The sequence below is a fragment of the Bufo bufo genome, chromosome 1, assembly GCF_905171765.1.
Source record: "Bufo bufo chromosome 1, aBufBuf1.1, whole genome shotgun sequence".
Taxonomy (NCBI): domain Eukaryota; kingdom Metazoa; phylum Chordata; class Amphibia; order Anura; family Bufonidae; genus Bufo; species Bufo bufo.
Genome location: NC_053389.1, coordinates 227,648,401 through 227,720,489, shown reverse-complemented (window position 1 = coordinate 227,720,489; position 72,089 = coordinate 227,648,401). Strand labels below are relative to the sequence as shown.

The window sequence follows — 72,089 nt, the reverse complement described above, 5'->3', positions numbered from 1 at the left end:
CAGTAAACCAACGGAAGCACTCCGTAGTGCTTCCGATCCGTGCCTCCGTTACGCATCTCCCGGATTGCGGACCCATTCGAGTAGTGTTAGAGAGGAGAAGAGGCACATGCAAGAGCTCCTGCTCCTGGTAATGATATATGATTCTCCACAGAGACCAACAAGATTCAGCTTCAAGAAAACAGCTGGGAGACAATACAGCAAAGTGATCAGCAAAATACTGCTTTACAGACACTGCTGCAAGCTGAGGAACTACAACACCCATCACCCAAACCACTACTAGGCCAGACAATTCTCAAGTCTGAACCTTACAGTGGACACCTATACCCACAAGTTCCAATCTATAGTCGTCCAACCTGCCACCATACCTCCTACATTCACTTCAAACTACGGTACATATCCACTGCACCCATCCCAAAGGAGCAAAGGCCTGAAGTACACTGTCACACAACATATCATCAGACCACTACCACTCCCATCCTCTGCATGGATGGATATGAACTAGACAGAGATTGGATGGACATATAGAATATTGATTATGGACTAACTTACAACCCCTCATAAAAAAGTACACCTTTTGTGGTTGCTGTACCGTGGTGCCGGTGTCTTATCTGTAATCTGTGGTCATTCAGACGTTTGCACTGTGACCTCAGGTGCTTTAAGGGTATATCAGACGGGCAGATTTTCTGCCCGATAATCGCTAAGGACCTTTAGTAGCAATGCTCGTTAGCGATCATCGGACAGTCTAATAATGCTTTCGATTGCCGAATTGTGGGCATTTGAGATCCTTCAGCATGCTGGATTTGCCGGTGGCAGGTCGTGCTGTGTAACCACGATCTGCCACCTGCACACCACTGTCCTGTGCGGGAAAGAGCGATGGCATAGCGATCTCTCCTCCCCATTTTGCATGTAATAGCAGCGGTGTCCTCTGCTAGCTATGTGGCGACTTCCCTCCCAAGAATCACTTGCAGCATTGGGCTGCCTAATGCACCCTTTAGTTTAGTTACCTGTGGATTATGACTGATTTTAGGATCCCCATGCAGTGACTCTGGAGTCGCACCGCACAGAGGATCTGGCTCCCTGCTTCATATCACTAACCTGTACAATGATGTATATATCAGCAACGAAATAACATAAATGTTAACAGATGCTGGCGAATTCATTAAATTGCCACATAGATGTGTAAATAGGATGCCATTCATATGTATTAAATCTACCAAGATGGCATGAGTTTGCAATTTTATCGCTTTGATACCTGTCAAAGGTGTTGAACGCACTTTATAAATATGATAGATGCTTGCAAATTATTAAGCCACAAACCCAAACTGGAAGCAGCAGATATGGCAGCCAGAAAGAAAGCATCTGTGCCCAAAAGCATAAAAAACCTTCCTGCAGCCATATCCCAACTCCTGATTCTGTGACCAACCAGCACTTCCATAATTTGGTGTTTGTACGGTATTTATTCAGTTGTCCAAATTAATTTTGGGGGTGTGATGAAAGGTCCATATTAGGGCTCATGCATACGGCAAATTGCAGATTTGCAAAACAGGGATTCCACTTGAGTGCATGCCACCATTTTTTTTTACAGCTGTGTGCAAACTGCGGATCCGCAAAAAAACTGAAGCCGCCAGTGTGCCTTCCGCAATTTGCGGAAAACGGAACGGGCGGCCCATTGTAGAAATGCCTATTCTTGTCCGTAAAATGTTTTTTTTTTTTTTTTTTTGCGGGGCCACGGAACGGAGCAACGGATGCGGACAGCACACGGAGTGCTGTCCGCATATTTTGCGGCCCCATTGAAGTGAATGGGTCCGCATCCGAGCCACAAAAACTGCGGCTCGGATGCGGATCAAAACAACGGTCGTGTGCATGACGCCTCAGAGGCATTTTAGGAGAGTAAGTGTATCTGTTACATGATCATGTGTGTCGCTTATCACACCACTTCTCATCTTCATCTCCCAGATGTCACTGCAGAAAATTATGCTTAATGTCCATCTAAGGGTTAAATCCGCCATCTGCCAGGCATGTCTGCGAGGATTTAGGAGACATGGAAAACTGCACCCACAGATTGGAGGTCAGAAGTTTACATAAAACACAGTGTCCTGTTACCTGCGGCCAGGAACATCTACAGAGGACGCTTGTGGTCGGCTGATGTTCTGCAGAACAGGTTTATTATAAATTAAACTTCCACTTAGGGCCTATCTCGTGGTGCAGAGTAAGTGTCTCCACGACCATCGGCCAGGACAAAGAGACCTGTGTGTCCCAAGCCAAACCGAGGCAAAGAGCCGGGTGCCGACATGAATCTGCTGGCAACAAGTCAAGTTGGGGGGGGGGGGTAGTACAAGATGGAGCTGGACAGACTCTATGGGGCGATACCTTGTAAGATTTATGGGGCACTGGTTGAGGTGCACTTAAAGTAGAAGTTATGGGATGGATGTGTGTGGTGTCTGAGAGGAAGGAAGTGCTGCTTATCACGTGTGTAATCATAATAAAACAGATTTCCATTCTCTTTTCATGTGGTCGCACGTAATGCTTCACACAGCGCCGGTCGAAAGTATGGCTAGCTTTTCCATAGGCCAGACACTGACGTTTCTATAAACGACGACAGTAACAATGTACACATAGCAGAAAAGAGTGTCTCCTTAAGGCCTCTTGCACACGACCGTATGGCTTTTTCAGTATTTTGCGGTCCGCAAAAAACGGATACGCAAAAAATACGGATGACGTCCCTGTGCATTCCGTTTTTTGCGGAACGGAACAGCTGGCCCCTGATAGAACAGGACTATCCTTGTCCGTTATGCAGACAATAATAGGACATGTTCTATCTTTGAACGGAAATACGGAAACGGAAGGCATACAGAGTACCTTGAGGTTTTTTTTGCGGATCCATTGAAATGAATGGGTCCGTATACGGAACGCAAAAATAAACGGAACGGAAACAAAAAACGTTCGTGTGCAAGAGGCCTAAAGGACATGTCTAGTCAAATGTATTTTTGGGAAAATCTGAATATGGCCTTGTTCACATTTTCATTTTTCACTGACGTACTGTCTGCATTTTCTGTGGACAGCACACGTACGTATTGATTTTAATGTGTTTGTTCACACATCAGTCTAGTAATGCCCCTACGTAGCTAAGCTGCAGTGTAAAGCAGGACAAACAATGTGTCTCTACATCAGTGCATGAAGCTGACACAGAGACACTTACTGTACCTGAGTGCACAGAGAAGGGCATGGCGGCGTTACACTGTGTCGGTGACTGAGAGATTAAGAGAGCTGCGAGATCAGAACTGGGGTTCAGCACTGTAAATGAGGGGTTCGCCTCACACCCAAAACACATATTACTGACAGCACAGTCACTTCTCACCGAAAGTCATTGTTTCTGCAGAAGTCACTCTCATCATCCTCTACACTGTCACTTGCAAGTTGCTCGCAGAGGAATTAAATCCTGACTCCCGTGGCACAGGACACTAAAATTTCTCTGCTGGGCGCAAGGCAAGCCAATCAGCAGCAGGCTCTGCAAGCTCTGCTAGCGAGTAGCGAGACAACATAGAGCGCTAGTCGCGGCTCCAGCGGGTGCAGCGCTAGCCACTGATGATGTGCTGAGTAAAGGGGGGCCCCGAGGACAGGACAGAGGAAGCAGGAAGCTGGAAAGCAGAGCCTGAGCCCCGGACAGGGACTCAAGACAGGAGCGAGAATTAGGTGTAATTAGGAGGCGGGGCCTTTTTTCCAAAACCAGGCCCTGTTCCTCCAGGGGCTCCATAGCAACTGAGTGGTCTGCCTCTGTTGAAGGTACAACGCTGATTGTACCTCTTAATTTTATTTATTTTTTCTGTAGAATTTGTATAAGGCCCCATGCACACAACCATATCTGTTTTGCGGTCTGCAATTTGCAGATCCACAAAAAATATGGATGTGTTCCATGTTACATCCACATTTTTTGCGGACCCATTGGCTTTAATGGGTATGTGGTCCAGAGATAGTTTCTGTCAATACAAAACTTTCCCCTATCCACAGAATATCTGGGACCACCACTGATCAGGAGAACTGCATCCTGTGTCCCCTTATGAATGAAGTGGCAGGTCGAGCATGCACATAGCTACTCTGTTCACTCTATGGGATTGCTGGAGATAGCTGAGTACAATGCTCAGTTATTTTCAGAAGTCCCATAGACATTGAATGAAGCAGAAGGGAACATGGTTGACCTATCATTCCATTTCTTTGGGGACACAGGATCCCTAATCTCATGATCATGGGGGACCCATCAGTCCCCACAGATCAGATACTTATCCCCTATCCTGTAGTTAGGGAATAAAAAAAATAAATAAGCTGAGCTGTAAAACCAAGAAAGGCCATCACTATCTGATCAGCAAGGGGCCGACACCCTGCACCGCCTTTCAGTTGACTATGAAGATTTATAAAAAGGATCAGACACACCACTAATTAATATACACTGACTTCTTTATTAACTGCAAGGTATCAAATGTACAGTAGATGTTCTCATTAGAAGTCAGTGCAATGGTCCTACATGTGGCCCTGTTGATAATGGGCCTTAGACTCATGAAGAGTAGAGCCTTCAGCACTCAGGAGAGGAAAAAACCCCACTGGAGGAAACTTCTAGGGAACCATGGCTGATGGACTGCCCTTCCCCCAGGCGGTGGAGGAAAATGATGACACATCACACAAGGATGTCGATTTTTTCCTTGAATTAATGGTGAATGTCAAGTGCTTCTGCAGAGAACAAGCCTGGAATCTGACTTTTGATGCAGCAGGAAACTCACTTCTTTGATAAATATATCTGACTGCGGAAAGTCCGGTGAATGACAAGGCCAGTGGTGAATGCAGAGACCGAGCCCGGAATCTGCCTCTTAATGCAGCAGGAAACTCACTTCTTTGGTGAATACATCTGTCTGCGGAAAGTCCAGTGAATGTCAAGTCTAGTGGTTATTGCAGAGACCAAGCCTGGAATCTGCCCTTGATGCAGCAGGAAACTCACTTCTTTAGTAATTACATCTGACTGCAGAAAGTCCGGTGGGTGCAGAGACCGAGCATGGAATTTGCCTCTTGCTGAAGTGCAGGTCATCTGATCCTGACACTGTGGCCACCATGTCGCTGACTTGTGGTTTAGTCAGCTGTATCCCATATTCATTGCAGGGACACAGTAAGACCCCTGCTCTGGTAAAGTGATCTACAGATGCAAAAAAATATAACTAATTATGACTGAACATGGATCAGTGGAAAATTATATGTAAGTGACACACAATTTACTCCCGGTGACTGTGGGTCATTGTAATTATTTTAATTGTATTAAAGTTGGGCCCATGTTTGTGACAGCAACACCAACGGTTATCACTGTCATTAACTGTTATAGCTGTTATTCTTGTTCTGGGACCCACTGCTGTATCCAACATAAACAGAATACACCGTATAATCGTGTGATGATTTATTTTCATAGATTTTTATAGGGTTTGGAACTCAGTTTTCCTGATACAATTTGCCAAAACCCCTGCTTTCTGACACTTCCATAGTTAAAAATCTGGGAGCCATTTCTCAAGGTGATCTACATATCAAGGTCAATCAGAGCTCCCCCTAGTGGTGACTGCAGGCAGTAAGAATTTTATCATACTTATATGCCATGTATCAGGCGATTTGGATGATTTTTCACTAATGGCCAATGCTGTGCTCATCTTTGTGGAGAATTTAAACCCTAAATTATTCTGTGTCATCACTCTGGTGTCTCCAGAACTTGGCATCATGTCTGTTATTATTATGAGCTCCTGTCATAAATCACATTCAATTTTATGACTCCTATAACAAGGATCTTACCTTATTTAGCGATCTTTTTGGTTCTTAAGACCAATACCTTCTAGCAGGGATCACTGGTGAAGATCAGGAGATGTTTTATTCTGTGCCTCATTTTGTCTCGCACCTCTGGTGATCCGATCTGCTGCAATTGCCTTCTTAACCCCAGGCTGTTTTTATTTCCAGTGGTGACCAGTGGATACCGCCAGGGCCGGCACACCCGGTCAAGTGTCGGGGCCCACTGCTCCTGGGGGGGGGGCCCACTGTGTCCGCTCACTCCTGCAGCTGTGTCCTGGTCTTCATTAAACAGCCTGTTCTGAATTCTAGGGCAGCTTACACCAGCAATGCAGACAATTTTCGCCGTGTGCACTGCTGGGGTGGGCGGCCCCAGGACTCAGAAGAGGGTAGATAGAGTTTCCTACTGGGCTAAAGGACCTTCCTGATGTCATCCGCCCATGTGACCAGTGGGGGAGGAGCCGGAGGAGCGGAGAGCTGTGTTTCTGTATGGACCGGAGCCTGGCTGGAATGTGGTGAGGCCTAGATGTGTGTGTGTGTGTGTGTGTGTGTGTCCCTGTGTGTGAGTCTGTCTGTCCCTGTGTCTGTCTGTCTGTCCCTGTGTGTGTGTGTGTGTGTGTGTGTGTGTGTGTGTGTGCAGCAGACTACTCCCATGCGTCTGGGGTATCCTTGCCCCTTAGGAGGTTTTTACAATATATGTCCCTCTTACAGAGCAAGTAGTTGTGATGCCAGTTGCAGTTTAACAACGAGGACATGGAGTTCCCTTTGTAGATGGTAGTGTGGGTACCCAGATGTAGGAGTGGTGTATAGTGGCCTACAATCTCTCTGAAGGTGTTGTATGCACGTGTCACGGTGCTCCTACCTGGATATCCTTGGATCCCAGACGTGGTAGTCCGAAGCAGTGCAAAAGGGATGAATAACTTAGATGATGAAGGAATAATTGGAGTCCAGACTTTATATTAACGTTGAACACAGTTTTACTTGAATAGCGGTAATCCAAACAGTTTCCAGACTTTATCTTGGTCATCAGCAGGTATTGGCTTAACTTCGGGCAGGCAAATACTACTGCAAGAATCTCAGCTCTGCTATGCTGGCTTGATCAAATAGGATCTTCTCCTCTTCTGCTGGAACTTAGCTTAGCTGTAGTCTGTCTCTTACTTTATCTTTAGTCCTAGGAACTTCTTCCTGGCTTCAAACTCACTTAGCTTGGATATTAGGAAATGCAAGCCCAGGAGGGGACATGCAACTATGTAGACTTCACAGCCAGGGCCTGACCAGCAGCGACGAGGCCTGCTTCCTCCCCATGCAGGGGGTAAGCTACTATCTGCACAACCTGAACCCAAGGAGGGGAAGGTTAGACTGCCTCCTAACTAACTCCTCCCACTCTAGAGAGGGGAATAGAATGGAAGGGAAAGTTCCACTCTATGGAAACTATAGCTCTGCCAGAACTGCTGTCATCTACTGGTGAACCAGGCACATTACACTTAAACAGTAGTTTATAAGGAATGCACACACATATATTGCAGGAAATGGAAATAAATATAGGAGATGACACCTGATGCACCAACAAAGATAGTGGGGGTAAAAAAGAGGTGGTAATGCCACTCTGGGGTATTACATGTGTGTGTGTGTATGCCCCTGTGTGTGTCTAAGGCAGTGTTTCCCAACCAGTGTGCCTCCAGCTGTTGCAAAACTACAACTCCCAGCATGCCCGGACAGCTTTTGGCTGTGCGGGCATGCTGGGAGTTGTAGTTTTGCAACAGCTGGAGGCACACTGGTTGGGAAACACTGGTCTAAGGCATTGCTTGGACTCCATACCACAATCTAGCCAGTGCCTAGTGGGTTACAGTTTAGACCACCTTCTGGTACATGTTGATAATTCCCTTTTAAAACCCCGTCCATGTCCCCTCAGTACTGGGTATCAGTGGGAGTTATATTAGAAGGTTACAAAAGTTTGGAGCATAACTAAAGGTGGAATTCCCTTTTAATGTTCCCTAAAGGTGGCCACACATTAGATAGAAGTTGGTTGACGATCTCACTATTGCACAGGTGTCTGTCCCTGTGTATGTGTCTGTCCCTGTGTGTGTGTGTCTGTCCCTGTGTGTGTGTGTCTGTCCCTGTGTATGTGTCTGTCCCTGTGTGTGTGTGTGAGTGAGGCCGGACAAGAAGCACAGCGGTAAGGGGAGGCCGGCCATGAAGAGGGTTTTGGGTGTGAGTGGACAGGTGAGTTAAGGGTTAAGGTGCAGAGGTAGGAAGTTAGTAAGGGCGGGAGTAGCCATGAGAACGAGGGGGAGGGGCGGCTGGTCAGAGGGAGGAGGAGGCGGGGGGCAGAGTCATTCGGCCAGGGAAAGCAAACGCCCACCCTCCCGTCCCTAGTTTTTGGCGGTGATGGATATATAAAAAAAAATAAAAAATGTAATAGTGGGAATGGGGTTTGTGTAATAGGATGTATAGTGGAGAATGGGGGAGTGATGGTGATGAATGGGGGGTTAGAGATTATGACGCTTGTCAAGGAAGGGTGGTAGGTCAGGAGTGTTCGTCATAGCAGTCATGGAGGCAGGGGAGGTCCTGGAAGTGGAAAATATGGTGGTATCTGAGGATGGGAGGGCCCCGCGGTAGGGGCTGGACTCTCATGGAGGAGCCGGTACTAACAAACTAGGCGTCCATCAGTTGCTGCCTCCGAGCTGGGTTCAACGGCTGGGGGCAAGATGGAGTCGCAGGTTTGTTACGGTGTTTATGAGGTTATTGGGGCTTCTAGGACCTCCCTCGTCATTGGTTAATTTATTAAGTATGTTATGTATTTATTTAATAAATGGCTGCTGTGGCTGATTAAATCCAAGCAGTGGTGTTGTGTGTTCATTTATATGGGGCTGGGAAGGAGTGACATTATGTGGGGATAAGGGACCGAACATATAGCCAATTCCCTCTTCATGTGTCCCTGTGTGTGTGTGTGTGTGTGTGTGTGTGTGTGTGTGTGTCTGTCCCTTTGTTTGTGTCTGTCCCTGTGTGTGTGTGTGTGTGTCTGTCCCTTTGTTTGTGTCTGTCCCTTTGTTTGTGTTTGTGTCTGTCCCTGTGTGTGTGTGTGTGTGTGTGTGTGTGTGTGTGTGTGTCTGTCCCTGTGTGTGTGTGTGTGTGTGTCTGTCCCTGTGTGTGTGTATGTGTCTGTCCCTGTGTGTGTCTGTCCCTGTGTGTGTCTGTCCCTGTGCTTGTGTCTCTCCCTGTGTGTGTGTGTCACCATCACCATGCCCACAGTGTTCCTATGCCTTGACGCAGCTGCATCAGGACGTTCTGTGCGGGGAAGAAGAAGAAGATGGAAGAGGAGGCAGCGAAGCCAGCATAGAGTCCGTGGGAGAGGCACAGGGGGGCACACTAAGGACACAGGTAACACTACCACATGATCTACACTAGTGTTATCTGTGGTTTTACATACGACTGCAGGTAACACTACCACATTATCAGCACTAGTGTAATCTTTCATTTTACATAGGACTGCAGGTAACACTACCACATTATTAGAAGTAGTGTCATCTGTGGTTTTACATAGGACTGCAGGTAACACTACCACATCATTAGCACTAGTGTCATCTGTGGTTTTACATAGTACTGCAGGTAACACTACCACATTATCAGCACCAGTGTTATCTGGTTTTACATGGGATTGCAGGTAACACTAACACATTATTAGCACTAGTGTCATCTGTGGTTTTACATAGGACTGCAGGTAACAATACTACATTTTCTGTACTCAGATAGCCATGACTGTGTTATCTGTGCTGTTACATAGAACTGCAGGTGATATCTACTATACTGTGTAAGGGGGCCCACTGAGACTTTATCGCCCAAGGGCCCACATGAACCTGGAACCGACCCTGGATACTGCTGTGTCCAAGTTATACATAAAATACCATAAATATCAAGAAGCAGAAAAATCACAAATCGTCAATATACCCAATGAACATACAAGGTCTTCTCATGGATGCGGTTCTTATCATCTAATAGTATGACACATGTTCCCGGGATCCAACTGCCTGATAATCAGGTCTCTAGGACCGAGTTAAAATTATAAATTACCATCACCCTATCATGAATAGGTATAGCCATAGAAGCAGCAAAGTTATGGGGCTCATATGCAAAAAGGTCAATGTTTGTGGGGTGTGATTATCCTGAACCTTTGGTGGTTGTCTAAGTACTTACTACACATACATATATTATCACATGAGAAGACATTGTTCCTATCAGTACGTTAAGATGATCAAACTTAGAAAAGTCACTGGTTACTTACCGATGCCAACAAGTCTGTGGGTTCTAGACCTGTACCATGGGTCTTGGTTGTAATTTGGGGTTGGGTAGAGACTGCAGCTTTGGTGACGTAGAGGATCCAGGTCTGTTTTAGTAATATCAGGCTTCTGGTCAGGGCGATCTCTTGGCCCATCATAGACTCGACATGTCATGAAAGACATGGAGTCTCTAATTGACCTTTTTGGGAAAGCCTGTGATCCTGCCATTCTGCAGCCAGGATATTAGATGGTCTCTCATCATGTTGTGCTGGAAGATCGCCGTGGGTTCACCGTCATCTGCCAGAAACTCAAAGGCAAATGCTATGGCGAACACTTCACATTCATAGGTGTTTCTCTGCTGATCCACATTGAGAAATTTTGGATGTTTCATGGGCTTATTGACCATTACACTGTAGATATTATTAATCTGCTCGCAAACAGGTAGAGGCAAATTGCTGGTCTTGATGCTGTCAGTGTAACAACCCAGAATAGCATTTCCACTCTTTCTGCACCCCCACTATCCTTAAGGGTGTACCCCGTGTATTTATCCTAGGTCCTGCACAGAGGCGGCTCTAGACTTTGTGAGGCCTTAGGCAAAACTCGAACATGAGGCCCTCACGAAGATTGTTGGGATGCTAGTGATCTCCCGTACGGCGCCTCGGCTCAGTCCTTAACCTCCCTGACGGTATTCCCGAGCGTGACTCAGGGTTAATTTTCGCTGCCAGGAGCGATAACTCCGAGTCACGCTCGGGGTAACATTGCAGAGTCCCTTCACCTTCTGCCGGCGATGTCCTCCGCTTGTGTTCTGCCAGACCTCCATACCTTGTGAAAAGTCTATACCGGAAGTGATGCGACCGCACCGGAATCAGCTGGAGGAGGGTGTGTGCGGCGCTGCGCAAGCGCACATCCACTGGCTTAGGAAAGAATCGTTGCAGCGCCGTGATAGAAGTACTTTGTGCACCGCTCGTGCACACTTAGGGGTATTGAGATTTTGCAGCGCACAATGTTGCATCAGATCTCCCTACCCCTGAGTGCACACGCGCGCACAAATCATCAGTTGCAGTTCATCCTGATTTGATCTGATGATTTGTGCGCGCGTAGGGAGATCTGATGCAACATTTTGCGCTGCAAAATCTCTATACCCCTAAGTGCGCACGTGCACGAAGTACTTCCATCGTGGCGCTGCAACGATTCTTTCCTAAGCCAGTGGATGTGCGCTTGCGCAGCGCCGGGCACACCGTCCTCCAGCTGATTGCTGTGCGGCCGCGTCACCTCCGGTATAGACTTTTCGCAAGGTATAGAGATCTGGCAGAACACCGGCCGGCATTTGACTTCCTGGCTCCGTTCCCTGCAAGCAGCAGCTGCGCATGGGAGCGGAACTGGGCAGGAAATTAAAATAAATATAAACATAAAAAGTGACAAACACACATAAAAGAGGTTATACATTGTAATCTGAGAGGATTACACTATATAACCTCAGATCTGAGATTTGATGACTGTACAGTGCCCCTTGCCTGCCATTTTACTGTCATTTGTGCCCATAAAATATTTATGCAAAAAATTTTACCACTTTTGGTACAAAGTTCCTGACATAATCATACCGCCAGGGAGGTTAAGAAATAAGCTGTGTCAACCACCGCACGGAGCGGTGGTGTGGTCAACACTCCCCCTCCATGTATCTCTATGGAAGACTCAGAGATACACAAGTGCTGTATCTGCGGCTCTACCATAGATACATGGAGGGGAAGTGTTGACCACCGCTCCGGGCACAAGGAGATCCGGAGTACCATACAGGAGATCGTCGGGGATCCCAACGGCCAGACCCCCCTCCTAATCTGACACTTATCTCCTATCCTTTGGATAGGGGATTTATTTTCCTATCCCGGAGTACCCCTTTAACCACCTCCGGACCGCCGTACGCAGCGACGCGTCCTGGAGGTGGTTGATTGATTCCGCCTGGACGCGCCGGCGCGTCCTCTCGCGAGACGCGGGATTTCCTGTGAACGCGCGCACACAGGCGCGCGCGCTCACAGGAACGGAAGGTAAGAGAGTGGATCTCCAGCCTGCCAGCGGCGATCGTTCGCTGGCAGGCTGGAGATGTGATTTTTTTAACCCCTAACAGGTATATTAGACGCTGTTTTGATAACAGCGTCTAATATACCTGCTACCTGGTCCTCTGGTGGTCCCTTTTGTTTGGATCGACCACCAGAGGACACAGGCAGCTCAGTAATATGTAGCACCAAGCACCACTACACTACACCCCCCCCGTCACTTATTAACCCCTTATTAGCCCCTGATCACCCCATATAGACTCCCTGATCACCCCCCTGTCATTGATCACCCCCCTGTAAAGCTCCATTCAGACGTCCGCATGATTTTTACGGATCCACTGATAGATGGATCGGATCCGCAAAACGCATACGGACGTCTGAATGGAGCCTTACAGGGGCGTGATCAATGACTGTGGTGATCACCCCATATAAACTCCCTGATCACCCCCCTGTCATTGATTACCCCCCTGTCATTGATCACACCCCTGTAAAGCTCCATTCAGACGTCCGCATGATTTTTACGGATCCACTGATAGATGGATCGGATCCGCAAAACGCATACGGACGTCTGAATGGAGCCTTACAGGGGCGTGATCAATGACTGTGGTGATCACCCCATATAGACTCCCTGATCACCCCCCTGTCATTGATTACCCCCCTGTCATTGATCACACCCCTGTAAAGCTCCATTCAGACGTCCGCATGATTTTTACGGATCCACTGATAGATGGATCGGATCCGCAAAACGCATACGGACGTCTGAATGGAGCCTTATAGGGGGGTGATCAATGACAGGGGGGTGATCACCCCATATAGACTCTCTGATCACCCCCCTGTCATTGATCACCCCCCTGTCATTGATCACCCCCCTGTAAGGCTCCATTCAGAAATTTTTTTGGCCCAAGTTAGCGGAAATTATATATTTTTTTCTTACAAAGTCTCATATTCCACTAACTTGTGTCAAAAAATAAAATCTCACATGAAGTCACCATACCCCTCACGGAATCCAAATGCGTAAAATTTTTTAGACATTTATATTCCAGACTTCTTCTCACGCTTTAGGGCCCCTAGAATGCCAGGGCAGTATAAATACCCCACATGTGACCCCATTTCGGAAAGAAGACACCCCAAGGTATTCCGTGAGGGGCATATTGAGTCCATGAAAGATTGAAATTTTTGTCCCAAGTAAGCGGAAAGGGAGACTTTGTGAGAAAAAAAAAATATATCAATTTCTGCTAACTTGTGCCAAAAAAAATAAATTTCTATGAACTCGCCATGCCCCTCATTGAATACCTTGGGGTGTCTTCTTTCCAAAATTGGGTCACATGTGGGGTATTTATACTGCCCTGGCATTCTAGGGGCCCTAAAGCGTGAGAAGAAGTCTGGGATCCAAATGTCTAAAAATGCCCTCATAAAATGAATGTGGGCCCCTTTGCGCATCTAGGCTGCAAAAAAGTGTCACACATGTGGTATCGCCGTACTCAGGAGAAGTTGGGCAATGTGTTTTGGGGTGTCATTTTACATATACCCATGCTGGGTGAGATAAATATCTTGGTCAAATGCCAACTTTGTATAAAAAAATGGGAAAAGTTGTCTTTTGCCGAGATATTTCTCTCACCCAGCATGAGTATATGTAAAAAGACACCCCAAAACACATTCCCCAACTTCTCCTGAATACGGCGATACCACATGTGTGACACTTTTTTTGCAGCCTAGGTGGGCAAAGGGGCCCACATTCCAAAGAGCACCTTTAGGATTTCACAGGTCATTTACCTACTTACCACACATTAGGGCCCCTGGAAAATGCCAGGGCAGTATAACTACCCCACAAGTGACCCCATTTTGGAAAGAAGACACCCCAAGGTATTCCGTGAGGGGCATGGCGAGTTCCTAGAATTTTATATTTTTTGTCACAAGTTAGCGGAAAATGATGATTTTTTTAAATTATTTTTTTTCCTTACAAAGTCTCATATTCCACTAACTTGTGACAAAAAATAAAAACTTCCATGAACTCACTATGCCCATCACGAAATACCTTGGGGTGTCTTCTTTCCAAAATGGGGTCACTTGTGGGGTAGTTATACTGCCCTGGCATTCTAGGGGCCCAAATGTGTGGTAAGAAGTTTGAAATCAAAATGTGTAAAAAATGACCGGTGAAATCCGAAAGGTGCTCTTTGGAATATGGGCCCCTTTGCCCACCTAGGCTGCAAAAAAGTGTCACACATGTGGTATCTCCGTACTCAGGAGAAGTTGGGGAATGTGTTTTGGGGTGTCATTTTACATATACCCATGCTGGGTGAGAGAAATATCTTGGCAAAAGACAACTTTTCCCATTTTTTTATACAAAGTTGGCATTTGACCAAGATATTTATCTCACCCAGCATGGGTATATGTAAAATGACACCCCAAAACACATTCCCCAACTTCTCCTGAATACGGAGATACCACATGTGTGACACTTTTTTGCAGCCTAGGTGGGCAAAGGGGCCCACATTCCAAAGAGCACCTTTCGGATTTCACCGGCCATTTATTACAGAATTTGATTTCAAACTCCTTACCACACATTTGGGCCCCTAGAATGCCAGGGCAGTATAACTACCCCACAAGTGACCCCATTTTGGAAAGAAGACACCCCAAGGTATTCGCTGATGGGCATAGTGAGTTCATCGAACTTTTTATTTTTTGTCACAAGTTAGTGGAATATGAGACTTTGTAAGAAAAAAAAAAAATCATCATTTTCCGCTAACTTGTGACAAAAAATAAAAAGTTCTATGAACTCACTATGCCCATCAGCGAATACCTTAGGGTGTCTACTTTCCGAAATGGGGTCATTTGTGGAGTTTTTCTACTGTCTTGGCATTGTAGAACCTCAGAAAACATGACAGGTGCTCAGAAAGTCAGAGCTGTTTCAAAAAGCGGAAATTCACATTTTTGTACCATAGTTTGTAAACGCTATAACTTTTACCCAAACCATTTTTTTTTTACCCAAACATTTTTTTTTTATCAAAGACATGTAGAACAATAAATTTAGAGCAAAATTTATATATGGATGTCGTTTTTTTTGCAAAATTTTACAACTGAAAGTGAAAAATGTCATTTTTTTGCAAAAAAATCGTTAAATTTCGATTAATAACAAAAAAAAGTAAAAATGTCAGCAGCAATGAAATACCACCAAATGAAAGCTCTATTAGTGAGAAGAAAAGGAGGTAAAATTCATTTGGGTGGTAAGTTGCATGACCGAGCAATAAACGGTGAAAGTAGTGTAGGTCAGAAGTGTAAAAAGTGGCCTGGTCTTTCAGGGTGTTTAAGCTATAGGGGCTGAGGTGGTTAATATGCAGTGAAGTAAAGGGTTAATATGCACAGTGACAACACAGTACAGGGCTTATATTCACAGTGCACATTAACACTTTGCATTAACCCTGGCCCAGTTCTCTAAATCGACCCTCCCCCCGCACACCGCATTTTGCTGTATTTGCTATACAGCAGCACATACCTGTCACATCCAGGGCCTCCAGGTGACGTCTCCTTGGATGTAGATCTTCTCTGTCATCATCTTCTCCATTCAGTTCGGACACTTCTCTCACCTGCCTCGTCTCTGCAGAGTGTGACACACAGACATCTTAGTGTCCTCACTTTTCTATCATCATCCCCCAACCTGGAGTCCCCACAGTGTTATCCTGCTGCTTGCTGTGCCCCCCAATACCCCCAAATACTATCCTGAAGAAATAATAGTGCCCCCATAGTAATAGTGCTCCTCATAGTCCCACCAATAGTAATTCCCTTCTAGAATGCTCTCATTAGTAATACTGCCCCCACACTGCCCCCATTATGTAATTTTCCCCCACACTGCCCCCATTAAGTAATTTGTCCGCCACACTGCCCCCCATTAAGTTATTTCCCCCCACACTGCCCCCATTAAGTAATTTCCCCCCACACTGCCCCCATTAAGTAATTTGTCCACCACACTGCCCCCATTAAGTAATTTATCCGCCACACTGCCCCCCATTAAGTAATTTGCCCTCGCTAGCCCCCAAGATCCGATTAGACTACCGCATAGACGGCTTTGGGGTTGCAGGAGCGAGCGATAAAATAAGCCTCTATGCTGATGATGTCATTTTGTTTTTGGATCAGGGATGGAAAATCCTCCCTTACGTGATGGAAGCTATAGAGGAATTCGGCAAGTTATCAGGTTAGGTCATCGCTCCTCCCGCTGAACCACAAGGCCATAGATGAGGGTAGTGGTGTCCGGGATCTTTCCCCTAATGAAACATTGGACTATTTGGGGGTTAAGATTGGTGTCCGTATAAATAGGTTTTATGACCTTAATTTGGCCCCGGTCTTGGACAAAGTTAAATCTGCGCTTGGCAGAAGCTGACATTAGCACAGACTGATTGAATAGCACTGGTCAAAATGCTTATCTTGCCTATTGTGATGTACCCAATGTGTGCTTCCCTTATCTGGATTGATGATATCTTTTTCCATAGACTGGAGACTCTTATCAACGATCTAATATGGGGAAGGAAGAGGGTTCATATAAAACAAAGATATCTATGGCTGTCGGAATCGGAGGGTGGACTATCACTCCCTTTTTTTCAAGGATACTTTTTATGTGCAGAAAGAGTCCACTCGCACAATATTTGTCACATGTTATGGATAAACCAATAGATAATATTTTCACTTGTTTGGAATCTGGTTATTTGGGTTTGAGGAAGTCCCTACTGATTCCTTGGACCCCACAGAGGGTTTGGAATAAGCTCAAGATAATACCGTACCTTTGTCTTTTTGTTTGGATGTTCACCAGGGGCAAAAACTGGCTTTATTCATATGTAAATGAGGGCTCGTAAGTGCCCAGGGGCGGCGTTCGGGCTGTAAGTGCCCAGGCCGCTCTTCCTTCTTCTCACATAACCCCTCCCCAGCCTGTTGCTTGGCCCGCCCTGTATGCCTCTTACGTCATCCAGTGTACTGGCCGATATCCCGGCCCGCACATGCGCACTGCATGGAATGATGCTGCTGCCCACAATGGTCATCACAGTGCGCATGCGCCGGCGGAATATCGGCCAGTACACTGGATGACGTAAGATGCTTACAGGGCGGGCCAAGCAACAGGCTGGGGAGGGGTTATGTGAGAAGAAGGCAGAGCGGCCTGGGCACTTACAGCCCGAACGCCGCCCCTGGGCACTTGCAAGCCCTCATTTACATATGAATAAAACTCAGTTTTTTGCCCCTGGTGAATATCCAAACAAAAAGACAAAGGTACCATTTGACTGATCTATAGTTATGCTAAAGTACTATGTAAGTGGTCTATAAGGGCAAATTGTGGTGACAGACTCCCTTTAAAGTTTCCCATACTTTTGCCTTTACCCCTCTGTGGGAGAATAGGAATCTGGTGGAATTCTTCAAAATCACAAATTTCACTTACTGGCTCCGTAAAGGAGTTGTTAACGTGTGTCACCTTTTTTCTTTGGGACACTTCAAGTTATTTCCGGAATATAATTTCACGAATAGTTCACCATTAGATTTGTTTATGTATTTAAGTTTAAAACACGCATACGAGGCCACTAGTAACAAAACAACAATATTTTGCCACGGGAGAACCTATTTTTTGATTATTGTTTTGCTCAGTTAGAAGAGAGGTTTAAGATAGCCAGATTGTATTCTAAACTTCGAACGACATTGGCAACTGTAACCGTATTTAAGAGCCCGGGCAAATGGGAGCAGGAGTTGCACTGCCCACCACTGCACTGGGCTAGTATCTATAGAAATGTTAGGAAGGCCACAATATCTAACGCCCATAGATTAATTCAATTTAAGATCTTACATTGATTGTATTATACCCCTAAAATCCAAGCGAAATTCCCTCAAAATAAAGGCCGCGACTGCTGCTGTCCAAAATGTGGATCTCCGACCGTGGATTTCGTTCATCTACTTTGGGACTGTAGCAAATTAAAAAGGTTTTGGGACCAGTTCTTTGTAACCTTAAAAAAAAGTCCTCTTCTTCTTATAATCATGGGGCTTTGACGGTGATGCTGGGATACTTTGCTTCGGATACTGTAATTTCGGCTCGGGATAGACAGATCTGGATGAGGAGTTCGATGGCGGCTAAAGTTATCTTAATTAAAAACCGGGGGGCTGCCCCCCCTCAATAAATGAATGGATCCAGTACTCTCGACAAATTAAAATATATGAGAATATGGAAAAGAAACGGAGAGCAGCACGTGAGACCGGTTAGATACAGTGACGGCAGCCAATAGGGGGTGAAGGGGGGAGGATATAGATTGTTCTCTTTAGTAATTTGGAACATATTTTGATATGTATAGTTATGCAGGATATTATTTTTTCTTTTTCGACATGTCGCTGATTATTTGCTATAATGTATATCCTGTATTAGCTGCCTCTTTACTTGAATGTATACTTTTTACTGTGAATTAAAAAAAGGAAAATAAGTTTATAAAAAAAAAAAAAAGTAATTTGCCCCCCACACTGCCCCATTAAGTAATTTGTCTGCCACACTGCCCCCCATTAAGTAATTTGCCCCACACACTGCCCCCATTAAGTAATTTGTCCGCGACACTGCCCCCCATTAAGTATTTTGCCCCCCCCACTGCCCCATTAAGTAATTTGGCCGCGACACTGCCCCCATTAAGTATTTTGCCCCCCACACTGCCCCCATTAAGTAATTTGTCCGCCACACTGCCGCCATTAAGTAATTTGTCCGCCACACTGCCCCCATTAAGTAATTTGTCCCCAACACTGCCCCCATTAAGTAATTTGTCCCCAACACTGCCCCCCATTAAGTAATTTGTCCCCCACACTGCCCCCATTAAGTAATTTGTCCCCATTAAGTAATTTGCCCGCCACACTGCCCCCATTTAGTAATTTGTCCGCCACACTGCCCCCATTAAGTAATTTGCCCCCCCACACTGCCTCACAAATTTGCCCACACACTGCTTCATATTATGAAATTTTCCCCCCACCTTGTACTTGTCTGCTGATCTGCTAAGCTGCTGCGCGGGCATGAGTTCAGTCACTTGAGAGCTTAATCCCACGAGACGCGTGACCTCCCGCGGCGGGTTTTGCGTGATTACGCACCGCACTACTGGGTTGCGCTCTGAAGTGACTGAATTCATGACCGCGCGGCGCAGCAGCCTAGCAGATTAGTGGACAAGTACAAGGGGGGTGGGGAATAGCATTCGGGGCACTGGCTCAAGCCTGGAATGTTTTGACGTAAGGAGGCTCCCACCCGACACCGTCGCAAGTACTTGCGGCGGTGTCGGGGTGGGAGACCGAGCGAGGCCTTAGGCGGCGGCCTAAGTAGCCTAATGGAAGAGCCGCCTCTGGTCCTGCACACTGTGTAAAAATATTTATGGTTTAGTAACTGATTTTCATGTAATGTGCCTAGTTCACCAGCAGATGGCGGCATTTCTGGCAGAGCTGAGTTCCCTAGAATAGAACCCTTCCTTCCATTCTATTCCCCTCTCTAGAGAGGGAGGAGTTAGTAAATAGTTAGTGAGTTGAGAGCAGCCCCTGTAAGGGGAAAGCTGTGTGTCGGCCAGCAGAGCACAGTCTGCTCTCCTGGGCCCAGAGGCCCCAGCTACAAGCCTCTGAAGCCAGTAGAGAAGTTTCCCTGGATCAAGATAAAGTAAGAGACAGACTACAAGAAGTTAAGTTACAGTTACAGCAGAAGAGGCAAAGTTTCCTATTTGATCCAGCTAACATAGCAGAGCTGAGAAAGCTTCAGTATAGCAGTGCTGAGATTGTTGCAGAAGTGTTTGCCTGCCAGAACTTAAGCCAAAACCTACTGGAAACCAAGATAAAGTTTGGAAGATTGTTCCTTGGTGAAAGTTTATCCCAAGTAAAGCTGTGTTTAACGTTACTACCAGTCTGGACTCAATTGTTCGCCCGACCACGTTTGGGATCCAAGGATATCCAGGTAGGAGCACCGTGACACGTGCATACAACACCTTCAGGGAGATTGTAGGACACTCTACACCACTCTGGCAATCCTACACCTGGGTACCAACACTACCATCTACAAAGGGGACTCCACGTCCTCGTTGCTTCAATGCAACTGGCGTCACGACTACTTGCTCTGTAAGAGGGGCATATATCGTAAAAACCTCCTAAAGGGGCAAGGGATACCCCAGACGCCGGTATAAGGGCGTTGCATCAGCCACTAGGATGTCGTCATTTTTGAAGCAGGTGGTCAGCCAGTGTACCCTGTCCTCATCGTAGTGGATTTGTATGGCCTTCTTTAGCACGCTGTACCATGGAAAGAGAATAGCAGCGGCGGGCTGCAGGCCATCAAAGTCCTCAAACTGATTCTGCAGGAGATCCTGGTCCTTGTTAATGATGTCATCGTCCAAAATGCCTTTCTGTCCGCTGCTCTTCAAGATGGATAAGTGCTTTGGAGACAAGTTGTTTAGTGCTCTCCGGGTATAGGCCATCTCCACTTGTGGTGTTCCTAGCTCCAGGCTTCCTACATCTTTGGTAGATGGACCGGATGTGTTTTCTGCCACAGCTCTTTTGGCTGGTGGAAATGTCCTGGAAATACTGTCATTGGAGGTTGGTGCTTTCCTTTTAAGACTGGCTTTGGAAGCTTCACGAGATGCCTTCAAGAGTTCTTCAGCAGACTCTGACAGGGTTTCAAAATTTAAAGAGACCCCATCCTTCACTGCTGTGTCTTGTTTTTGACAAATCTTTCTATTGCATCATCGCTTACAGTTCTTAGGTGTTTTTTTTTAGCAAGTGGTGCTTTGTGGACAAGGAATGGCTCCACAGCATTAGCGTCCCAGGGTCTTTTTTTGGGTGGGGATCCCCACTTTCTGTTTTTGTCTCCCAGAGACATGCCTTGTGGTATTAGGGGCCCCTTATGTGCAACTTTTGGATCAGCAATAAAATTGGTTGGTGTCTTTACAGCTGCATCATGGCGGATGACGTGGTTTTTACGTCTTACTGCAACTGACCTGAAGAAGCTCCTGGCCTGTGTCATGATGGTAGATTTCTTGGCCAGAAAGCTGGAGTTCCTCATCACAGTTCTCCATTTTTGATTCAATTTCCTGAATCGAGTCAGAAGGAATGAACCAATCGACATGCAGGATGAGAGTGAGTTGACCAACAGCCGCAGATCAACATACCGCTGACACCTATGAGTCCTCATGATGGCATCCAATCTTCTTTCTCAAGTTGTGTGCATCCAACATGGAGTCATACCTTTGCAAATTAATCATTGTGATGTCATCCAGTGACATCACAGCTGTAGGCCCAGTTTTAGAACATTCTAAGCAAATGTGGTGACATCACAATACTCTGCCAGAAATATTTTAACCAGTTACTGGCCAGAGCAAATATGTTAATGAACTAAGATATATGGATAGTGTTTGTTTAATGGATGCAGATTTTCAGTTTTTGAGGATACATAGATTTTTACCTGTATACTACATTTTCTGCTTCACATTTTTTAGTTTGATTTGGTTGCTGATTTTTTGTATAGTTCCAAAACTTAGGCCCCTTGCAGACGAGCATGTCCGGACTAGGTCCAGATGTGTTGCGTCTGCGATCAGGGAAAATCGTGCGAGTAGGTATGCAATTGCATTCAGTTTTGACTGCGATTGTGTTCCGATGTTCAGTTTTTATCGCGCGGGTGCAATGCGTTTTGCACGTGCGTGATAAAAAACTGACTGTGGTACCCAGACCCGAACCCGGACTTCTTCACTGAAGTTCGGGTTTGTGATCTGTGTTCTGTATATTTTATTATTTTCCATTATAACATGGTTATAATGGAAAATAATAGCATTTTTTAAATTATTTTTCCAGCCAGGTCCTGCAAGAAGAAAGAAGACGAAATTTTTTATTTTTAACCCCACAATGGACCTTAAAGAATGCTATTATTTTCCATTATAACCATGTTATAATGGAAAATAATAAAGTAAATGGGGTCCCGGGTAACTCATCCTTCGTCTCCTTAGCAACCATGCGTGAAAATCGCATTGCATCCGCACTTGCTTGCAAATGCTTGCGATTTTCACGCATCCCCATTCATTTCTATGGGGCCTGCGTTGCGTGAAAAACGCAGAATATAGAACATGCTGCGATTTTAACGCAACGCACAAGTGATGCGTGAAAATCACAGCTCATCTGAACAGCCCCATTGAAGTGAATGGGTCCGGATTCAGTGCGGGTGCAATGAGTTCACCTCATGCATTGCACCCGCGCGGAATTCTCGCCCGTGTCAAAAGGGCCTTAGGGGTCAGATCTTTATATTATATGAAACACTCTAATCCTTGAAATACAATTACAGAATTTGAGATGCAGATGCTGCAGAACCTCTTTTCTGAAAAGTAAGGCCTCTTTCACACGGCCGTAGTGCTCCCGTGGCCGTATTGCGGGCCGCATAAGGCGGTTCCGCAATACATGGGTCACCAGCCGTGTGCATTTGCATCACAGATGCTCCGCAAATCCGGAGATGCGGTGCGGAACGGAAGCACGGAACAGAACCCCACAAAAGCATTACTGAATGCTTCCATGGTGTTCCGTTCTGTGCTTCCGTTGCGCAAAAATATAGGGCTGCTCCACAGTCGGCAAATTGCGGTCCGCAGCGCGGGCCCGGCCAGCACACGGCCGTGTGAAAGAGACCTAGGAAAGAGATTCCTGTCCCCCGTTTATTGATTGGATAATTCCTCGTTCTTCTTATAAGAAGGTCTGCAGTATATGAGATGTGTATTTTTGTGTTGTGTCCACCCTGGTGACCAGCCTTGGACTGGCCCACAGCAAGGTGGTCCCCTGAGCAAGGTGGGCGGCCCCTAGTCTCCCATCCCTGCACAAATGCACATAACACAGTAGACTTACTGCACTACATACATACTGTATATTCAATGTACAGCACCTCAACCTCCCCAGTTTATTATTATAGGCACAATCAGAGCCGAGGTGACTTCTAGGTATAGAGTAAAGCTAGCAGTATCCTCTTTTCTCCAGGACCTAGCTTCTCAAAGTTGATGCAGGCAATATGGATAATCACAATACATTAGTAAGTGGCTTGTATTCACTTTATCTACATGATAAATGCCATTTGCTGAAGTGACACAACCCCTTTAAGACTCCGTGAAAATCATGGACACAACACAGATGGCATGGGTGTTTGGTCTGTTTTTTAATGACCGCTATTAAGAGATGCTCTGGAAATTAATTTTGAGCCGAGCAGTGTCTGTGGAATATGATGACATACGGAGGGGAAAAAATGGACACACGGACCACACATGGATCCTTTACTTGACAGCTTCATGGATAAAACACAGATGGATTTTTTCAGGGACGTCAAATGGACATGGAAATGTGAACGAGGCCTAATGCCCACAAATGCATCCGCTTTTCAGGTCGCAAATTGCGGATCCGCAAAATACAGATGTGGTCCCTGTGCCATCCTCATTTAGTTGCAGACCTATTGTGTTCAATAGTCCCGTGGTCTGCATTTTTCGTACATGTGCAACGGGCCTACGGATCAGGTCGTCTGGGGTATCCCTTGCCCCTTAGGAGGTTTCTACGAAATATGTCCCTCTTATAGAGCAAGTAAACGTGACGCCAGCTGCAGTTTAGCAACGAGGACATGGAGTCCCCTTTATAGATGGTAATGTTGGTACCCAGGGTAGGATTGCCAGAGTGGTGATTGCCTACAATCTCTGGAGATGTTGTATCCTTGGATCCCAGACGTGATGTAGTCCGAAGCAAGTGCAAAAAGGATAGTTGAACTTGGATGATGAGGAAGTACAATAAATGGAGTCCAGACTTGTCGTAACGTTGAACACGGCTTTACTTGGCATAAACGGTAATCCAAACAGTTTCCAAACTTTATCTTGGTCATCAGCAGGAATTGGCATAATCTGGCAGGCAAACGTTTCTCTGCCGCAATCTCAGCTCTGCTATGCTAGCTGGAGTAAATAGGAAGTTTCTCTTCTGCTGGAACTTAGTTTAGCTGTAGTCTGTCGCTTACTTTAATTCTAGGAACTTCTTGTCCTGGCTTTGGAGTACCTCAAGCTCTAGCTTCAACTTGGATGAAGGCAATGCAAGCCCAGGAGGGGACAAGCAACCGTGTAGATATCGCAGGCAGGGCCTGCAGGCCTAGCAGAGCAGGCAGTGCTCTCCTAGCCAACACACAACCTCACCCTAAGGAGGGTGGACTAGACACTGACTCACTGACTAACTAAACTCCTCCCTCTCTAAAGAGGGCTGGAAGGAACCTAGAAGGTTCCTCTCCAGAGAAACTAGTAGGCTAGGTCTACACGATGACATAAGTCGCGTGACACATAGGGCACAACTACACTGCAACATGTGTCACATTTTGTCGCACCAATGTCGCGCGACAATTTTTATAATGATAGTCTATGGTGTTGCACTGCGACATGCTGCGACTGCGACACGACAGTCGCAGAAAAATCCATTTCGAATGTCGCAGGTCGCAGTGCGACACCGTAGACTATTATTATAAAAATTGTCGCGCAACATTGGGGCGAGTGGCGTGTAGAGCTAGCCATACTCTGCCAATGTTGCGGCCACCCACTGGTGAACCAGGCACATTGCATGTAACATTACATTATCAAAAGTAATAAATACACACATTGCAGGAAATTACATTAAATATATATATAATGACACAGGATGCACCAACTAAGATAGTGGGGTACAAAGGAGGTGGTAATGGCCCTCCGGGACATTACACATGTCATATCTTTTTGTGGAACGGACATAAATATGCGGAAAGCACGGAAATGATCCGTGTACTTTCTGCATCCAAATGTCTGTCCTGCAAAAAGATAGAACATGTCCTATAATTGACAATTGGTCTACAAAAAAAAATGTGCAACATCTGTATTTTGCGGATCCGCAATTTGCAGACTGCAGAACGGATATGGTTGTGTGCATGAGGCCTAATTAAGCAATAGAAGGTAGAAAAATGTGTGGTTTATATTTAGGTAAACCCCCAGCCCTTTCTCTGCCATCAAGTTCTGAGTAGTCAGACAGGCAGATATGGTTGCTACGGACTCACTGTGGTTGTTAGGTGGTTCCTAGCAATCAACTAGGGCTGTCATCCTCGGCCATCACGTGAGAGGCAGCATGGTGAGTGTCAGCCTGACGCCCACTGCTTCTAAAGCCAATACTCCCTTTCAGAGGTTGATGGTGCTGACAAAAGATAGGTTAGATTTTGCATCTGTTTGTTGTGCATGCAAATTTCGATAAGATCCATGCTCTTGTGGTAGTCTATTATACAACGATGCATTGGTAATAATTTTATCCATATTTATCAGTGATCTTCAGAGCACAAGGATATTTGTGGAATTTGTGTCAGGTTGCTATGTCAGGGACTCAGTAGGGACGTAGGCAGGGAGTCAGCCATATTGTTTCCCTTGCCTATAGGGCCATAATCAGAGGATCAATGAAGTCAGCTTCTTGTTGCACCTTGATGAGGTAAAAATCTAATGGACCCCTTCAACCCCCGATATTACACTCAAAGCAATCAATCAGATTCTAGCTTTCTTGCAACTTCTCCACAGTCCGTAATAGGGACTGTCGACCATATCTAATAAAAGCACAACTCCTTTATCTTGGTTACAAGCAGCAGATTATGAAGTGGAGGTAGCAACGTGGAGAGAACACAGTAGATAACCGTATATGTGCACAGGGCACCATTCTCCTGTCCCTGGAGTCCCCTGGGTATCTGAGGTGGAGGCAGCTGCTGACCACGTACCACAAGTGGTTATGAAGGAGAGAGGAAAAAATCCACATGTATCCGCTGTTCTCACTAGAGCCTGAGAAACCCAAACACAGAGCGACCGCAGCAAGCGCCATTCACTAAGTGTGTGTGCAAAAGACACAGGCTGAGCCAGTGCAAGCGCTATCACACACATCACCAACAGAAGGTGCAGGGATCTCTCATGTAATTAATGCGTCATTAAGGCCCTTATTCACCAACAGAACAAATTTTCCATTATTGATCATGGACTGAATCTTGAGAAAATATTAGGGAATGGCTTAAAGTGAAAGTTTGCATACATTTTCTAAATAAGTTAACGGGACACCTTATGGCATGTAACCATGCTAGGGCTAGCAATTTTGTCACATAGATCCTTCAAATTAAAGTGACAAGGAGCTCTATACCAGAGGCAATAATAACTACTGCTGCGTGTTACTGGGCTGTACAGCAGAACTTGCCTTAACCACACCCCTTCTCTGACATCACTCAATGATCTGCAGCTATTGGGTGAAGCTGCACATCACTAGCTTCCAGCTTAAGGCGTTTTACAGCGCGTTCTTACGCGCTGTAAAACGCTCAACAGGCAAAAACCAATGTTTCCCTATGGGCATGGTTCTCACCTGAGTGTTTTACAGCGCGTACGAACGCGCTGTAAAACGCCCTTCGCCTCAAGAAGTACAGGAGCTTCTTTGGGACGTATTGTCGCGCGTTCCCACCCATAGACTTCAGCGGGAACACGCCTAAATGGGCGTTTGCTTGTTTCTGCCCATTAAAAACGCCCGATACAAACGCCCGATAAAAACGCCTGTAAAAAGCGCATATCGAATACGCTCAGGTCTGAACCCAGCTTTACACTCCCTTTATACATGAAATTTAAAGTTCCCTGCTCCATTTTAGCTGCTTCATCCTGCATTTTGGACAAGAAATCTCATAAATAGCTGCATGAGTGCAGCTTTAGCCAATAGTAGCAGAGCACAAGTGATGTCAAAGAAGGGGTGTGGTTTTGGCATCTTCTGTTGCACAGCTCAGTAACACGCAGTAGTAACTGTTATTACCTGGTTATATGTTATATGACCCGAAAATGTCTGTTTTATTAATTATGAAAACCTGCATTCCTGTAGAGGATGGGCAGCCATTTTGTGATTTCCATTAAATTACCGAATCTGTACAATTCCTCTGAAAGCTGAATTACTGAATTGTGCCCTCTAGCGCCAGTCAGGGTAGGCAGAAGTAAACCTCATCCACCTCACTACTTAGGGTACTTATGTGACTGAGGCCTTGAAGGCAGTATCATATGACCCGCGAGACTTCAGTGCATTACTACTGTATTCATATCGGAGTATTTAAAAACATTTTAAAATAGGAATCCGAAGGAGGCTTTGATACCGAGGTACCAGCCAGTACCAAAGCCCACTTTGGATTCCTATTTTAAATTGTTTTTAAATATGGAGATATGAATACAGTAGTAATTTACCGAGGGCTTGGCCGACTTTGAGAGAGACGAAGTTTGGCTCCGCGGAGCCAATACATATTAATGCTGTACGGAAACAGTATTAAAAACAAAGTTTTTGAATGAATCGACTTCGGATCTATGATCCGAAGGTCAATTCGCTCAAGCCTAGTAGCCAAATACATCTTACCCTGAAGATGTCTTCAATGGAGCTGAGCTTTTTGTTATATAGCTAGAAGTTTTCTAGTCTCCAGGCCCCTCCTAGTCCCACCTTAAGGTCAGTACGCATGTACAGTTACTTCATTCTTCAGGAAGGAGGCCAGGTATCAGACATCACTAACCAACCACATTCCAAGGAATTAAAGGGGAAGGATCACTTAAAATACTTTGTTATACAGGTGTGGGTAGTGGATCTGGCCCTTGCCGAGTCTAGAGAGCTCTCTCCTGGAGTTAGCTAGTAGAGGATGAGGTAGGAAGCAACTCCATTTCTCACAGGACTGGACTAAAGCTACAGAGAGTCATCGATCTGTGGATGATCTGCAGAAAGGAAGAAAGAGAGAAAGAAAAAAGAAGGTTCAGAAATCTATATGGCTGAACATTGGAGTCAGAAAGGTATCCTGGACACAATATGGCCTGTCATATCTTTAAAAAAAAAAAAACACCCACACATTTCCCCATCCACCACTGTGGGTGAGTGACAGGCAAAGCTTGCTGCAGAAGCATGCATCAGTAACGTGCACATCTCCCAGCCAGGAGTTTACTGAAGTTGTGACTAGCGAGTCCCTGAAGAGACCACGAATATGATCAATGGCACAAAGGTGTGGGAGGACAGCGAGTCTCCCTGCCCACAGGTCTGCCACCAAAGGTGTGATGTCCTGCAGGAGATGAGCTACTGGTGAGATGGCACAGCAGATGAAAGAAGAGGCGCCAACACAGTCAACTGGCGGAGCAGTAGGAGTAATGCCCTACGAGACCTCCAATATTCGTAGTGGGCTGACGTGATTTAATGACATCACTGACCTGGCATATGTAGAAGTCCCATCCCAGTGTGCCATAGACTACAGAGACCTAAAGTGTGTTGTAGCCTAGGAGACTGCCAGCTCCTGGCACCGTCATTGGGGTTAATTGTATTTGCATCCTTTGGATGCAGATGAATGTGGTCCTTAGCGATGCCCCTGACCCACAGAAGTGGAAGCTCACTTTAACGGAATGTTTGCACCTGGGTAGTGATGCGCCTGTAATAGCAGCACATTGTCTGCGCTTCCATACTTGGCTCCCTGAGATGAGCAGGATGTAAATGTCATATTAAAAGGCCTTTAAAACCACTCGTGATCCTGTAAATCTCACTCAGTGTGTTTATGCAGGAGCAGGCGGCATGTATTGAACGAGTATCATGCACCAGTACAGGAAGCATTCAGCATAATCCAAAGCTTGTCATATCGAGGGAGGAAAAAAATAGATTTATGTCTGTAAAAAAACAATCTCCAGCCACACAGTCGATCCATGGCTGTCAGACTCAGCTATGCCTTGGGTTGGAGCTGGCACATCTTGACATACTCCTCCAGATAGAGCTAAAGCTATACTAGACACCTGTAGCCACCCATGTGGAGAAGATCAAACTGTTAGAAAAAGTAACAAATCCTTATGAGAAAAAAACACGTTTTCAGTCTTGCAAGTGTCTTGGGTGTCCACCCATCGGAACTTTAGGTTTAGAGAAACCTTGACTGTAAGCAGCCTGTCCTGGTGTCTCATTCCTCATAAACGTCTGTGTGATGCCTCATACGTTTGTTGCATTGTATATAGTACAAGTATATTACACAGCTGTTCCTGTAGCAAGAAGAAAGGACAGGGAGGGGGTTAACAAGTAGTACTAGGAAAACAGAAAACTCGGATTCCTTTGCAATAGTTGGAGCGCCATTTCCATTTAGATGATAACATTCTGGATGCCTGCAGTCACCACTAGGGGGAGCTCAGGAGTTTCCTGTACAGTTTATGCAATGAACTCAATAATAACACAATATGCAGTAAGCTCCCTCTACTGGTTGCAGCAGTCAGATAGAATTGTAATCATTTAGCATTATGGTTATCCATATTCATAACAGTCATAGATTATCAAAGTCTTCTCACAAATTTAAAACTTTTTTGAGTCACTTACCCTGAGGTCCTTCTTCCCTTTCTCTGCGTGGGCAGCAGAAGCAACCTGCATCTCCCCAGATATACTGCAATTAGTATCAGTGTCAACCCCTTCCTCCCCTACATACAAAATATTCCCTCACATATACCCCCAGAGATACTTGTGGGAAGTAATGCCCCCACAATTTCTGTCTCCACTGTCTAGAGAAAGATATAGCTGGATATTTTTATGAAATTAGAAGTAGAGACACATGAATGAAGGATGTCTGGACTGCTTCACCTGCTCTTCTATGAGATCATTATGGCAGTGCTGAAGGGAGGGGAATGTAGCAGGGAAGCTAATGAGCATGTTAGTACACCACTCCACCGAATGCAGGAGGTTGACCAGAAGGACAAACAGCAGGGGGCACTATCAGAGGAAAACCATGTACTTAAAAAAAACTAAATATTTTTTATTGCATGCATATTGCTAGAATACGTCATTTGTAATGCCCTATTAATTGCACAGCAGGGCTATGTTCACATCACATTCTGGCAGAGAACAGATTACCGGAGTTTACCATATCTAACATAGCCGGACACAGGCACACAGTCACGAACGTACCGAGACATATGGACGTTCCGGTGACAGGAGATCTGTGAGACTGGCAACACGTGGTTTGATCTGACATGTTTTCCTTTTGGATCAAATGACGTCTGTGTTGTTTCTGGTGCTTGCCACACCTTCTTTCCCCAGGTGTGGCGATTGTGGTCATTTAACCCTATTTATTGTTGTTTCTCCCACTATACTATGTGGTTTATAGCTTCTGTTGGACTTGTGGTTAGCTTGTGTTTGGTTCTCGGCTAAGTTCCTGGTGCTACCAAAGCTTCATTGAAGATAAGTGTTTCCTTTCCCGTTTGTATTTTGATTATATATATATATATATATATATATATATATATATATATATATATATATGTGTGTGTTGCCTTTCCCTGTTATTTGTCATTAGGCCTGAGGGAGATTCCTGTTCGTCCTTCCCTTTGGATGAACAGGTAGACTCAGTCCTGACATTACAGGTGAAACTTAAAAAATTTGAATATCGTGCAAAGTTCATTTATTTCAGTAATGCAACTTAATAGGTGAAACTAACATATGAGATACTCATTACATGCAGAGCGAGATATTTCAAGCCTTTATTTGTTATAATTTGGATGATTATGGCTTACAGCTTATGAAACCCCAAAGTCACAATCTCAGGTACACTTTGCTCAGGGGGTATGGATTAATTAGCTGACTAGAGTGTGACACTTTGTGCCTAGAATATTGAACCTTTTCACAAAATTCTAATTTTAAGCTGCATTAATGCAATTTCTTTTAATTTGCATTACTGAAATAAATGGACTTTTACAAGATATTAAAATTTTTGCGTTTCACCTGTAGTTCCAGGGTCCTATAGGGTAAAACAGAATTCTAGGTATCCGGTGTATGAACTTACCTACCTTTGGGGCCTGTTCGTGCATACTGGTAGTCTGTCAGGAGTTAGACTGGATTCACATGTCCGTGGTTCACTGTCCGTGTGATACCGGCCAGGATTTCTTCCGAGTGCAGGAGCGCACGGCGTCATTGGTTGCTATGACGATGTGCGCTTCCTGCTGCCGCCGCAGTACAGTAACTCTGGTATAGATCATACCAGTGTATTACTGTACTGCGGCGGCAGCAGGAAGCGCACGGCGTCATAGCAACCAATGACGCCGTGCGCTCCTGCACCAAGAAATCCAGGCCGGTATCACACGGACAGTGTTCCACAGACATGTGAATCCAGCCTTAGGGTTTTCTCTAGGAGGTGTCCATCTTCCTTCCCTAGTTTCCAGGCCTTATTCCGGTATCCCCTTTCCCTCCAATGCTTGGTGTGGTGTTTTCCTCCCACACACGAGCGTGACACACACACTACAGGATGCCCATTGGAGTAAAGACTTTATTTCATCCAGTTAAACACCACAGCTAGTCATACGGCTTACGCATTTCGGATTGAAATCTAGCCCTTAATAATAGCACAAAGTGTGAACAAGTCCAACTCACATATATACAGGCAGTCAAATCCAATTAGGCACACCCAAGTCATACTGTATGGTGCAGATCGGTACAGGTAAACCAAAAACTCAGCACTAACTCCACAGCGAGGACTAAAAGGTGTTACATTTAAAACAAATGAATAGACATGATTATACATGTATATACAATCACAAGATATAAAAAGGATAAAATATGTCTCATGTAAATACATATGTTGAATGGGGAACTGCACCCCATATGAGAATAATATATGATACTTCAGTAGTGCAGAATGAGATCATAAAGTATTTCTGATTCAGACCTTTAGGAGAACTATCCAGGGAGAACATCCAAAGGGTTTCTCAATTTAATAATGTATTTCTATGGTCACCGCCTCTTAAAGAGGCTGTGACTACTCTATGACTTGTAGCCTAAATTAACTTACATCCCTAATGGGCAGGTGGCAAAATGGAGAGAAACCAGAGACATTCCTAGTGGCCGTATAAGGAACAGCAGACAGCTGCTTGTTAATATGTGTTTTTGGTTTAGTAGTAGTGCACCCTACATATTGAAGTTTACAGGAGGTACAGTACAAGTGATTAAGTAAACCACAAAAGGCATTGAAATTCATATATTGCATTTATGCCAGAAAGCAGCCAGATCCCCTCTGGATCCCATTAAAGCCAAAAGGGATGCGGTGTTGTGTGGCCATGTCCAGCTATGCCGGATACCGTAAACTCTGGTAGTCTGTTCTCTGACAGAACAGACGTAGATGTGAACGTATCCTTACTATACGAGTACAATAAAGAGGGACATGTGAACATAGCCTAATACATTTCGTGAGAAGAGACCTGTGCCCAGTCCTCTGAGCATTGGGGTCATTTACAAAGACCGGCTTTGGGGGTTATTTACAAAGACAAGGTGTGCGCCTTGCCATAAATTAGGGGCACCTACCACAGTCCATGCACCTGGAGCAAAATTTACTCCAGCCCCTGAAAGAAGTCGTTTTTACTCCTCTTTCATGCATAAGAGTATGGCTACACGGCGACACTGGTTATGCAATATCTGTCACAGCCAGGATAGCAGAGTAGTGGTGATCCCATGGAAACTAGCCATACCCTAAAAGATAGTAAACTTGCCAAAACCAAAGTCCCAGCTACTGCCTCTCTACTCCCCCCCCCCCCTCAGAACCGTAAAATGCATCAGATTTTCAAACAAGTCCCAAATGTAGATAAAGTTGCCCAAATCAAACAAAGGAGTCAACAATATTAAAGACCTGGTCATTTATTTATTGAGGAAAATGATCCCATACTACATGTCTGAGAGGCAAAATTATGTGAACCTGTAGGATTAACAGATAATTTGAAGATGAGCCATGTTTTTGCAGTCAATGGGATGACAATCAGCTGAGTAGGCAACCTCTTTTATTTAAAGAGCAGTGATCTATCAAAGTCTGATCTTCACTGCACTTCTGCGGAAGTGTATCATGCCACAAACAAAATTATGAGGACCTCAGAAGAAGAGTTGTTGATGCTCATGAGACTGGAGGAAAAGGTTACAAAACCATCTCTAAAGATAACTCCACCAATCCACAGTCAGACAGACTGTGTACAAATGGAAGAAATTCAAGACCATTATCATCCTCACCAGAGTGGTCGACCCACAAAGATCACGACAAGAGCCAGGTGAATAATAATCCTCAGGGTCACAAATAAAACCAAAAGGTAACCTCTAAGTAACTAAAAGTTTTATCACATTAGCTAATGTTCAGAGTACTCTGAACAATAATGGTGTGCATGTCAGGATTGCAAGGAGAAAGCAACTGCCCAGCAAAAAAAACATTTCACCCATCTGCGGTTTGCTAAAGATCTCTTGGACAAGCCAGAAGGCTATTGTAATAATGTGTTGTGGACGGATGAGACCCATATAAAACTTTTTGGTTTGAACGAGAAGTGTTATGTTTGAAGTAAAACACTACATTCCGGAATAAAAACCTCATCCCATCTGTGAAACACAGTGGTGGTAGTATTATGGTTTGGGCCTGTTTGCTGCATCTGGGCCAGGCTGGCTTACCATCATTATGAAACAATGAATTCCGAATAATACCAGCAAATTCGAGAGAAAATGGTTAAGAGGTGTCTCAAGAGAACGTGGGTCATGCAGCAAGCCAACCGCCCTAAACACAGGTTGTTCTACCAAAGAATTCTTAAAAAGGGGTTATCAATGACATAAACTACCCCCATATGCCGGGCCCCTCACAGGGAATATACTTACCCCACTCCCCGCACCGCGGCTTCTCCCCGTGCCCCGATGAAAACATCCGGTGTCGGGGGAGCAGCCAATGGCAGACGGGGACGAGCCTCCCTACCATTACGGGTGACGCTAGGGAGGCTTGTCCCCGTCTGCCATTGGCTGCCCCACCCCCACACGATGGGATATTTTCATTGGCAGACGGGAAGAAGCAGCAGCGGCGGTGCGGGCACCAGGAGCTGCGCAAGTATATTCCCTGTGAGGGGCACGGCACATGGGGAATGGGGGGGGGAGTTTATGGTATTGGATAACCCCTTTACAGAAAAATAAAAGTTAAAAGTTTGGAATGGTCAAGACACAGTCCTGACCTTAAGCTAATAGAAATGTTGTGGAAGGACCTGGAGTGAGCAGTTAATGGAAGGAAACCCAACATCACAGAGTTGAAGCCGTTTTGTATGGAGGAATGAGCTAACATTCCTAGAAGCCGATGTGCAAGATCAGTCAATTACAAAAAAATATTTAGTTGCAGTCATTGCTGCACAAGAGGGTCACACCAGATACTGAAACCAAAGGTTCACTTACCTTTGTGACTCTCAGACATGCGATATTGGATCATTGTCCTCATTAAATAAATAAGTAATATTTTTTGACTCATTTGTTTGAGTTTGATATCTTTATCTACTTTTACGACTTCTGGTGTAGTTTTAGGCCAAATTCTGAAAGGTTCAAAAACTGTCAAACACCACTGTATTTAAACTTGGCCCTTGTCTAAGTCACTCAAATCCACTTGCCCATTTTTCTGCTTCCAACACATTGACTTAAAAAAAACTGCCTATTTACTTGTTATCTAATATATCCCACCCCTTGACAGATGACACAGTTATTAGATAATGAAGGTTATTCACTTCACTTGTCTATAACGTACCCCTAAACAGCCATAACATTAACATCACTAAATGTTCCTAGAGTCGGTCTGGAGTCAGTGTAAATGTAGAAGGTGAACACTGCCATCTAGTGCACAAAAGTTTTGTTAGAGACACGAGGATAGTATTTTCATATAGTATTTTTAGTATTGTATTAAAGGGGTTGTGCAGAGATTTATATCGGATGACCTATTGTCAGGACCCCCACCGATCAGCTACTTTATGAGGAGGCGGCACTCCATGTGAGAATTGTCTCCTGCGTAGCGTCTGTGTAGTGTAATGCAGAAGAAGCAGCGCTTGCATGGAGCACCGGGTCGTGCTAATCCGATATTGATGATCTATCCTGACAATAGGCCATCAATATAAGTCGCTGCACAACCCCTTCAAGACTCATGTCACACATAGATTTCTATTATTACCCGGCTTTTCCAGTCTTTGGAATGTCAAATCTTCCCGTTTCCTATTGCTGTGTAAGAAAATACAATTTGTTGCTCAGGAAAACTAAATGAAAATCTATGTGGAGCTGTAATGGTATCCATATTGGTTGTCAACCAGCTTTCAGTAGCTCCAGATCGGCCACCTTAATGCTAGCAGGAACCTCAAACACATAAGACAGCATAGGCCGATGTGTAAAACTAGGATGATACGTTTATTCTGATCATAAAAGTCTTGGTCACTCATAGAGGGTCCAGGGGAGAAGTCTCTGTACTGTGATTGGAGGAGAGGAGGCTCTGTACGTGGTTCTCCTACAACAAAGGAAGAAACATTTAGGATGTTTAAAAGGGAATGACACCTTTAGCCAATTATTTAGAACAGTTCTGTAGCTCTCTATATATACGCACATATCTATCTACACAATATAGGCACCTTGATGAGCTGGACCGACACTGTGCCGTTTCAATCATCGCAGATTCCAAACTGGTCCCAAAAGGGGTTTTGGGAACCCGTGGCTCTCCAGCTGTTGTAAAACTACAACTCCCACGGCAGTGTAATTTTACAACTGAAGAGTCAGACACACCCGTTTTTTTTTGTTTTTTTGTACACCTATTCAATGTAAGACAGTGATAAAAACATGGAACACACAAAGAAGCCCTCTGTGTGCTAACCTTTTTTTCACAGATACATTTCTTTGCAGACAGAAAAATCCGACATGAATGTGTGAATAAGCCCTTAGACTAGGGATCAGCAACCTCTGACACTCCAGCTGTACTGAAACTACAACTCCCAGAATCCTCCTTTTACTTCTGAGAGTTACAAGAACTTCTCAGTAAGGGCTCTTTCACACGAGTGGATGCCATGCAGGTAAGCCGCGCTCTGGACAGCAGAGACACAGAGCATTAACATGATTGGTGTCTCTGCTGTCCGGAGCGGGGCTTGGCTCTCTTTCACGCAGCGTATTACTCGCACAGCATCCGCTCGTGTGAAAGAGCCCTAAGTGTGCATGATGGGAGTTGAAGTTTCACAGCAGCTGAATTGCCAAAGGTTGCGGATCCCTGCCTTAGGCCCCTTTCACACGAGCGAGTCCCACGCATCAGACTCCCAGCGTGTGTCAGGGAGAGCACCCGTTCTGAACTCCAGAGCACTGCCAGGGTCGCATAGAATTATATTGATTTATGGTGCTATGTAACCCTTACAGTTCTGGAATGTATTGGATAATACTGACAGCCTTATGTCAGTGTTATCCAATACATTCCAGAACTGTAAGGGTTACATAGCATCATAAATCAATATAATGCTATGTGACCCAGTCAGTGCTGGGAGGTCAGGACGGGAGCTGTGCTGCGAGTCCTAGGCGTGACACTCGCTCGTCTGAAAGGGGCCTTAGACTCATTAGTTGTGAGAGGGCAGCAGGAGGGAATATCATTAGTCTCTCTCACCAATAACACATGTCCTTAGGTGTTTGGGGGGTCCTGTAGAGTAATGCGTTACAGTCACTTTTATATAACACTCAGGGTGATTATATTACAGTCTCCCCAGAATGCTATGAGAGGGGGAAGAGCAGGATCATATTATAGTCTCTCCAGAAGGTTATGAGAGAGGGGGGGGGGGGGGGGCAGGATCATATTACAGTCTCCCCAAAACAGTGCTCCAGACAAAAAAAAAAAAAATTATTACCAGGAGCCATAGGCTCCTAAACTAAAAAAATTAGGAGCCAAATTACATTTTTTAGTCGCCAAATTTAAAATGCATATAAATTTTAATAAAAGGACTTTGAGAAGATGAGACGCAGGTCACAGTAGTGAGCCAGCACTACATATAGGAGAATACAGCACCACATACATCTTACATCCAGGGACATCTTCTGGGGGACAAGGTGACTAAAAATGGCGAATTGCGTGGTTTAGAGGGGTTTTTTTCTGTTACGGCCTTCACCGAGCGGGAATAATTTTTAATATTTTAATAGCTCACACTTTTTGGGACGTGGCGATATGTAATATGTTTATTCTTTATGGTTTGTAAATTTTATATGTAAAACTGGGAAGGGGGCAATTTAAACTTTTAGTATTTTGGAGGTTTTTTTTACTTTTTATTTAATAACCATTTCTTCCCTTACGGACTAGAACCTGGATCTTTTCATCCCTTGTGCTATTCACCCTGATAGTGATCTATCAGGGTGAATAGGATCTCACACATCTCCCTGCTGCCCTGGGCTCTGTACACACAGCAGCAGGGAGCTGAACATGGCAGCCAGGACTTCAGTAGCGTCCTGGCTGCCATGGTAACGATCTGAGCCCTAGCAGTGTAATCTGCCACTGCCACCAATGGAGGGGAGGGGAACCTGTGGCCACCATATAACAATGGGGGGGGGGAGACTTGTGGCCAGCGATAATGGGGGGGACGAGGCTTTGGGGGGGCGCACTGCACCACCAATGAATGTAATTAAAGAGGACCTTTCATAGGTCCAAAGAATATGAACTTAGTAGCAGGCTGCATAGAGCGGCGCCCAGGGATCTAAGTGCTCTTTCTATTATTCCTGGGCGCCGCTCCGTTCACCCGCTGTGGCCCCCGATATTTTCAACATTCAGAGCAAGTGTCTCTCCTTCTCCCTGACAGCAGCGCTGTCCAATCAGAGCTCAGAGCTCAGAGCCAGGGAGAAAAAAAAAAACTCTGTCTCTGAGCTGTGATTGGACAGAGTTGCTGTCAGGGAGAAGGAGAGACACTGGCGTCTCCTCCTCCTTGCTCTGAATGTTGAAAATACCGGGGGCCACAGCGGGTGAACAGAGCGGCGCCCAGGAATAATAGTAAGTGCACTTAGATCCCTACTACTAAGTTCATATTCTTTGGACCCACGAAAGGTCCTCTTTAACTCCTTTATACAATTGTCAGCAGCGGTATCACAGACCCGGCCTGTGATACCGCTGCCTATACTTATGTTTTACATTCATTGGTTATGCAGTGGCGACAGCTCCTCCCCTGCTATCTCCCCATTGGTGGTAGTGGCGGCCGCGTCACAGTGGAGAGGGAGGGACTCCTTCCTTCTCCACTGTGCTACTGAAGAGAACTTAGGCTGCGCAGGATGGCGGCGGTACAGTCGCAAATGGTGACAAGACTAAAAAGTCTTGTCGCCATCTGCAAATTTTAAGTCGCATTGGCGACCGTTTTGGTCACCATCTGGAGCCCTGCAAAAGGCTATGAGAGGGGCGGGAGCAGGATCATATTACAGTCTCCCCAAAAGGCTATGAGAGGGGAGGAGCAGGATCATATTACAGTCCCTATGAAAGAGTAATAGTCCCACCCATCCTGTGTTTAATAATGAGCTGTGAGAGAAGAGCAATGGGTGCATGCAGGATCACACTCACTTCAGGATGTCTGTAAACTCCGAGCTTGAAACGGCAGCAAATAACATCCACAAAAACTTCTGCCAGTCCATGGATCATCCCTAAAATTGAAGAAAATATTACCACTAAAAACTGCAAATTCAAAACCTGAACAAGTAAAGTGAACCCTGACAAGGCAAAAATAAAACTCACCGGTGGTGGTGAATATCCCCCCAATAATGCCACAGAGTCGCACAAGAAACTTCCACAGGGGCATGTGGTCCTCCGTCACGGTCACCATTAATGAACTGATGTCATATTTCATAAATATCCCCGACACTCCATGACTGCCGATTGCATGGTTTATCACACGCTCCTAAAACAGTACAATTAAGACCAAGTGGAGAGTTTATTAAAGGGAATCTGTCAGCAGATTTGTACCTATGAAACTGGCAGACCTAAGACATGTGCTTGGCAGCTGAAGGCATCTGTGTTGGTCCCATGTTCATCTGTGCCGATATGGCTCGGAAAAGTATACAAATATATGTAAAAGTGCCTTTAGGGGCAATGGGGGCGTTGCTGTTACATCTAGATGCTCTGCTCTCTATGCAACTGCTCTCTCCACTTTGATTGACAGGACCAGGTGTGATGACATTTTTACTGCCTGGCCCTGTCAATCAAAAAGGAGAGGGCGTAGGGGGCGTGGCTAGCGGCGCATGAAGACGGACGGCTAAGTCCTGAGCTCCTGAGCCATCGGCATCAAACCAGCAGAAAACAGCCCTGCAAGTTTATATATCTGCCTGCAGTGACCACCGGAGGAGTGCCCAAGCTTCCCACAACAAGTGGTGGAAGTTTCAGCCATGCCGAGGGGTAAGAGACGCCGCAGTCCGGCAAAACTCACCAGCTTCTTCCCAGCTGTGAATGCGCTCCAAGATGGCGATTCTCGCGCCTCAGCAGCTGCAGTTAGACCGGCACCTTCTCCCTCCACAGCGCAGCCTGTGTCTCTTCCGCTCTCAGGGAGATCTCCGTCCTCCTCCTCTGCCTCAATGTCTCCTGCACAGGTCGCATACTCTCCCCAGCATGACCCTTCTATGCAGCAGGACACACCAGCATATCAGGCACACAGTGCCTCACATAAGGCAGCTAAACAGCTCACCTCTGCTGCTTTGCTTGAAATTGCAGGAGGAGAAACAGATCCTGCTCCTGTCACTGAAGCAGTGTTAAAGGGGATGAAAGTGCTCATGGCTGATTTACAAAACTCCTTGAAACAGGACCTCAGGGACGCTATTACCCAAATTCAACATGATATTTCAGCTTTGGGGGCTAGAACCGCACATGTGGAATCTAAAATGGCGGAATTGACCTCTGCACACAATGAGATTGTGGACACTACTAATTCGCACGAAGAAGAAATAGCAGCGTTGAAACTTAAAATCGCAGACATGGAGGACCGTTCTCGCAGGAACAATCTACGTTTCCGCGGAGTTCCGGAGACTGTGAAAGGCGATGATCTTGCAGCTTTCCTGAAAGATTTCTTTGTATGCCTGTTACCTCAGGCTCCAATCGCAGATTTGCTCATAGATAGAGCGCACAGGCTACCCAAGCCTAAATCCTTACCTACCTCTGTACCGCGCGACACTATTGCGCGCATTCACTTCTTCCATGCTAAAGAACAGATTCTGAGAGCAGCAAGAATCTCCCCTGTTCAAAAAGGAGAGGGCGTAATAAATCCAGAGAGAACAGAGCCACTAGGTGTAACGGCAATGCCCCCATTGCAGCTAGAGGCTAATTTGCATATATTAAAACATGATTTTTATCAGTAATGCGGGCACATATGACCATGGCACCAACACAGATGCCTTCAACTGCCAAGTGCACGTCTCCAGTCAACCAGTTTCATGGATACAAATCTGCCGACAGATGCCCTTTAAATGCTGTCATGTCAGTAAAGGATCTCACCCTCTCAGTCACGGAGAACTGGTGTGTGTCTCCATACACCTTGTGTGTGTTGAGTTTGGTTGGGACAATGGTGATAAAATACTGGTACATCTGATTACCTACAAAAAATAAAAAAAAGTAGAAGTTTCATGGAGAGGCTGGCTGTATAATGGTCTCCCACAGTGACAAATAGCTGCAGCATACACATAGGCCAAAACTACGAGCAACTTCAAACCCCAAAATCCATACACCTACAGCAATGACAACTACTGGAATACATGGTAAAGTCCTAAAAATCTACCACCATTTTGTGTTTACAGCTCTTATGCAGATGTATGTGTCTCCATGGTCAAGGACTACAAACAAACCATGAATTTTCTGATACTGCAATGATACGCTCTTCCATTTGTCCTCATGCATTTGGTAGATGGGCAAGGTGCAGAGAGAAAACAGAAGAGTATAACTGCAGAACCCGACTTCACAGCTTTTGTTTGTAGTCTGTGACCATAGAGACATATAGATCTGAATAGGAGCTCTATCCACAAAACAGCAGTGCTATACAGAATCTTTAGTGTACGAATGAGGCATAATAGGAGTTACAGTTCTGACACTAGCTGGAGAGCATCATATAAGATACAGCAGAGAGGGGAGCACTTACTTTCCTCCGCTATTTTTTCCGTTCCATCTAAGGGGTTGATAATCCCTGGTAATATCTCTCCAAAGGACAAGTGATCAATGCGATGAGAGAAATTATAGCCTGACAAACAAAAAAAAAAAAAAAAACACGACAGATTAGTGCACTGTAGCCAAGGGCTGTCGAGTATAGTTAATGTCTTGCCCTCTTCTGTGAAGATACCAAAAATTCTTCTTAATCATTGTTTTTCAAGCGTTGACAACCTATATGTACAGCACCACAGTTTCTTTGGGCTTTGCTAGTCCTGAACAGGCGTTTATGGTTAAATGGGTTCTGCACTTTGTTTAAACTGATGATCCATCCTCTAGATAGATCATCAGCATCTGACCGGCGGGGGTCCGACACCCGGGACCCCCGCCAATTAGCTGTTTGAGAAGAGCGCCGCTGCTTTCTCACCGTTTACCGCCGGCCCAATGACGTCACGACTAGTATCAACTGGCCTGGGCGGGGCCAAGCTCTGTTCACTTGAATGGAGCTTAGCCCCGCCTAGGCAAGTTGATACTAGTCGTGACGTCACTGGGCTGGTGGTAAACAGTGAGAAGGCCCCCCGCCGGTCAGATGCTGATGATCTACCCAGAGGATAGATCATCAGTTTAAACAAAGTGCAAAACCCCTTTAATTAAGGTTTCCAGCTATAGGTATTTTAATAAATATACTCACTGTCATGGCTCACAAGAGCTGCCAAATGTGCGTGGCCTCTGGGATGTGGAATGGCTCTACATAGTAAAAAAAAAAAAAAAGATATATAATTCATCAAAATTGTATAAAGTGTCCTTAGAACCTCCCAACCACCATCACATGGAGGGCACTGTACCCGGTCGATACAGCTCTACAATACACTCCCCGTGAATCACACTCTTGACAGAACAACATACTTGCCCACAGTAATGTGGAAGTTTCCAGCCACTTTATTGATATCGAGATGACCGTGGATCCGGCAGGCGCTGGGTGGCTCAGAAGGGGAATCTTCCCTAAAAAGCAGAGACAACAAGAGTTAGGCAGACCGCCCCCTTCCCATCATGTACACGACTTCACGTATATAAAATGCACCCATTATGTAACAGTGCCATAATGCTTCCCAAAATATAGCTCACATGCTAGAGCCATAAGAAGCTTAAATAATCCCACTATACAGAGCACACACACAATGTTACCATACTGTAGACACATGGTGGTGCCATAAGAAACCTAAATAATCTGCTATACAGAGCACACCTAATGTTACTATACTGTAAACACATGGTGGCACCATATAAAGCCTAAATAATCCCACTATACAGAGCACACACACAATGTTACTATACTGTAAACACATGGTGGCGCCATAAGAAGCCTAAATAATCCCACTATACAGAGCACACACACAATGTTACTATACTGTAAACACATGGTGGCGCCATAAGAAGCCTAAATAATCCCACTATACAGAGCACACACACAATGTTACTATACTGTAAACACATGGTGGCGCCATAAGAAGCCTAAATAATCCCACTATACAGAGCACACACACAATGTTACTATACTGTAAACACATGGTGGCGCCATAAGAAGCCTAAATGATCCTACTACACAGAGCACACACACAATGTTACTATACTGTAAACACATGGTGGTGCCATAAGAAGCCTATATGATCCTACTATACAGAGCACGCATAATGTGACCATACTGTAAACACATGGTGGTGCCATAAGAAGCCTATATGATCCCACTATACAGAGCACACACACAATGTTACTATACTGTAAACACATGGTGGTGCCATATGAAGCCTAAATATTACCATTACACAGAGCACATACACAATGTTACTATACTGTAAACACATGGTGGCGCCATAAGAAGCCTATATGATCCCACTATGCAGAGCACGCATAATGTGACCATACTGTAAACACATGATAGAGCCATAAAAAGCCTAAATAATGCTACTATACAGAGCACACACAATCCTGTCATACTGTAGACTTATAATAGTGCCATCATTAGAATAAATAATCCCATTATACGGTGCCAAATAATAGTACTATAAAGTGTGGAGGGCAAGTGCCCCTTTCTACAGAGGAGGTGCCAGTGCCATCTGTTGTATCAAATATGAGGCAGAACTCAATGCTTATCAGTGAGTAGCAGCACTGCAATACGCCCAAAACAGCACTAAGACACCGTCCAGTATCTATGAGGGGTATACAAGCTTTTTACCTGGGCGGCAAGGCAGTGACTGAACTCCGCATCGCACTCTTGAACAGAAGGTCCTGTAAGGATGCCTCTTCCTGTAACCTGTTCTGAATCTGCTGCAGCATCCTACAACACAATGAAATGCTTATGAGACAGAACCTTGGGGACCCGGCACCAACTGCTTCCCTCCACTGTCCACCGTCTCACCTCTGCCACTGCCTTTGCTGTGGAGACAACTCAAATATAACCTGGAAGACATAAGACAGTCTTGTGTTTCACACTATAGTACACTACATGATGTCTTAGAATGGCACTGTCCATAGGTATGCTGTAAGGCAGGGATGCCCAACCTGTGGGACTCCAGCTGTTGTAAAATTACAACTCCCACCACGCCCTGCTATAGGATGTCTGGGCATGCTGGGAGCTGTAGTTTTGCAACAGCTGGGACGGACGCAGGTTGGGCATCCCTGCTATAAAGTAAAAGCTGTGGACACCTTTGGGAGCAATTTTATTTTTTTATTATTATTGCAGTGTACTCATTTTGAGCTAAAATTTTTTTTTTTTTTAACTGGTCTTTATTAACAATGTTGAGCCCTTCACTCTGTACAGACTTGAGATTCTCTAGTAGCAGGCTCTGTATTTTTACAGTTTCCAGTCAGGCAGCTCAGCTGAAAGCTCCTGATCTGTGACCTCCTAAACACTCACCATAGCTCAATTCTTGTCTTACTGATAAGAATGTGGCTTAAATAAGAGTTTATGACCTTTTAATAAATTAGAGACAAGGTTTATTAGATCACAAGAAAAATAGTCGGCACTCACTCTGTTTGCACGTTGCACGGGATAGGAATGAAATCCACGTATGTTCAAAGAAGAATCCCAGCAATCGTGTCTTCAATCAATAGGATATTTATTTCATCAAATTAGAAATGTCCACAATCCTGGACACGTTTCGGCTAGCATGCCTTCATCAACAGATCTGTTGATGAAGGCATGCTAGCCGAAACGCGTCCAGGATTGTGGACATTTCTAATTTGATGAAATAAATATCCTATTGATTGAAGACACGATTGCTGGGATTCTTCTTTGAAGGTTTATTAGATGACCGGCACAAAGTGAAAGTACGGTCCACAGCTAGTTAACCCTTTGCGACAGAACAGCTGAATATTTTTAATGAAGACCAATTGAAAAATATATATTTTAGCCAAAATGAGTAAAATGCAATCATAAAAGAAAATAAAATAAAAATAATTACCCCCAAAGTTGTACATTGCCTTTAAAGCTTAGCGCACCAAGCCTTCAGATATGAGGGAAGGGCTGGTCTTCTAGCTCCGCAATAGCTGCCCAGCCACAGGTTGGGGAACACTTGCTTTAAAGGAACCAGTTCTTTTGAACATACAAATTTACTTTTTTTTTTTGTTTGTTTTAAATCAAAGGTTTCCTATCATTTCAACAGATCGTGGTCCTGCTCACCGGCTCATATACCAGTCCTTCTGCAGATGTTACCATGGTCTCAGCCAGATCCAGGACATCGGCACCAACATCTGGAAAGCACACAATACATAAGAGGCAAAGGCAGGAAAAACACAACATTGCCACCTGCTGCCCAAGATCATACTTACACTGGCATTTCATGGCCACAGTGATGTCGATGTTCAATCTTAATTTACTGAAATAGTAAAAGAAAAAAAATAATGGAAAAAATGATAATGAAAAAACTCCACCACATGTAAAGTGTTGTATCTACAAGGGTTGATTACTGCAATATGCATAATCTAGTCAGACAGAAAATGTGTGCCCCCCCCCCCCCCCCAAAAAAAAAAAAAAAAACAGCAGGCAATTACCAGGAACAAGTATTCTCTCCCGATTATTGCCTGCTCGGTATGGTGACCCGCCTCCCCATAGAGAATCACTGCCTTTTCCTGATTACACAGCACAATCTGCTGCCCAGATGACATGCGGCACCTTTAAACAGGGCAATTATAGCAGAAGAGCGTTCCTAGGTACACCGTCTCATGATAAGTTCCCCGATCACTGGCCCTGGTCTTAAAGGGCATCTGTCAGCAGATTTGTACCTATGACACTGACTGACCTGTTACATGTGCGCTTGGCAGCTGAAGCCATCCGTGTTAGCCCCATGTTCATGTGTGTCCGCATTGCTGAGAAAAATGATGTTTTAATATATGGAACTGAGCCTCTAGGAGCAACGGGGGTGTTACCATTACACCTTAACTATCTGCTCTCTCTGCATTTTGATAGACAGAGTGAGGTAGTGGAAACGTTATCACACCTGGCCCTGTCAAACAAAGTGCGGCGTAGGGTTGTCAGAAAACCAAAATTTAGATTAGATTTCGATACCATAAAAAAGTATTGCAATACTCAATACCACGCGAAAAAATAAAACACCAAAAAAGCAGCGTGCATTTTGCATTTTTTGAAACGTCCGGCCCATAACCGAACAGTCCTATCCTATTTTATGGGGAGATAAGGCAGGAAAAAAATGGCGAATCGAGCGTTTTTTTTTGTTTTTTTTTCCTGTTACAGCATTCACCGCATAGGAGATATTTAATATTTTAATAGTTTGGACTTTTCGGACGTGGCGATATGTAATATGTTTGTTTATTGTTTACATATTTTATATGTAAAATTGGGAAAGGGGGTGATTTATACTTAATATTGTGGTGTTTTAAAATTATTATTTTTTTTACTTTTTATTTAATAACCATTTCCCCCTTAGGGGCTAGAACCTGGGATCTTTTAATCCCTTATGCTATTCACCCTATTAGAGCTCTATTAGGGGGGACTAGGACTTCACACTCTCCCTGCTGCCCCGGGCTTTATGCACACAGCAGCAGGGAGATTACCATGGCAGCCAGGGCTTCAGTAGTGTCCTGGCTGCCATGGTAACCGATCGGAGCCCCAGGATTACACTGCTGGGACTCCGATCACAACTGCCACTGCACCACCAATGAGGAGGAGAGGAAGGGACCCTGTGGCCACTGCCACCAATGAATTAATACTGGGGAGGGGAGGGGGTTCACTGCGCCACCAATGTTTTTAAACCATTAATACAAATACTATGTGATTCTGCCGCTGGCACCCGCCTCCTGCATTTGTATTAATGGTTTAAAAGCATTGGTGGCGCAGTGCAGCTTGCCAAACCCCCCCCCCCCCCCCCCCCCCCAGTATTAAATCATTGGTGGCAGTTGCCACAGGGTCCCCTCCCCTCCTTCTCATTGGTGGCACAGTGGCAGTTGTGATCGGAGCCCCAGCGGAATATGAGGGGTTTAACTACCGCCGATTGCAGCTCCCTGTCATAGGAGGTCGGGTGCCAGCTATGTGATTCTGCCACCGGCACCTGCCTCCTGTATTAATGGATTACTTATCATTGGTGGCACAGTGGCCACAGTCCCTCCCCTCTCTCTCCTCATTAATGGCATCAGCACAGGGGGAGGGAGAGACTGCTTCCTTCTCCCCTGTGCTTCTGAGGGAACATGAGCGCGCTGACAGCAGCACGCTCATGTTCTGTGATACTAGACTGCGCAGTAGCGCAGCCCAATATCAGTAAATGGCAAATCCCGGTATCAAATCGATACCGTTACAAAAGTATATTTTGGGTATCAATAATTCAATACCTGCTGCAACCCTAGTGAGGCGCAGCAGTTTCAGACAGAGCACAGCCTCTAGGTGTAACGGTAACATAGAAACATAGAATGTGTCGGCAGATAAGAACCATTTGGCCCATCTAGTCTGCCCAATATAGCTGAATCCTATTAATAGTCCCTGGCCCTATCTTATATGAAGGATGGCCTTATGTCTCTCCCATGCATGCTTAAACCCCTTCACTGTATTTGCAGCTACCACTTCTGCAGGAAGGCTATTCCATGCATCCACTACTCTCTCAGTAAACGCCCTTGTTGCACCTAGAGACTCATTTGCATATATTACAACATCATTTTTCTCAGCAATGCGGGCACATATGAACATGGGGCCAACACAGATGCCTTCAGCTGCCAAGAGCACAAGTAACAGGTCAGACAGTGTCATAGGTACAAATCTGCTGACAGACGCCCTGTAAGGGAGAGTTTACATTCCGTTTGAATACTAGACTTGGCATATACCCTGGTAATATATCAGAGGGTCCATTGACCCCATTACACCAGACTGTATGCCTCAGCATATCAATATTCACTCAATGGAAAAAAAAAAAATTGTATATATAGTTTAAAAAAGTATGCTGGTGGGTACCTATGGCCGATATATAGAGTCTTCTGTCAGAGGTATGATGGGAAATACTGACTGCTATATACTGTACCTCAGACCTAGAGAGGCCTGTATTTCATGAGTGGTGGCTAAAAGGGAGCCTACTATGGAGACACATGAGACAGAATAGTAAGTACAATTCGTGAAGAACAAGACCGGTCTTGTTCTTCACGAATTGTCTATTGGGATTCCTGCCCGCAGACACGTGCACCGCCAAACTACTCAGAGCAGTGCCGACCTTTTTGAACATACGTTAGAATAGCAAGTACGGTCTGGTGACATCTGCACTGTAGTTTCTGGCTTGCAGGATCCCATACACACCAGCCTCCAACAAACCCCACCGACATAATAGTGCCCCTACTTTTGCCATAAAAACAATATGTGATGTGGTTTCACAACGGACGTTGCCGATCCCTGCTCTAGAACATGGCTTGTACCCCTAGGGTACACGTACCACAGGTTGAAAACCTAGGTTCTATAGGGACATCATCCAGTGACAAGGACTGACAATAACCTGGTGAAATCCTTGTCCACTTCGTAATCGTATCTCATCCACGTGTCACGATAGACCAGGAACTCCAGGACTGTGAGGATGGCCATGACGGAGAACGCCAGCAGGGAGACTGGGGAGACACACAGAACCCAGGATGAAATGAATACTCGAGTATTATGGGAGTGCTAACTAGTTGGTAGGGAAGATGCCTTCAAAGATTTCGGAAAAAGAGGTGTAAGAAAGCTGTTACGGTGTATACTGTAGTCTAGAAACAGTCAGCAAGCCTGTTCTCTGACATAGAGGGCTATGTGATACAAAACATGACTCCTACTGAAAATAGAATGGTACAAAGTAAAAATCCTCAATATATATATGTATATATATATATATATATATATTCCAGTGAGTTCCTATATAATGATTAACTATTTACCCTCCCTAGGCCTAGGGTGACGACCTGTAGCTCGGCCTCCTCTTGCTGGTCCAGCAAGTTGTATAGCTCCTACAGGAGGAACTAGTGTGAGAGGCTCGGCAGTGAGGGAACACAACACGAGGTGCACAAGAGGAGCGAGCAGTCATGGGAAATGTAGTCTACATTATGTCACACATGGGCGGCTACACCGATGAGGAGCACATAGGGAACAGCCGGGTGACAAAAAGGTAATTATACATGAGATAGCATTACTGTGTAATGACCCTGAAACCTGCCTTTGTGTTTCTCCTCCACACACTGGAACAACCCTCTAAAGGGGTTGTCCGGGTTCAGAGCTGAACCCGGACATATCCATATTTTCACCCAGACAGCCCCTCTCATATCATACTCCTATGTGCTCCCTTGCCCTGTGTTAGATTACAATAACACACTGCCGAGTGGAGGCTTCCGCCCAGCAGTGTGTTCAGTGACGTCACCGGCTCTGATGGGTGGGCTTTAGCACTGCCCTAGCCGTTTTACAGGCTAGGGCAGCACTAAAGCCCGCCCATCAGTGCCGGCGACGTCACCGGTCCCACTGCTGGGCCGAAGCCTCCGCCTGGCAGCCCCATGGAGAGCCCAGTACGTCACTGGATCTCCTGAAAATGCTGCACAATATGACACTGACAACACTGATTGGATAATGGCACTGTTTCAGGGACACACCCTCAACTGGTAACACCCAACTAGATCTTTATTGCAAAATGCTGTAATTTATTAACAACTTCTAGAAGAAATAACAGAGGAATGGTACAACATAGAGTCATAAGAACTGATGCTCCAGAATGACTATTACATGAAGAATACAAGTACTAACTACAACAGACATGTCAGGAGCGGTGACAGCTCCTCTTTACCTGAGCTCCTATAATGCAGATAGTTATACTGAGCCTGGTATAAAGAGAACACTACCCAGAATGCAAATCACCAGCTGGAACTCTGTGCAGACACTGAACAAGAAGGGAATGCTGGGAGATTTCAGTGTAGAAGCCTGCAGTGAATTACTTCCTGCCTGTAGAAGCTGACTGTTGTGTCCTTCAGTGAAATACCGTAAGTGACATGAAATCCAGTAACCCCCCCCCATCATCACCACTTTATGTCGCATACCTCCAGTGCAGAGACCCTCCAGAGACATTTACATTGTATATGGGATATCAGCCGCTTCCTAACTATTATAAGTTGCGGACTTTAAATCTATCTCCACAGGCAAAGATTTGAAAAGCCTCCAGTGAAGCAGAGTCTTTCACGTACCAGTCCCCCTGCTTGCTGATGTTTCCACGTAGCTGTCAGGTACTTTGGGGAAAGCATCGAGCTCCTTCACCAGGTTCAGGGTCTTCCTGCGGTTCAGCCGCCTCATCCTTAAGATTCTACCCGCAGAACGGATACCAGGCGCCCACCGATGATGAACCTGCAGAACAACCAGAGCCCCACACTGTGAAATCTAGACTAGAACTTCATCCTGGTCGTACAAGGGTCAGGGGGGGGCGCGGTGCAGATGCGGCGCCGGTGTCAGGGGGGCGCGGTGCAGATGCGGCGCCGGTGTCAGGGGGGCGCGGTGCAGATGCGGCGCCGGTGTCAGGGGGGCGCGGTGCAGATGCGGCGCCGGTGTCAGGGGGGCGCGGTGCAGATGCGGCGCCGGTGTCAGGGGGGCGCGGTGCAGATGCGGCGCCGGTGTCAGGGGGGCGCGGTGCAGATGCGGCGCCGGTGTCAGGGGGGCGCGGTGCAGATGCGGCGCCGGTGTCAGGGGGGCGCGGTGCAGATGCGGCGCCGGTGTCAGGGGGGGCGCGGTGCAGATGCGGCGCCGGTGTCAGGGGGGCGCGGTGCAGATGCGGCGCCGGTGTCAGGGGGGCGCGGTGCAGATGCGGCGCCGGTGTCAGGGGGGCGCGGTGCAGATGCGGCGCCGGTGTCAGGGGGGCGCGGTGCAGATGCGGCGCCGGTGTCAGGGGGGCGCGGTGCAGATGCGGCGCCGGTGTCAGGGGGGCGCGGTGCAGATGCGGCGCCGGTGTCAGGGGGGGCGCGGTGCAGATGCGGCGCCGGTGTCAGGGGGGGCGCGGTGCAGATGCGGCGCCGGTGTCAGGGGGGGCGCGGTGCAGATGCGGCGCCGGTGTCAGGGGGGCGCGGTGCAGATGCAGTGCCGGTGTCAGGGGGGCGCGGTACAGATTATATAACACAGATATTAGTAATAACCAATATCACCACCATTACTGCCCAAAGGAACTCTAGTCTCATTCATCTTCCCCAGACTCCTGAACGGTGGCTGTCCAGTGACTGAGCTCAGTGTATTCAAAAGCGGCACATCACGTGCTTTCTCTCACACCGACACAGCCCTGCTGTCTACACCAGTCTCACGTACATAGAGGCGACACTCACCGGCTATAGGGGACAGAGGATCCAGCACTCTCGTCCTGGATCATCACAAGAACAAGTGCATCATCGTCACTTCCGTCCTCGTCAGCGCTGTTTATCCCCAGCGTAAAAATCGTCCCTTTCTCGAGTCGCTTTATAGCAGCTGATGGTATAAACATAAAAGCCGCCTGGTCTACAACAAAATGGCGGCCGCTGAGAATCGTCTCACTGCGTCATGTGACTGGTAAAAAGTTCATTGGTCAAGCGACGAGCTTCGGACCCCATGATTAGTAAGGGCAAATACCTGTATTCCTGACAATTGCTTTGCCCATTCCTGTATCATTCGAATTTTTATTCGATTTATTCCTCTGACCTAAATTTGCTGCTATTTTGACTGTATGTATCTATTGTCTTATCGTGTTGTTACTAATCACTGTTAATGTTCAGAGGTAACATTTTTATGCTGCTGCTCCTTTATCCTTTTATTGATTGCTGAATATTTAGCATAAATAAATATATATCCTTTATCACTACATGGTCCCGGATTTCTTTGAGTGCCCTACCCACATTTTACCCATTCCTGTATCATGTACTTGGTTTAGCTTCAGTACAAGATGCTCCTCACAGTATGTTGTAGTCATACAGGCCAGGTTTACCTGGGTTAACCACTTCCTGACCAAGCCTAATTTTGTGAATCTGGCATGTCATTATGCGGTAATAACTTTGAAAAAAAAATTGTGACACATTGTACCTCATGTTAATGGTAAATTTGAGTCAATATGTTTTACCTTTATTTATTTATAAAAGAAAATCTAACAGTTACCAAAAATTTGGAAAAATTTACTATTTTCTAAATTTGAATCTGTTTTTAAGATGGATAGTGATGCCTCAAAGATTTTAGAAGCAATTTTTTAAATTTTCAAGAAAATCTTCAAAATTATCTTTTTTAAGGACCAATTCAGTTCTGAAGTCACTTTGTGAAGCTTATTTAATAGAAACCACCCATAAATGACCCCTTTTAGAAACTGCACCCCTTAAACTACTCACAACTGATTTAAGAATTCTGTTATCCTTTCACTTTTTTTTTGAAGATTTTCCATTTCAATCCATTTTTCCTGTAACACAGCAAGGGTTAACAGCAAAACAAACCTCGATATTTATTACCCTGATTCTGCAATTAACAGAAACTCCCCATGTGTGGTCGTAGATCTCTTCATGGGCACACAGCAGGGCGCAGAAGTGAAGGAGCTGCATCTGGATTTTCTAAAATGGACTTTGCTGAAATGGTTTTTAAGACCTAAAACTTTTTCTGTTTTTTGCTGACTTTGCTGTATCAGGGTTTATTTTTTGCCGGACAAGCTGTAGTTTTTATTGGCACCATTTGGGGTACATTTGGCTTTCTGATCGCTTTTTATCTCATTTTTTTGGGAGTTGAGGTGGGGAAAAATGTAAATTGTGTCAGTGTTTTTTATTTTTTATGAGGTTCACCATGTGGCATATATGATATAACTTCATTCTGCAGGTTAATACGATTATGGCAATACCAAATTCATATAGTTTTTTAATGTTTTACTACTTTTGCACTTTTTGTTAAAAAATCTTTTTATTGGTAACAGTTTGGGGTACATGAGAATTTTTGATAACTTGATATTATGTTTTTTGGAAGGTCAAGTGACAAAAAAAAAGCTGTTTTGGCATAACCGTTATATATTTTTTTAATGGCGTTGACCTGATGTGGTAGATCATGTGATATTTTTATAGAGCCACCGACACCAAATATGTACAGTATATATATATGTTTTCGAGTTTTAAATTTTTTAAAAAGGATCATGTTTTTGTGTTGCCATTTTCTTAGGCTGAGTTCACATCATCGTTTAGCTTTCTGTTCTTCTGATCCGTCAGAAGAAGAGAGAGAGAAGAAAAAAAAAAACAGGATCTTGTAAAAAAACGGATCCTGTTGCATCAGTTGTCATCCGTTTGCATGCAGTACTTTTGTTTCAGTCTGAAAAAAAAACTGATCTGAGACGGAAATGGCTCAAAAGGATAACAACTGTTGCAACAGGATCCGTTTTTTTTACTGGATTCTTTAAAATAAAAAACAGATCCTATGCATAAGGGCTCATGCACACAAACGTATTTTCTTTCAGTGTCCGTTCCATTTTTTTTTTGCAGACCGTATGCAGAACCATTTATTTCAATGGGTCTGCAAAAAAAAAAATAAAGTTACTCCATGTGCATTCAGTTTCCGTATGTCCGTATTTCCGTTCCGCAAAAAAATTAGAACGTGTCCTAATATTGTCTGCATTACGGACAATAATTAGGACTGTTCTATTAGAGGCCAGCTGTTCCGTTCCGCAAAATATGGAATACAGACAGAGGTCATTTGTATTTTTTGCAGATCCGTTTTTTGCGGACTGCAAAATACATACAGTCGTGTGCATGAGCCCTAACTGATGCAACAGGATCCTTTTTTTTTTTTTTTTTTTTTTTACAGGATCCTGTTTTTTTTTCTCTCTCTCTTCTTCTGACCGATCAGAAAAATGGAAAGCTAAACGGTGATGTGAACTCACCCTTAGGGTCCATTCACACATCCATAGTGCTTTGGGGATCCGCAATACACCCGGCTGGCACCCCCATAAAAAATGCCTATTCTTGTGCGCAATTGCGGACAAGAATAGAACATGTTCTATTTTTTTCGGGAGCCGTGGACCGGAAGATCGGCGGCGCGCTCCGGAAATGCGGATGCGGAGAGCACATAGTGTGCTCTCTCCGCATCCATTCCGTCCCCATAGAGAATGAATGGGTCCGCACCCGTTTCGCAATTTGCGGAACGGATGCGGACCTATTATTACGGATGTGTGAATAGAGCCTTAAAACCATATATTTTTAATTTTTATTTATTTTATGCACTTATATTGATGATGGTCTTGTGTGTGGGCTCATTTTTTGCGTCCCCCATAAGGTCATTCAAGACCCCTGGGGGACATTTAACATAAAAAAAAAAAAAAAAAAAAAAAAATTACTATTGATTTCTCCTGTAACTGGGGCTGAGGTCCCCAGTTACAGAGGGATACACCCCCCAGAGAGTCTGTACGGCATAATACAGCGCTGTACAGCCCAAGTGCGGGGCTGATCGAGCTCTAAAGAAGACCCGGCAGCTCCTTCAGTCTCCCGACCCGGCAGTCACATGATCACTGGGGCCGGAATAGGAAGCAGCATATGCAGTGACCAGGATGCCAGTATAATAGTCTATAGTTTGTTTGTGACGCCAATTGCAGCGTGCTTGCAGGGTATTGTCACAGGGCCCTTCAAGGTGTTATAATGCACGTCCCAGTTTAGGAATGCCAGAGTGGTGTAATGTCTCTGTATGGTAGTGGTAATGGTGTCAACGGTGTCTCCTACCTGGGTACGGCTGGACTCCTGGATCCTGGCTCACTTGCAATAAAATTAGTGTGGTGCTAGTAGGAGTAATAGAGGAATTTGCAGCAGAAATTGAGATCCAGACCTTGGGTAGAGTTAAAACTTGTCTTTACTGGTTGTAGCTTTCATCCAAGCAAGATACAGCTTTGTCTTAGGTCTCAGCAGGTATTGGCAATGGTTGGCAGGAATTTATGCTTCTGCTCTCTCATGTACCTGGAGCTTTGCAGGAAAAGGATGTCTGCTTGTAGCTCTGTAATGTGGCAGGAACTTGGCTTCTGCACTTTCTAACTTCTGCTGTATGGGGACTGAGTAGCTGGGGAGGAATGGCTTCTCCTAGGGTCTCTGGACTCTACTCACAGTTAACTTCTCAGGGTATGGTTTCTTCCTGGAACTGGAGTTGTCTGCTTGCTTCTTCCAGCTGAGGCTGAAGGGCTCAGGCTGGGGATGATGATCAATGTCTCAGTAGAGACAAGATCCTGGCTTGATTCCCTATATCTGGGAGCTCCTACACGCACAGCCTTCCCTTAGCAGGGGTGGCTGGCACACTAACTCTAACTTCCTTCTCTCCCATGAGGCAGGAAATGGGCACAGCCCACTTTGCTCACAGAGGGGGGAGCTAAACTGGAATGAACTATTCCAGACTCGATATGCTAAACTGAATTAACTCCTTGCTAACACATTGCTGCCACCTGCTGGTGAACATGAAGAATAACTACAATATACATTTAACAAGGCTTTCAATGCACATTTCTAAGGGTATTATGTGAAATTACATAAGATGACAAAGTGAAAGCTTTTAACAGATTGTAGCGGGGTAAAAGAGTGTTGTAACACAACTCTGGGGTGTTACACATAGCGCTTTCTCACCTGTTAATTCGGCCCTCTTTCAGTTCTGTGTGTACAGCAATCTACAAGGCAGGAACACACAGGAACTGTCCTTCTCTATGGGACACTGACAGCGGGTCTCCAGCACAGCAGCTGCACTATTAGTGTGCAGCTGCAGTTCTGAAACATCCATTCAGTTATAAAACCTGACCCCCAGGACATTTATAGCCTGTGGCGGTCGGGAACTGGTTAAAAAGGGGTGTTTGAGGGGGAGACATCATGGGACCTTCCAGTCTCCTGACTCAAGGTAGGGACAGTTGTTGCAGCACACATGAGCATTACAGCCCCTCACACACGAGGTGACCAATAACCAGTTTGAGTGTATTAACCTTGTTTTACCTGCAAAATCGTGCACCAATTTAGGGGAGGGGGTCTGATACCGCAACTGCACTGTCTGTTGTTATGGTGGCATCTCTGGGTGGAGAACAAGTCCATTGCATCCCTTTCTGATTTGGTTTAGGGCTGAAGGCTCACTCCCAGAGAAGTTTCGCATGATTCTTCTCTTCCCTGACATATGTTTTCCACGCAGTTTTTTTCCCATCGACATCTGATCACTGACATCTGCAGGGGCATCAGTCTGAACCTGTGGACATGGTGAAGGCCCCTACTTCCTCTGCAGTGGCGGAGGCCTTAGGGTGCATGCCGAGGTGCCCTCCCTTTAAGGCCCTCTTCACGAGGCCATAGTGCTGCTGTGCTCGTGTCCCGTGTCCGTTCCTCTGCTCGACAAAAGATAGGACATGTCCTAGCTTTTGCCATGTCTTGCAGATTGCAGACCCATTGACAATGCAGGGTTCACATGGCTGGTGCCTGTGTTTTGTGGACCCGTGGGTTTACATAGTAACATAGTATATAAGGCCGAAAAAAGACATTTGTCCATCCAGTTCGGCCTGTTATCCTGCAAGTTAATCCAGAGGAAGGCAAAAAAAAAAAAGGTAGAAGCCAATTTTGTCCACTTAAGGGGGAAAACATTTCTTCCCGACTCCAATCCGGCAATCAGAATAACTCCCTGGATCAATGACCCCTCTCTAGTAGCTATAGCCTGTAATATTATTACGCTCCAGAAATACATCCAGGCCCCTCTTGAATTCCTTTATTGTACTCACCATCACCACCTCCTCAGGCAGAGAGTTCCATAGTCTCACTGCTCTTACTGTAAAGAATCCTTTTCTATGTTTGTGTACAAACCTTCTTACCTCCAGACGCAGAGGATGTCCCCTCGTCACAGTCACAGTCCTGGGGATAAATAGATGATGGGATAGATCTCTGTACTGACCCCTGATATATTTATACATATTAATTAGATCTCCCCTCAGTCTTTTTTCTAAAGTGAATAAGCTTAATGTTGATAATCTTTCAGGGTACTGGAAGTCGGCATCTCTTCTGTCTTCATCTGTGAGGAAAAGGACCTTTGATGACGTCACTACGCTCATCACATGGTCAGTCACATAATCCATCTTTGATTAGGGCCCTCCGACACAAATTTGCTTAGGGCCACAGAAATGCCCACCCCTGATTGTATGTTAGGCTACTTTCACACTAGCGTTTTATGGATCCGTTTGAAACAGATCCGTCACGCAAATAAAATAACGGAGGCGAACGGAAACTATTTAAACAGATCAGTTTGAACGGAAGTCTGTAAAGCGGATCCGTTCATCACCTTTGTTTCCGTTTTGGCTTCCGTTTAGTGGATCCGTTTTTGAGGAGGCATGTCTCTAAGTGTACACCCACTTTTACAGTGTATTTAAGCAGGGAAACCTCCATTTAGGCTCTTTATGTTTTGGGACCATGTTGCCTGCACACTTATGTCTGCGATTGAGGTTATTAATCCTGAAAGTGAGATGGAGAAGACGTGCCCAGGAAAGAAGAAGACACCGGTATTGGGTCCACCTGTATTTGGATCTTCATGCATATCCAGAAAACATTTTCAACTATATGCACATGACTGTCGAGAGTTATGACCAGCTACTGCAGCGCATTTCGACACGCATCGAAAGACAGGATACCCGCTTAAGAAGCCAATTTTCTCCTGCAGAGCAGCTAATGGTGACAATAAGGTAAGGATTGTCTTAATGTTATATTTTTCACAGGTTTCTTACTACTGGAGAAACTTTGTCACCGCTGCATTACCAGTATCGGATGGGAATTTCGACGTTCTCCAGTTTTGTCTGCGATACTTGTCGCACCTTGTGGGAGGTATTGCGTGAGGATCACATCCCTCATCCAACTACAGAACAGTGGCTTCAGATTGCAGACAAGTTCCTGGAAACCTGCCAATTCCCTAATTGTGTCAGAGCTGTGGATGGGAAATACATAAGTGTGGCAGGCGCAGCACTATGAAGTGCCTTTTGTACTGTGGCATTATAAGAATTTTGATATCTCTGACTTTTAGTCTAACCAGACTGTCTATGACTCTGTAATTCCTCTAGCGTCGTTCTATAGAAACAGTAGGTTTAAAGAGCACATCAAATGCTTCAAATAACTTCTTTATTAACTTCAACTTTTCTTCATATATAACACTGCCGCCTCCGCAGCAGATAGTCCATGTACATAAACATGTGTTGAAAAGATGATCACAAAATGGCGGTATGCAGTTAGCAGTAACTATTTGCAGATTGGTTGAGTATGATCTGGTATGGTTGTATGCAATTTGGATTGCAATATGTTTGTATGGTATTTGTAGTAGTCAGGGCTTTTTTTCTCAGAGAAAAGGTGGTGGAACTCAGCCCCCCTCCCCTGGCCACGCCCCTACCCACCCCTAGGACCGCCCCTTTAGAGAACAGGGATGCAAGTAAAATTTGGGGGGACTATAAAAGTCCAGCCTAGCAAAGAAACCCCCCAGATGGGGATGGCACTGTTAATGGGGGATCTGGGGATGGCACTGTTAATGGGGGATCTGGGGATGGCATCCGCAGATCCCCCATCCTATAACAGTGCCATCCACAGACCCCCCACCCCATAACAGTGCCATCCACAGACCCCCCCATCCTATAACAGTGCCATCCACAGACCCCCCCATCCTATAACAGTGCCATCCACAGACCCCCCCATCCTATAACAGTGCCATCCACAGACCCCCCCATCCTATAACAGTGCCATCCACAGACCCCCCACCCCATAACAGTGCCATCCACAGACCCCCCCACCCCATAACAGTGCCATCCACAGACCCCCCCACCCCATAACAGTGCCATCCACAGACCCCCCCCTTAACAGTGCTATCCACAGACCCCCCCACCCCATAACAGTGCCATCCACAGACCCCCCCACCCCATAACAGTGCCATCCACAGACACCCCCCCACCCCATAAAAGTGCCATCCATAGCCCCCCACCCCATAACAGTGCCATCCATAGCCCCCCCCACCCCATAACAGTGCCATCCACAGACCCCCCTTAACAGTGCCATCCACAGACCCCCCCACCCCATAACAGTGCCATCCACAGACCCCCCCATCCTATAACAGTGCAATCCACAGACCCCCCACCCCATAACAGTGCCATCCACAGACCCCCCCACCCCATAACAGTGCCATCCACAGACCCCCCCCATAACAGTGCTATCCACAGACCCCCCCACCCCTTAACAGTGCTATCCACAGACCCCCCCACCCCTTAACAGTGCCATCCACAGACCCCCCCTTAACAGTGCTATCCACAGACCCCCCCCACCCCATAACAGTGCCATCCACAGACCCCCCCATAACAGTGCCATCCACAGACCCCCCCCTTAACAGTGCCATCCACAGACCCCCCACCCCATAACATTGCCATCCACAGACCCCCCACCCCATAACAGTGCCATCCACAGACACCCCCCCACCCCATAACAGTGCCATCCATAGCCCCCCCACCCCATAACAGTGCCATCCATAGCCCCCCCCACCCCATAACAGTGCCATCCACAGACACCCCCCCACCCCATAACAGTGCCATCCACAGACACCCCCCCACCCCATAACAGTGCCATCCACAGACCCCCCCCATAACACTGCCATCCACAGACCCCCCCATTGCCACTCCAGTACAGTTATAGAATGTGTAAAATTAATAATGATTCTAATCATGAGGCCCCCTCTGTAGTAGAACATTCAATATATCCATCCTACTCACAGGGCTGTTATCGTAATCCAGGCCGGCCGGGCAGATGAGCGGCAGCGTCACTGACTGACGTCACGTGCCTGCGCCGCCTGCTTCATTCATAAAGTAGGCCTCGTCTGCCCGGCCGGCCTGGATTACGATAACAGCCCTGTGAGTAGGATGGATATATTGAATGTTCTACTACAGAGGGGGCCTCATGAATAGAATCATTATTAATTTTACACATTCTATAACTGTACTGGAGCTGGGGGCCGGAGCACAGTGAACGTACCAGCCCCCAGCTCCTCCTCCCAGTCCCTCCCCGCTGATACATCGCAGCCTGCGATGCTGGAGCATGGCAGGCTGCGATGTCAAAAGGTGGTGGAACGCCGTTCCGGTGCGTTCCGCCAGAAAAAAAGCCCTGGTAGTAGTTCACAGTTTGCAACTGTAGCTTGCAATTTGTATTTGTACTTTGCAATTGAATTTGTATGGTTGCAATTGGTGGAACTGCAAGTAAACACATATAACCAGTTCAGTATACAGCTCTTATCACACTATTAACAATAGGAACACATCATAACTGTATTAAACACCTATTTTGGCCTCTTTGCTTCCATAAAACTGAACTCTGGCTGGATCTGTGTGTGTTCAGCTCCTGTCTGGTGAATAATGATTCTAGCAGCTCCAGCTAGGGGAATTCCCAGACAGGCTGTGTGAGAAGCTGGCTGTGATTGGTCTAGACTTCTGCCCAGTAACAACCGATTAACACTATGCTTTCTGTTTCTGCTGTGTCACTGAGCTTACCTTACACTACAAAATCAATTTTAAAGGCATATTATCTTTTTCTGCTTTTGTGAACACAAAATATAAGTTATATGACATCCAAAACATGATGTCACATGTAAGTAGACGACTGTTAACAATAGACATTACTTCATAGAATAGGGTCCCAAGTGAAGCATCATCTATTCTTCCGACATTCTTTTTCTAACACTGAACTTACATTTCTCACAGTTCTGATTTGTTTTTCCCAAACTCCTCCTGTATGGCTTGCATGTGGAGCATTCATATGAAAATCACACTGTTTCTTTAACAAATACTCAGTTACTTTTTCTTTATCGATTTCTTTTAGAGCTTTCTTCAATTTATTCTTTGCTCCGACAAAATTAGATCCTTGGTCAGATCTAAGCTCTCTGACAGTACCTCTAATGGCTATGAAACATCTCAAGGCGTTGATGAATGGTTCAGTTGACATATCTTCTAACATTTCCAGGTGAATCGCTCTGGAATTCAGACATGTAAATATTAGTCCATATCTCTTGTACTCCTTGCGGTTCTGTTTGGTGATGAATGGGCCAAAACAATCCATAATGGTGGTGATGGGTTTACACGATCTGCCGGTAAATCTGCTATTCTTTGTTCTTCTGTAGGTCTATGTGCCTTTCTTCAGACTACACATTTACTTATATACTTTGCTATAACTTTGCTTCCTTTCACAATCCAGTAGCCACCTTCTCTCAAACAGCTTTGGGTAAAGCTTTTTCCTTGATGCAAGGATATGTTGTGGTAGTGATCAATAATCAATCTTGTGAAGGTAGAGTTTTTGGTTAGGATTGCTGGATGCTTCACTCTGCTAGGTAACTATGCATTTTCCAGTCTCCCTCCCACCTTCAGTATACCATCCTGCAGAACAAGATTAAGCGTATACAATGGGTGGTTGTTTGGAAGCCTTTTAGGTTCTTGACTAAGTCTCTTCAACTCTTCACTGTAGAATCTCTGTTGAATGAGTCTTGTTACTGTTTCTTTAGCTTTCATTCTTTCTTCTACATTCAACAATTCCTTCTTTCTGATTTCCTTTGCCAAACGTTGAATTCGAGCTACTATGTTTATGACTGTATTCCATTTTGAACATCTGGCTAGTCTTTCAAGTATGTCATCTTGACACTTGGCAGCAATGCTCAATGTTTGTACAACTTTTACTTCTGTATCACCCATAGACAATTCTGTGTAGCCTTTACTGGGCGTGAATTCCTTTTCCCAAAGGAACTCTGGACCGGTGAACCAGTTAGAATTTTTTAATTCTGTTACATTCAAACCTCCTGAAGCATGATCTGCTGGGTTATGCTTTGTGTCAATGTGATGCCAATGTTCCGGATTTGTTATTTCCCAAATTTTCTCAACTCTGTTGGCGACAAAGATATGGAATCTTCAAACTTCGTTGTTTATGTATCCTAGGACAACTTGTGAGTCTGTGCAAAAATATTCTTCATCTATTTTCAATTCCAATTCTTATCTCAGAAACGTGCTTACTGATGCTGAAACTACGGCTGCTGTCAGTTCAAGTCTTGGTATTGGCTGAATAATGGTAGACGCAACTCTGGCCTTCTCCATAACCAGGGCACAGTGTATCTTTTCTTCTCCTATTACTCTGATGTAGGAGCACTGACCATAACTATAACTATTGGCATCTGAAAAATGATGAAGTTCTATTTTCTTGTACTTTCCGAAATCATGAGGTACAAAACATCTGGGTATCAGAACTTCTCTCAAGTTTTGCAAGTCTCTTATCCAACTCTCCCACCTTGGCTTTAAATTTTCAGGTATGGGCTCATCCCATCCCAACTTCTGTCTGCATAATTCTTGCAGTATTTCTTTTGCTCTGAGGATTACTGGGGCCAAGAATCCCAATGGATCAAATATAGAAGCCACTGCGGAAATAATGGTTTGTCTAGTTGCAACTTTCTCTTCAATAGATACTTCAAAGAAGAGCTTGTCGTTCTCCACATTCCATCCCAATCCAAGTACGCTCTGAACTGGAAGATTATCATAATTGAGATCTACATTCTTCATTGTTGATGCACATTCAGAGTCACTGATGGATTCCAGTACCTCTCTGTTTGAGATGAATTTGTGAAGGCGCAGGTTTCCTCTTGCGCATAACTCTTGGCTTTCTTTCACTAGTTTGATTGCAGATTCTGTAGACTCTAGACTTATGAGACCATCATCTACATAAAAGTTTTTCTTCAGAAAATTTGCTGCTGATGGGCAATCCTGTTCATTCTGATTAATTAGGTACTTCATACCATAATTGGTGCAACCTGGAGATGATGCTGCTCCAAACAAGTGTACTTTCATTCTGTATTCTGCTGGCTCTGTATCTGTATCTTCATCCGCTATGGCATTAGAAGAATTTTGATATCTCTGACTTTTAGTCTAACCAGACTGTCTTACTCTAATTCCTCTAGCGCCGTTCTATGGAAACAGTAGGTTTAAAGAGCACACCAAATGCTTGAAATAACTTCTTTATTAACGTCAACTTTTCTTCATATATAACACTGCCGCCTCTGCAGCAGATAGTCCATGTACATAAACATGTGTTGAAAAGATATCACAAAATGGCGGTATGCAGTTAGCAGTAACTATTTGCAGATTGTTTGAGTATGATCTGGTATGGTTGTATGCAATTTGGATTGCAATATGTTTGTATGGTATTTGTAGTAGTTCACAGTTTGCAACTGTAGCTTGAAATTTGTATTTGTACTTTGCAATTGAATTTGTATGGTTGCAATTGGTGGAACTGCAAGTAAACACATATAACCAGTTCAGTATACAGCTATTATCACACTATTAACAATAGGAACACATCATAACTGTATTAAACACCTATTTTGGCCTCTTTGCTTCCATGAAACTGAACTTTGGCTGGATCTGTGTGTGTTCAGCTCCTGTTTTTTGGCGAATAATGATTCTAGCAGCTCCAGCTAGGGGAATTCCCAGACAGGCTGTGTGTGAGGCTGTCTCTGATTGGTGAAAACTGTTTTTGTGTGAGAAGCTGGCTGTGATTGGTCTAGACTTCTGCCCAGTAACAACAGATTAACACTATAATTTCTGTTTCTGCTGTGTCACTGAGCTTACCTTACATTACAAAATGAATCTTAAAAGGCATACTATCTTTTTCTGCCTCTGTGAACACAAAACATAACAGTTATATGACATCCAAAACATGATGTCACAGTAAATAACTCTGCTTTTGTCTTTAACACATAAACATAGGAACTGTATTAAGGTTATTAGCAGGTTTAGCTGTATACACATATAAGGCTATACTAGCAACCTAGGACAGGTCTTAGCTGGCCAGCTACAATAAGGATTGTAAAACCTTCCAGAAGTGGCTCTGAATTCTATAACTACAAGAAATACTTTTCAATTATCTTGATGGCCATTGCGGATGCCGATTACCGGTTTATCGCTGTTGACATTGGAGCTTATGGGCGGACAAATGACTCGATGGCTTTCAAAAACTCAGCAATGGGATGCCTCTTGTATTCAGAGGACTTTGGATTGCCACCTCCGAGACCTTTGCCTGGTACTGATGGACCTCCAATGCCATTTGTGGTAGTAGGGGATGAGGTGTTCCAAATGTGTGAGAACCTCATCAATCTGTACTCTAGCCGTGACTTGAACACTGCTAATCGCGTATTTAACTACAGACTGACACAAGCTAGATGACTGGTGAAGTGCGCCTTTGGCATTTTAGTAGCCAAATGGCATATTCTCACCAAAGCTGTAAATCTTAAGGTTGAAACCATAGACTATATAGTCAGAGCTTGTGTAGTTATATATAACTATCTTTTATCAGAGGAACCACTGAACCTGGACCCAGAAGAGGTTGATTGCACACTCACCAGGCTGCAACATCTGGGATATCGTTCAACCCTTGCCGTGGCCCGAATGAGGGACAGTTTCGGCGATTACTTTGTTTCTGAAGCGGGCAGAGTGAGTTGACAGAATACAGTTTAATCTACTTGATCTTCTATTAAAGTTTTTTTTTTTTTTTTATACACCTTGTGTCTTCTTTTGTACTCAGCACTAGTGATATATATATTTTTTTCACACAAGCTATTGCCACCCCATGCCATAGTTTACTTTGCAGCATCACTCTTGTGAACATGCACACGGTCCTGATCCTCATGGGTGGCATTAACTTTTGTTAAATAAACGTGAAGGGTAGTAGCCACGTATATGGTTATTAAAGGGGTTGTCTCATCTTAGACAATTGGTGCATATTGCTAGTATATGCCCCACTTATAGGTGCGGGTCCCAACGCTGGGACCCGCACCTATATCAGTGACATAGCCTCACAAGGTGTTGTCTGTTGGACTCTGGTCCGGCCACCACCCAGCGCTCTCTCCATAGAAGTCAATAAGTCCACCGCACATGACCGGCCATTGCTCCCATTCACTTCTATGGGCCCCATTGAAAAAGCCTTTCCAGCGCTCGGCTAGTTTTAGAGGACTTATAGAAAAAGAATGTAGGGAGGTTGTGCCTGAGCTGTGCGCTCACCAGCACTTTAATGTTCACGATATAGGTGTGTGTGCACAAGTGCTGGGATACGCAACTATTTGCTGGCATATCCTAGTGATATGGCCCCATCGTCTGTGTTGAGACAACCCCTTTAAGCTATTGTTCCTTCTTCAATATTGCATGGCACCCTTGTGTTTTTGTTGTATGACAACATCACGCAATCTACCTTGTCACAAACAGTAATGCTAGTTAAAGGGGTTGTCTGGGTTCACAGCTGAACCCAGACATAATATCCATATTTCCATCCAGGCTCCCCGAAAGATGAGCTGAATGGTGTCGGCCAAAGTCATTTTATGGCGATCCGGTGACGTCCCGGGCTCTCCATAGGACTGCCAGGTGGAGGCTTGTGCCCATCAGTGAGCCCGGTGATGTCACCAGCACTGATGGGTGGGCTTTAGCCCTGCCCTAGCCTTTAAAACGGCTATGGCAGCGCTAAAGCAGGCCATCAGAAAAGGTGACGTCACCCATCACACTGCTTGGCAGAAGCCTCCTCCTAGCAGTGCGTTATTGTAAAGAAAAAAGGAATTGTTCTACCCAATCCTGCTCAGGGCAAGTGATAGCATTGGAGCTTGAAATGTTCTTTTAGCACTGAACCCGGACACCTTTAGCAGCAGCGTGTCCCTTGTGCTAATCACACTACTTATGTGAGAGCGTCATCTGGAAATCACTAACTAAAGAGAGAAATTGAAATTCAGCGCTCTGTAGCTAATGAATTTGGGAAGATGCTGATTTACATGGACTGTGACTCCCACAAGGGCTCATGTGAAAAGGTACAAGATTGACTGATAAACAACCATTTGCTTGTTCCTGTGCCAGTCATAGGGAATATGATCAATAAGGAGCTAAATTGATCATGCAACAGGAAATGTTCAAGGTTCAGCCACCTTTGGCATTACTGCTGTTTTGAAACTAAAACTCCCAAGGGCGTTATAATAAACGCAGAGTAGTGAGCCAATGGAAGTTTTACTTTCACAGCAGCTGGAGTGCCCAAGGTTGCTGATCCCCTGTACTGGACAATTAAAATACACACAGTGTCAAGTAAACTCATTTTTTTCTATAACAAAACAAAAAAAAACTACAACTGTTGAAACTTGGAAGGGGAGGTGGACCGTCTAGGTGTGGACTCTCTTGGGCTGGCAATGCTAGCCCCTCTGTCCTTCGTGTAGGCTGAATAAAAATGACGGCCCAGGAAAGGTTGCAGGACGACTTTGTGGGGTGTGGAGAGAGGAAGGGTCAGAAATAGAGGGTTTTCGAGCATGTGTGGAGGAGGGAGTTTGGAAAGAAGTGGGAGGAAGATAGTGTGGAGGAGAAATGAGGCAGAAGGAAACATGCTGGGGGGGGGGGGGGTGGGATGTGGTCAGGAATGGGAAGGTTGCCATGAATGGGAAGGTTGTTGGAAAGGGGATGTAGGTGTGGTATGAGGGGTAGGTGTGGTATGGGGGGTGGGTGTGGGATGAGGGGTGGGTGTGGGATGAGGGGTGGGTGTTGGATTGGGGGTGGTACAAGATTTCCCAAGACCCGTTCTCAATCATGTTTTTGAACTCATGCACCTGCTCAGGTGACATTTTGTCCATCACAGGGATTAAGGTTAGCACATAAAGGTGTTAAGTCCCCGAGTGCTGCTGGCAGTTCTGTAGGAAAATAAAAGTAAATAATTGGCCTTCAAATACTGCATCCAGGTTCTATGCTATGGCTACCTCCGACTGTAGGGGGCTGCCCGAAACAGAGGGGCCAAACGCTCCTCTGTCTCAGACAGCCCCTTGCACTCAGAGGGAGAGGAAATAAATAATTACCTTCTTAGTGCCGGCGTCCATCTTAGGAACCCCAAGGCCGCATGATACATATATGGCGGCCTTAAGGTTGCTGCGGATCCACTCGGGGCCTGAACCTCCCGGTTGTAATCCCTCTTGAAGCGTTCCCGCATTGACCGCCACCCAATGAGAACCTTTTGAACTGTGAAAAAAAAAAAAAATTAGCATGCTGTTAGGTTAACCCTTTCATGACCAAAGGTCATTGATGCCCCAGTGTCCAGTTAAAAATGTACAAATCTGACATGCGTCAATTTATGTGGTAATAGCTTTGGAACGCTTTTACTTATCCAAGCCATTCTGAGATTGTTTTCTCGTGACACATTGTACTTCATGACAGTCGTAAATTTGAGTCAATATATTTTACCTTTATTTATGAAAAAATCCCAAATTTACCAAAAATTTAGAAAAATTTGCAATTTTCAAAATTTTAATTTCTCTGCTTCTAAAACAGAAAGTGATACCTCATAAAATATTTATTACTTAACATTCCCCATATGTATACTTTATGTTGGCATCATTTTGGAAATGTCATTTTATTTTTTTAGGACATTACAAGGCTTAGAAGTTTAGAAGCAGTTCTTAAAATTTTTAAGAAAATTTCCAAAATCCACTTTTTAAGGAACAGTTCAGGTCTGAAGTCACTTTGTGGGGCTTACATAGTGGATACCCCCTATAAATGACCCCATTGTAGAAACTACACCCCTCAAGTTACGCAAAACTGATTTTACAAACTTTGTTAACCCTTTAGGTGTTCCACAAGAATTAAAGCAAAATAGAGATGACATTTCTAAATTTCACTTTTTTGGCAGATTTTCCATTTTATTAAATTTTTTTCTTTAACACATTGAGGGTTAACAGCAAACAAAACTCAATATTTATTACCCTGTTTCTACGGTTTACAGAAACACCCCACATGTGGTCGTAAACTGATGTAAGGGCGCACGGCAGGACACAGAAGGAAAAGAACTCCACATGGTATTTGGAAGGCAGATTTTGCTGGACTGGTTTTAGATGCCATGTCCCATTTAAAGCCCCCCTGATGCACCCCTACAGTAGAAACTCCCAAAAAGTGACCCTATTTTGGAAACTAGGGGATAAGGTGACAGTTTTATTGGTACTATTTTGGGGTACATATGATTTTAAATTACTATTTATTACGTTTGTTGTGAGGCAAGGTAACAAAAAAATTGCTGTTTTGGCACAGTTTTGTCATCTTTAATTTTTTACAAGATTCATCCGACATGGTAGATCATGTGCTATTTTTATAGAGCAGGTTGTTACGGACGCAGTGATATCAAATATGTCTACTTTTTTGTTTGTTTCAGTTTTACATAATAAGGCATTTTTGAAAAAGAAATTATGTTTTTGAGTGTCTATTTTCTGAATGCCATATATTTTTATTTTTCTACCGATCGTCTTGTGCAGGGGCTTGTTTTTTGCAGAAAGAGTTAAGGTTTTTATTGGTACCATTTTTGGGTACATATGATTTTTTGATCATTCATTATTACATTTTATGGGACAAGGTGACCAAAAAATTGGCTGTTTTGGAATTTTTTTTTTTTTTTTTTTTACTGCGTTCATCTGAAGGGTTAGGTCATGTGACAGTTTTATAGAGCAGATCGTTACGGACGTGGCAATACCCAATATGTATACTTTTTCTTATTTATTTAAGTTTTACACAATAATAGCATTTCTGAAACCAAGAAAATTACCGTATGTTTTAGTGTCTCCATAGTCTGAGAGCCATAGCTTTTTTATTTTTTTGTCTTAACCTCCTCAGGACCGCCGTACGCAGGATTGCGTCTTTGCGGCGGCCCTGCTCTTCTGGGTGGACGCGCCGGCGCGTCCTCTCGCGAGACGCGAGATTTCCTGTGAACGCGCGCACACAGGCGCGCGCGCTCACAGGAACGGAAGGTAAGAGAGTTGATCTCCAGCCTGCCAGCGGCGATCGTTCGCTGGCAGGCTGGAGATGTGTTTTTTTTAACCCCTAACAGGTATATTAGACGCTGTTTTGATAACAGCGTCTAATATACCTGCTACCTGGTCCTCTGGTGGTCCCCTTTGTTTGGATCGACCACCAGAGGACACAGGTAGCTCAGTAAATATGTTGCACCAAGCACCACTACACTACACCCCCCCCCTGTCACTTATTAACCCCTTATTCACCCTTGATCACCCCTGATCACCCCATATAGACTCCCTGATCACCCCCCTGTCATTGATTACCCCCCTGTCATTGATCAACCCCCTGTAAAGCTCCATTCAGATGTCCGCATGATTTTTACGGATCCACTGATAGATGGATCGGATCCGCAAAACGCATACGGGCGTCTGAATGAAGCCTTACAGGGGCGTGATCAAGGACTGTGGTGATCACCCCATATAGACTCCCTGATCACCCCCCTGTCATTGATTACACCCCTGTCATTGATCAACCCCCTGTAAAGCTCCATTCAGATGTCCGCATGATTTTTACGGATCCACTGATAAATGGATCGGATTCGCAAAACGCATACGGGCGTCTGAATGAAGCCTTACAGGGGCGTGATCAATGACTGTGGTGATCACCCCATATAGACTCCCTGATCACCCCCCTGTCATTGATTACACCCCTGTCATTGATCAACCCCCTGTAAAGCTCCATTCAGATGTCCGCATGATTTTTACGGATCCACTGATAAATGGATCGGATCCGCAAAACGCATACGGACGTCTGAATGAAGCCTTACAGGGGCGTGATCAATGACTGTGGTTATCACCCCATATAGACTCCCTGATCACCCCCCTGTCATTGATTACACCCCTGTCATTGATCAACCCCCTGTAAAGCTCCATTCAGATGTCCGCATGATTTTTACGGATCCACTGATAGATGGATCGGATCCGCATAACACATACAGGCGTCTCCCTGGAGCCTTCCAGGGGGGGTGATCACCCCATATAGACTCCCTGATCATCCCCCTGTCATTGATCACCCCCCCCTGTCATGCTGCATTCAGATGTCCGTATGATTTTTACGGATCCACGGATACATGGATCGGATCCGCAAAACGCATACGGACGTCTGAATGAAGCCTTACAGGGGGGTGATCAATGACAGGGGGGTGATCACCCCATAAAGACTCTCTGATCACCCCCCTGTCATTGATCACCCCTCTGTAAGGCTCCATTCAGACATTTTTTTGGCCCAAGTTAGCGGAAATTTTTTTTTCTTACAAAGTCTCATATTCCACTAACTTGTGTCAAAAAATAAAATCTCACATGAACTCACCATACCCCTCACGGAATCCAAATGCGTAAAAATTTTTAGACATTTATATTCCAGACATCTTCTCACGCTTTAGGGCCCCTAGAATGCCAGGGCAGTATAAATACCCCACATGTGACCCCATTTCGGAAAGAAGACACCCCAAGGTATTCCGTGAGGGGCATATTGAGTCCATGAAAGATTGAAATTTTTGTCCCAAGTTAGCGGAAAGGGAGACTTTGTGAGAAAAAAAAAAAAATATCAATTTCTGCTAACTTGTGCCAAAAAAAAAAAAATTTCTATGAACTCGTCATGCCCCTCATTGGAAATCAAATTCTGTAAAAAATGACCAGTGAAATCCGAAAGGTGCTCTTTGGAATATGGGCCCCTTTGCCCACCTAGGCTGCAAAAAAGTGTCACACATCTGGTATCTCCGTACTCAGGAGAAGTTGGGGAATGTGTTTTGGGGTGTCATTTTACATATACCCATGCTGGGTGAGAGAAATATCTTGGCAAAAGACAACTTTTCCCATTTTTTTATACAAAGTTGGCATTTGACCAAGATATTTATCTCACCCAGCACGGGTATATGTAAAAAGACACCCTAAAACACATTTCTCAACTTCTCCTGAATACAGAGATACCAGATGTGTGACACTTTTTTGCAGCCTAGGTGGGCAAAGGGGCCCATATTCCAAAGAGCACCTTTCGGATTTCACAGGTCATTTTTTACAGAATTTGATTTCAAACTCCTTACCACACATTTGGGCCCCTAGAATGCCAGGGCAGTATAACTACCCCACAAGTGACCCCATTTTGGAAAGAAGAGACCCCAAGGTATTCGCTGATGGGCATAGTGAGTTCATGGAAGTTTTTATTTTTTGTCACAAGTTAGTGGAATATGAGACTTTGTATGAAAAAATAAATAAATAATAATCATCATTTTCCACTAACTTGTGACAAAAAATAAAAAATTCTAGGAACTCGCCATGCCCCTCACGGAATACCTTGTGGTGTCTTCTTTCCAAAATGGGGTCACTTGTGGGGTAGTTATACTGCCCTGGCATTCTAGGGGCCCAAATGTGTGGTAAGGAGTTTGAAATCAAATTCTGTAAAAAATGACCTGTGAAATCCGAAAGGTGCTCTTTGGAATATGGGCCCCTTTGCCCACCTAGGCTGCAAAAAAGTGTCACACATCTGGTATCTCCGTACTCAGGAGAAGGTGGGGAATGTGTTTTGGGGTGTCATTTTACATATACCCATACTGGGTGAGAGAAATATCTTGGCAAAAGACAACTTTTCCCATTTTTTTATACAAAGTTGGCATTTGACCAAGATATTTCTCTCACCCAGCATGGGTATATGTAAAAAGACACCCCAAAACACATTCCTCAACTTCTCCTGAATACAGAGATACCAGATGTGTGACACTTTTTTGCAGCCTAGGTGGGCAAAGGGGCCCATATTCCAAAGAGCACCTTTCGGATTTCACAGGTCATTTTTTACAGAATTTGATTTCAAACTCCTTACCACACATTTGGGCCCCTAGAATGCCAGGGCAGTATAACTACCCCACAAGTGACCCCATTTTGGAAAGAAGAGACCCCAAGGTATTTCGTGATGGGCATAGTGAGTTCATAGAACTTTTTATTTTTTGTCACAAGTTAGTGGAATATGAGACTTTGTAAGAAAAAAAAATAAAAAATAATCATTTTCCGCTAACTTGTGACAAAAAATAAAAAGTTCTATGAACTCACTATGCCCATCAGCGAATACCTTAGGGTGTGTACTTTCCGAAATGGGGTCATTTGTGGGGTGTTTGTACTGTCTGGGCATTGTAGAACCTCAGGAAACATGACAGGTGCTCAGAAAGTCAGAGCTGCTTCAAAAAGCGGAAATTCACATTTTTGTACCATAGTTTGTAAACGCTATAACTTTTACCCAAACCATTTTTTTTTTACCCAAACATTTTTTTTTTATCAAAGACATGTAGAACAATAAATTTAGAGCAAAATTTCTATATGGATCTCGTTTTTTTTGCAAAATTTTACAACTGAAAGTGAAAAATGTCATTTTTTTGCAAAAAAATCGTTAAAATTTTGATTAATAACAAAAAAAGTAAAAATGTCAGCAGCAATGAAATACCACCAAATGAAAGCTCTATTAGTGAGAAGAAAAGGAGGTAAAATTCATTTGGGTGGTAAGTTGCATGACCGAGCAATAAACGGTGAAAGTAGTGTAGGTCAGAAGTGTAAAAAGTGGCCTGGTCTTTCAGGGTGTTTAAGCACTGGGGGCTGAGGTGGTTAAATAGGGGCTCATTTTTTGTGGGATGAGGTAACGATTTAATTGGTACTATTTTGGGGGTATACGCCTTTTTGATTGCTTGGTGTTGCACTTTTTGTGATGTAAGGTGACAAAAATGGCTTTTTTTTTTACACATTTTTTATTTTTTATGGTGTTTATTGGACGGGGTTGATCA

General features: G+C 44.9%; 1 protein-coding gene across 1 annotated transcript; it reads right to left on the bottom strand.

Annotated features, from left to right (window-relative positions):
• Positions 1–35,299: 35,299 nt before the first annotated feature.
• Positions 35,300–50,989, bottom strand: ERGIC2 (ERGIC and golgi 2). Its single transcript, XM_040436107.1, has 14 exons — positions 50,832–50,989; positions 49,713–49,869; positions 48,014–48,122; positions 44,859–44,905; positions 44,710–44,780; positions 43,447–43,487; positions 43,264–43,365; positions 41,937–42,032; positions 41,722–41,777; positions 41,026–41,124; positions 40,389–40,486; positions 38,643–38,805; positions 38,472–38,551; positions 35,300–35,417 (listed from the first exon to the last, which is right to left on the bottom strand). Exons 2-14 carry the CDS (start codon positions 49,816–49,818, stop codon positions 35,349–35,351), a joined length of 1,137 nt encoding a protein of 378 aa, XP_040292041.1. The 5' UTR covers positions 49,819–49,869; positions 50,832–50,989; the 3' UTR covers positions 35,300–35,348.
• Positions 50,990–72,089: the final 21,100 nt, after the last annotated feature.

What these genes read in the sequence shown, in the direction of transcription:
- ERGIC2 (XM_040436107.1), bottom strand. Translation starts at nt 49,818, where the DNA reads ATGAGGCGGCTGAACCGCAGGAAGACCCTGAACCTGGTGAAGGAGCTC. An exon ending in ATCAGCAAGCAGGGGGACTG is followed by an intron (nt 48,123 to 49,712) that starts GTACGTGAAAGA and finishes GTGTCTCCCCAG; the next exon opens with TCTCCCTGCTGGCGTTCTCC. An exon ending in CAGCAAAGGCAGTGGCAGAG is followed by an intron (nt 43,366 to 43,446) that starts GTGAGACGGTGG and finishes ATTGTGTTGTAG; the next exon opens with GATGCTGCAGCAGATTCAGA.